This window comes from Hyaena hyaena, unplaced genomic scaffold, assembly GCF_003009895.1.
Source record: "Hyaena hyaena isolate Hyena2069 unplaced genomic scaffold, ASM300989v1 scaffold_1059, whole genome shotgun sequence".
Classification (NCBI taxonomy): domain Eukaryota; kingdom Metazoa; phylum Chordata; class Mammalia; order Carnivora; family Hyaenidae; genus Hyaena; species Hyaena hyaena.
The window spans coordinates 27,343-99,431 of record NW_024081693.1 but is presented as its reverse complement, the minus strand read 5'-3'; the positions used below and the strand labels follow the sequence as shown (position 1 = coordinate 99,431).

General features: G+C 35.6%; 1 long non-coding RNA gene across 1 annotated transcript; it reads right to left on the bottom strand.

Moving 5' to 3' along the window:
• Positions 1–41,181: 41,181 nt before the first annotated feature.
• LOC120223891 lies at positions 41,182–60,033 on the bottom strand. Its single transcript, XR_005526397.1, has 3 exons — positions 60,023–60,033; positions 55,005–55,010; positions 41,182–41,253 (listed from the first exon to the last, which is right to left on the bottom strand). It is a non-coding gene; the product is annotated as an uncharacterized LOC120223891 (long non-coding RNA).
• Positions 60,034–72,089: the final 12,056 nt, after the last annotated feature.

The following is a 72,089-nucleotide window of genomic DNA, read 5'->3' as shown; positions in this document are numbered from 1 at the left end:
AAATGTGGAAGAATGAGGCAGAAGAGACAGGATAATGCCGTGTGAAGATTCTTCCTCATGTTACTTTGATGTTTGCTTTGATGAAGAAAGAAGACCATGGGCCACGGGAAGTGGGTGTCCTCTAAAAGCTGGAAAAGACATGGAAATTCACAGTGTCACAGTGATACAATAGAATATGCCATCATTATTCAACCCACGTTGCATGCACAGTAGTCTCACCAACACCAATATAATCACTGAGAAGTTTTTTTAAAATGTGACTTTTATAGTTGTACTGTTAACGTGGTTCAAGCACACGACCATTACTTCTATTCTTCCTTTTAGGTCTTCTGTAGTCTCATTGCTACAACTACGTCATTAATGCCCCTTCGTTCTTAGGTTGATAGCTCTGTAGTTACTCTGAAGCTTGTTCTCTGGTCAGTTCCTAAGTTCTCCTGGTAGTACTTTCTGAGTTCTTGCATGTTTAGTACAATTTGTCAGTGTGCTTTATACCTGAAAGTCACTTTTATTGGACATAACATCCTTGACTCTTTGAGCATCTTAAATACATTATTCCATTTTCCCCCCGGCAGAAAGATTGCTAAGGAAAGTCTGATGATAATCTAGTTTTCTTTCCATTAAAAGTCACTTTCTGGTTTTGGCTAGAAGCCCAAAGAAATTTTTAGTTTTTTAAATCCAATAAGTTTGTAAAATGTGTCTTGGTAGTAGTTGTTCTGATTGAATAGTCTCAGGTATGCAGTATACTCTGTGAATACTTAACTTCAATTCTTTTTGGGGGTAAAGTTTTCATAAGTTAAAGTTTTTAGCGTTTATTCTATTCCCTTAATTCAGCTTCCTTTATTGGGGACTTCCTTCTGTGATTTCCTGGCAGCTGTTATGGCCCCTAACCATTCATGTGATAAACTCCTTCGTCTGTATTTCTGGAGGACATGTTAGCTAATTACTGCCCAGGGGCTAAATATGGCCAGTGTGTTCTTTTGATGGCCTGCAAGCTGAGAATGGCTTTTCCGTTTTCATATGGTTGAAAAAAAATACTTTGTCACATGTGAAAAATATATGAAATTCAAATTTCAGTATACACAAAGTTTTACTGGAACACAGTACAGTCCTTCAGCTTTCTGTATTGTCAGTCACTGCCTTTTGCACTCCAGAGGCAGAGTTGAGTAGTTGTGACAGACCATACGCAGACACTCATCACTTCACACTAAGGTGCAACACAGTGCGGACTGCAGCGTTTTTAACTCACTGTTTCCTATCGTCTATCTGAAAAGACACCTTCAAAGATGCATTACAGGGGCGCCTGGGTGGCTTAGTCGCTTAAGCGTCCGACTTTCGCTTAGGTCATGATCTCGCGGTTCATGGGTTCGGCCCCGCGTCGGGCTCTGTGCTGACTGCCAGCTCAGAGCCTGGAGCCTATTTCAGAGTCTGTATCTTCCTCTCTCTTTGACCCTCCCCTGCTCACGCTCTCACTCTCTCTCTCTCCTAGAAATAAATGAAAATATTTAAAAAAAAAAAAGATGCATTACATAAAATCCCATTACAAATCAGCATTCACAGATGAACATTTGCAGTTGATAATGATGGAGATTGCTAACTTGAACACTACTTAAGTGAAATGTTACCCTAACCCCAAAAGAAAGACTTGTATTATTTTTAAAACTTACTCAACTATTACAGTTTCAACTGAATTAATAAAAAATGTGGAGAAAAAAAACAACACGGGAAGGTGCCATATTTTGGAGTACCGTGTCCTATATACCATCAGGGAGCTCACATATGCTGCTGAGCATGTAGAATCAATCATAAAACTACTTTGGAAAACTGTTCAGTAGTCTCAAAAATATTTACATATTACATAGACAACTCCCATATGACTCATCAATTCTATTTCTAAGTATTTACCCAAGTGACATGTAAACATATTTCACTCAAAGATCTGCACACAAATGTCAATAGCAGCTTCATTCACACCACTCAAAAACTGGCAGCAATATATGCATGTATAGTAAGTGGATGGATAAACAAAATATATGTCCATATAATGCAAAACTGTTAATTAGTGGAAAGGTAGTCTTGACTGGCACAAGAACATTGTGTCTTAAAATCATGGACCTAAAAATCATTATGTTAAATAAAGGATGCCAGAAAAAAACCTGTATGCTTTTGTTAATGTACATGTCTAGAAACTGCAAAGAAATTTGTAGTGATGCTTAGCAGATTGGGGTTGCCTGGAGCCAGGAATAGAGGGAGCGATGGACTGCAAAGTGGCACAAAGAAACTTTTTGTATTGATAGAAATCTTCTGTATTTTGTTTATGGTAGTAGTTTTGTAGGTGTATACATATGTCAAAACTCAAGAAATTATATTATAAATTGATTCAGTTAGTTATACCTTGATGATAACAACAAGTATAAAAACATAGATGGAAAGTAAAATAGTAAGATATAGCAACACCACACAGACAGTAGGCATACGGAAGCCAGCATGACCACATTATTAATAAACAACAGACTTGAAGATTTAGTTTTAAAAGAGATTTAAAAAAAGGATCTTACATAACAGTATAGTATGAATTCATTATGATGATATAACACTCAAACATATGTATACACTTAAAAATATGTATACAAAACATCAAAGTCTGACAGTATTGAAGCTAGAAATATAAAAACTCTCTTCTCAGCAAACTATAGGAAACAACAAAGACAAAGATGCTTAAAGAATAAAGAAGATTAAAAAAAATATTAACCAACTTACCCTAATTGACATTTAGAGAAAAATAAATAATATACATCCTTATTATGTTATTTATTTAACAATAAATGGAAAATAAGCTGTTTAGAACATCTCACAGAAATTAGAATAGTACACTTTTACATAACCCCCAAGACATAGAGATTTGAAAGGTTAACAAATACATTTAAATGGAGTCTAATAAAAATATATTCTGTTAAACTGATTTAATAATCAACTAACTGTCCAGCCTTGCTGTTTTTCCACCACTGGTGAATTCTATCAAATAGCATAGAAGTCACACTAATTTGGTCTCTTTCATAAAGCAGAAATAAGACTTTGCTGTGTTTATAATCTTACATTAGTGGTATTTTGGTTAATGAGCAGAATGTTACATCATGTAAAGGTATGTTCATTTTTCAACTCCCTTGAAGCTAGTGTGCTGACATAGATGCTAAAAATGTTACAATAGTAACTGGAGTACGACAGTGACTAATAGACTAATAGAAAACATAAGCAAAGAATTAAACCTGTACTGACAATATCAAATACAAACACACTACACAGAGAAGTAACTGCAGGCTTGATGGTCTCAGAAGTTGGTAAAAAGATAATATCTACTTTTTTTCTTAATCTTCCTAAGTATAATAGAGGAAAGGGACTCATATAAAAGAACAATTTATGCTTAGAACATATTAGCTTTTATTGTTGATAGAAAAGTTTTGTATATTTTTCCTTCTTGATCATGTATTAACTGGAAATTTAGGAGTAGAACATTCATGCATATAATTATGAATTGACTTAATAGATATAGACTAAGCACCTATGTTTTTCCAGGCATTTTTTTAATACTAGGAATACAGAAGTTAGTAATACAGACAGATCTATGTTTCTAGGAGGTCTATATTCCAGTAAGAGTGCACAGTACTTAATCAAATGTAATTTTGAACTGAATGTCAAATAAAAAATTTTGAATAGAATTTGAGTGGGGACCACAATAATTGAGCATTTTACTTTTTTGCTCAAATGAATCACTGAGGTATTTGATGCATTATCCTTGAACAATGGGAGGGGTAGAAGCAATGAGCTTCCCATGCATAAAAATGTGTGTATAACTTTTGACACCCTCATAACTTAATTACTAATAGCTACTGTTCTGTTAACCAAGAGCCTTACCGATAACATAAACAGTTGACTAAAGCATATTTTTATATAATATCTATTACATACTGTATTCTTCAAATATAGCAAACTAGAGAAAAGAAAAGGTTAGTAAATTTATCTTTTTTTTTCTATTTTTAAAGTTTATTTGTTTTGAGAGAGAGAAAGAGAGAAAGCAGGGGAGGGGTGGAGAGAGATGGAGAGAGACAATCCCAAGAAGGCTCCATGCTGTCAATGTAGAGCCCTATGTCGGGCTCAAAGTCACGAACCCTGAGATCACGACCACAGCCCAAAACAAGAGTTGGAGGATTACCCAACTGAGCCACCTGGGTGTCCCAGGAAAAGAAAAGGTTATTAAGAAAATCATAGGGAAGAGAAAATACACTTATATTATTGTACTGTATTTATTTAAAAAAAATCATATGTAACTGGATGAGTCCAGTTCAAAACCATGTTGTTGAAGGTCAACTAGATTTTCTTATCTTATTCATTTTAAAATCATATCAAATTTTTAAATACTGAATAAAGATTTCTACTTGGTAATTTAACAGTTTAATGAATTTAATAAATTTTCAGGATAGCCTTCTTCAGTGATATTGTACAAAGAAGTCAAAGCATTTTTATAAAATCTAAAATTTCATAATATTAAACTTATACCTTATATTCTTTTTGTGCAAATGAAATCTTTAGGAACCAAATCTTATAAAATGTCCTTTGCATTTGTTCTAATCTTTCTAATCTGGTATTATTTTTTAAAATTATCTATAGCATTTGTTAATCTCATAAGCATCCAAATACCCAAAGCATTTGTATTTGGTGTTAAGATTATTCTTCAGTTAAGGACAAATATCATATGTTTGCACGTATAGGAGGATTAGGAGGAACTTAACTGAGGAACAAAGGGGAGAAGAAGGGGGGAAGTGGTGGGGGAAAGGGAGAGAGGCAAACATGAGAGACTCTTGAATGCTGACAAAAACTGAGGACTGATGGATGTGGGGGGGTGAGGGGCGATGGGCATGGAGGAGGTCACTTGTGGGGATGAGCACTGGGTGTTATGTGGAAACCAATTTGACAATAAACTATTTGTAAAAAATAAATAAATAAAAATAAAAATAGAAAAGATACTCATAAAACAGCAAAAAAATTATTCTTCAGTTACTAGTGATGATAATCTCGTAAATTTATCAATGGGAGACAGCCAATGGGAAGAGTAACTGTACTCTTGTAATTTTGAGAAAGAGTTAAAGAAAAAATTACTCATGTAAATTTTTCTCAGTTCTCTTTTTTTTAGTAACTGAAGTATGAAGATTCTCTAGGAGTTGGGAACTAGAGCATCATAATTAGGAATAATGTTAGTGAGAATACTTGCAAATAGTAAACATGACCATTTTAAGAAGTTAATATTTCTGGGGCACCTGGGTGGCTCAGTCGGTTAAGTGTCCAACTTTGGCTCAGGTCATGATCTCACAGTTTGTGGGTTCGAGGCCCACGTTGGGCTCTGTGCTGACAGCTAGCTCAGAGCCTGGAGCCTGTTTCAGATTCTGTATCTCCCTATCTCTCTGACCCTCCCCTGTTCATGCTGTCTCTCTCTCTCTCTCTGAGAAATAAATAAAACATTAAAAAAAATTAAAGAAGTTAATATTTCTAAACTGAAGATCGGGGATGAGCCACAGAACTCCTTCTCTTGTATTTTGCATTTGAGATTTCATTTCTCAAATAGAGGATCAAATATTTCGAAGTCAAATGGGGGAGTTTCTAAACTCTATATACGCAATCACATATCTATGCACAGTAGTTCTTTCAAAACCTTTAATCATGGATTCTATATAATTTGGAGAACACTAGGGAATCATTCAGTAAGAACACTTGATTAATGGTTCTGTTTCTCAGTGAAGAATATATGAAGGAAACTTGTAAGAATTCAATTTTGTTCTAGTTAAACTGAATGTGTGCAATCTTAGGAAAACATTCTTAATGTTAAAAATAGTTAATAACCTAGCCCTCATTGAAAAGATACTTAACAAAAAAATTATATTATTTATAAGAATGACAAAATTTTTAATTCTACATGGAATATTTTTCTTGACAAATTCCTAAGGCAAATTACGACTTCTTAGTATGTATAACAATTCTTCAGCTCACCAACTGATTAGCCTACAACTGTCAGATATAATTTTATATTAATATTTCCACAGGCTGCTTTGTCATGGATAAAAACACTGTGTAAATTTTGGCAAGAAATGTCACAGAAACAAAAAAGTCCAGTTGGATTTCTACCCAGAGAACTCACAAGGCACCATCAACCTGGTATTCTTGCCATCGTCTAAACTTCTTATTCTCAGAGGTTCCAAATACTAATCTCCTGAGACACACAGAGTAGAGTCATCTGAGAAAGGTTTATATTCACCCTAAATATTGAACAGTGTGTTTTTTCTGGAATGTTACCTTTAAATAGATCTATTTTTTTTTATTTTAAAATTTTTCTTTTTTTAAAAGTTTATTTAGTTTGAGAAAGAGAGAGAGAAAGAGAATGGGGGGCTAGGAGGGGGAGAAAGAGAAGGAGAGAATCTCAACCAGACTCTGCACTGTCAGCGTGGATCCTGATGTGGCTCTGAAACTCACAAATGGTGAGATCATGACCTGAGCCAAAATCAAGAGTTAGATACTTAACCCCGTCTGAGCCACCCAGGTGTGCCTGACTTTTTTTTTTTTTTTTTTTAAAGGAGAGCTTGCAGATTCTACACTCCTTTCCTGCACCTAGACTTTCACTCTTAAAGAAGAACCTGCCCTTTCCATGACTGCTTATATGAAGGAAGATACTTGACCCTCTTCTTAGCCTTAAAGAACTGAAGGCTCCTCAAAGCCATTTCAGTGCATTGGTTATTCTACACATAATGAGAAGATGAAAAAGCTGAGCTCTTTGGTATATATCAATATGATTTGGCTTCAAGTTCAGTATTCATTAGTATTACCCAAGTTGTGCCTCTTTGCATTCTATGTACTTTTACCAACTCCCACAGCCTGATATACTACCTGGTATTTATGTGCTCAATAATCATGTGTCAAATGGAAGAAAATACCAAACTTCTCTCTTCTCCTGGTCTTAACACCTTCAATTCTATTTTTTGTAGAACCATGTTTTTTTCTTCTTTAAGACAAAATTTGAGAGTGGGGTGGCATCATACACGAATGTCCTTCAGATTGCAAATTTAACATTGTTTTTATCAAGGATATCTTCCTTGACCTCTATATAGTTTCATTCCTCGATATTAAGCACTGATTTTATATGCAGAATATTTTCTACGAGTTGTTGTAAGAAATTACCAAATTGTCTATTTTCTGGTTAGAGTATAAGCCTCATGGTGGCTGTTTCTCTCATCCTGTGGGTCCAGAACCATGAATACAGTAAGGACTCAAAAAATAGATGTGGAATGAATCATTAAGGTTTCAGAAGTAACCAATAATCACATATGTAGTTGTAGGGTCTGTAACAGCCTGTAACTCCATCTATCTTCCAGGTTAAGTTCTTTTAACCAAGCATTTTATCGCTTACCCAATGTATTATATTCCTCCTACTTCATACAGAATTAAATATAATTTTGGCTTGAAATGTTAACATAAACACAGAAGATCAAACAGGCAATTTGTGATATAATATTGCAAATTAACATTATTTACAGACCTAATGATGATTTAAGTCATAATAACCTTTCCACTCAATTAAGCTATGATAGTAATTGTGATACACTTACCAAATATTTATTCTTCTGAGTCTCAAAAATTTATTCTGTGCAAAACAAATTAATTAAAGATATTTTAAGGCCAAAAATTGATTTTTATTATATTTTTTCTTAAAGATTTTAATTTATCTTGGTTTGACCTATTGAAAATGAGATTTTATGTTTGGGGCTTGGAATGGAAGAGAACTCAGCAGGACCTATATCTAATATCCATTAAACTAAATCTTGGATCTGACAGCAAAAGTCGTTACTAACTTTCTGTAAAGAACCTAAGGTTTTAGTCAAATTTCTTTTTCTGCAAAATAAGAGTTTTTGCAACATTATCACTAAGTTCCACTAAACTCTAAATTTTTGGGTTCTATGGTGAGAAGGTGGCTTCTATGATAACTTACTCTTTAGTCTTGTTAAATAAATATATAGTCTGGAATATGTGGATTCAAAGAAACACTGGATAGATAAAAAGGGTCTTAGTCCTCAATATCAATGTAGGTATATTAGTTTTATTTTAAAATAGGTTTCAGGGCACCTGGGTGGCTCAGTCTGTTAACCATCAGACTCTTGATTTTGGTTCAGGTCATGATCTCATGGTTTGTGAGACTGATCCCTTAATCAGGCTCTGTGCCGATTAGAGCCTGCTTGGGATTCTCTCTCTCCCTAGCTCTCTTCCCTTCCCCCATTCATGCTCACACTCATTCTATCTCTCAAATAAATGAATAAACATTTTTTTAAAAATTAAAAAAAAAGTAAAGTAGGTTTCACAGTGTAAAAAACACAAAAACATAAGGAAATGGCCCATGTAATGTCTATATTTCTATATCATTTTCTAACTACTATTGTTGTTATTGTTGTTTAATTATTAACCTTAAGATTAATAAAGGTAACTACTGTGTACTATCAGTGGGAATGTAAACTGGTACACCCTTTATGGAACAGTATGGAGGTTTCTCAAAAATTAAAAATAGAGCTACCGTATGGTCCAGCAATTCTACTTCTGGGTACTTATCCAAAGAAAATGAAAACATTAACTTGAGGTGTACCTGAGTGGCTCTGTTGATTAAGCAACTCACTCTTGATTTCAGCTCAGGTCATGATCTCACAGTTTGTGAGTTTGAGCCCCATGCTCTACTGTGACAGTACTTAGTTATCTCAAAATAAATAAATAAACGTAAGAAAATACATTAACTTGAAAAGATATACACATCCTCACATTTATTGCAGCACTGTTTGCAATAGTCACGATATGGCAAAAAACTAAGTGTCCATCAATAGATGAATGGTTAAAGATGAGGTATACATAAAAGATGGGATGTTATTCAGTCATTTGTGACAACATGGATAGATCTTGAAGACATATGCTAAGTGAAATAAGTCAGATGTATAAAGACAAATGCCATATGATCTCACTTATATTTTTTTATCTTAAATAAATGAATAAATAAATAAATAAATAACCTAACTCAGAGAATACATGGGTAGATGCCAGGTTGAGGGAGATGTGTGAGAGAGAAATGGGTGAAAAAATCAAAATGTTCAAAATTCCAGTTATAAAGTAAATAAGTCAATAAGTAAAATTTACCATGGTGATTATAGTTAACACATTTTAATATATTTTAGATCTTACCCTGGGATCCAAGGTATGTACTCTCCCACAATTCATTAATAATAGATTGTCCCACAAGCCAGGCAGCTGCTAATCTGATATGGGATCCATTTGAACCTTAATATCCACCCAAACAAAAATTAAAAATCCTGTCTGGAACATCTACACATCCTTCTGTTGATGTTGGTCTTATTATCACTGGTCTAGATGTTTTTACTGGTTTACGATTAAAGACCCACACCAACTCAAATGGGAACCCACTTGGAAAGGATGACTCACTTCTATATCCCAGACAACATCACCTAACCAAGGAACTCACAACTGCAGATGATATTGGGCACTTAACCAACTGAGTCACAAAAGTGTCCCACAATAAATTCTATTATTAAGTTAAGAAATAAACAATATCAATATCTCATTAATAAATTAAAGAGAACACTTCTCAAATTGTTTATGAGAGCAAGACTATAGTTGTATAAAATATTACTAATATTTTATAAGAAATAGAATGAAAGACTAACATAAATCATAAATATCAATCCAATATCCCTAATAAAATATTAGCAAATAAATTCAGCAATACATATATAATTATATTATGTACTTCATTCCCAAAATACAAGATGGGTTTCACATCCCAAAATAAATCATGGCATTGACCCCACTAATTTATTAAAACTTAAAAGTTATTCTCATTAATAGATGTCAAAAAACAGTGAAATTCAATATTCATTTATGATTAAAAACTTTTTGTAAACTAGTAATAGAAAGGACTTTCTCAAACAAATAAAATGCATTTACATAAAGCCTTCAGCTAGCAAGATTGTGATAGACAAACCATATGATGAACCCCATTGATCCCCACCTATTAATGTGTATGCTTTTGTGCAATCCCCAACCAACGTGGAAGGAACATGAGGCTTCCTTATAATCATCACAATATGGTACAGGTGGTAGAATACTTTTCCCATCACAGTGTGCCATATTACATACTCTATTTTCACTTTGGTGATAGAGTTGCTCTTAGATGCTTAATATAATAAGTAGACATGGTGCACCAGGGTGATTCATGGGTTAAGTGTCAGACTTGGGCTCAGGTCATGATCTCACAGTTCGTGGGATCAAGCCCCACACTGGGGTCTGTGCTGACAGCTCAGGGCCTGGAGCCTGACTTCAGATTCTGTGTCTCCCTCTCTAAGTCCCCCTCCACTTGGGCTTTATCAAAAAATAATAAATATTTAAAAATTTTAATGTAATAAGCAAACATGATAGAAAAGTTCACTTGACTCAGAACTACATCTAGCCTCGAGGCTGAAGATAGCCTCCAGCCAATAGCCAAAAATATCTGAGGTCTGCAGTCATGTACCACAAGGACAGTCATGTATTCGTAATTAATCCTGCCAATAATTTGAATGAAATGGGAGGTGGATTCTTCCCCATTGGTGCCTCGAGATGAGAATATAGAAAGCCTGATAAGTGGATTGGATTGACCCTGATCAGAAGAGCCATTTACCCATGCCCAGATTCATGACCAACAGAAAGTATAGGATAATAACATATTGATTTAAACTGCTAACACAGGAGTAGAAAACTAACAAAGTCATATCTAAAGGTGAAAGAGCAACCATGGTACCCCTAAGACTCAGGATACAGCAAGAATGTACAGGTCCTAATCATTACAAATGACCAAAAATAGAATTACACATACAATAAGGAACAAAAACAAAACAAGGTTTATTTATTTATATACAACATGATTATATATGTATAGATTCCTAGGTAACCAGCTTTTATCATTTAATTTCCATTTATATCTATGTTGTACCATGGTCCATAGCAATTTCTTAATTTAATTTTGAATAAATTAAACATGTTCATTGAGCAATATAACTTTAAACGAAGAGATTATATGTAACAAAAATTAACTCCTTATTGGGTACCACTCATGTTCTAAATTTTAAACTATTTATAACTTTATTAAGTCATATAATTATTACATGTTGGGCTTAGATAATTTCAAAAACAAAGAATTACCTGAAGACTATATATTTGAGAAATCAAGTTTATTTTGTATTTAAATTGTTGGACAAATGAAATAAATTGATATGGACTTTAATAAAGCACATATCATTTTAAGAATTTTGACAAGTTACATAAATTTCATTCAACTTTATTCTTAAGAAACTTTTAAGTTTTGGACACAATTTAAAGTTCAACTAAATGACATCCATTCTAAACAGTCATTCTAAATCTCCAACTGAGAAACCCATGAGAGTCTACCAGGAAATATCTCACTTTTCTGCTGGAGGGATGACTAAACATATAAGAAAACAATTTCAGTTGGAACATCTTGTTATTTTGAGTTCTTTTTTAAAAAAATCTGGTTTCTCCACTCCTTTTTGGAAAGCTATTTATTCATTCTAGTCTTGATTTACTTTGGAACATGCTAATTTTCCATTGACAGACTTTCTCCAAATCTCATCTTACTCACTCAGTCACTATGCATAATGATAGAATGGTTAACAAATGAAAATAATAATAAGGATGATAATAAAAATCTTAGGTAATTTAAGCTTGGTGTTTATTCTTTCCGTGCTTTTCATGTAATACACATACCGAATAGCAACAATGGTCAAAGAACTATAAAATCAACTAAATTTAAAATCAGCTACTAAATAATCCAGGGCAAATGCTATTATTGCTAAAATGCTTTAAGTACGGTGTGATATTAGCCTTGTAAAATTAAGCTTCACATTATATTGTTAGTGTACTTAAACTTTGCATATATATTTCAGTATATATTTGCCTACAGCCATAAAAAATAAGTATTTATTTATTGTTTTGTGCCAAGCACTCATCAAAAGCTCCACAACCCGGAAAAAAAAAATTGACTGTGTAGGAGTTTCACAGGCATAAGAAGATAAGAAGTTACATTTAGTTTTCTAAAAACTTTACTTTTTAACAGACTTCAATCAATACCTCTTTTGGGGGCGCCTGGGTAGCTTAGTTGGTTAAGCGTCTGACTTTCGCTTAGGTCATTATCTCGCGGTTCGTGGGTTCGAGCCCCGAGCCCCGCGTCGGGCTCTGTGCTGACTGCCAGCTCCGAGCCTGGAGCCTGTTTCGGAGTCTGTATCTTCCTCTCTCTGACCCTCCCCTGCTCACGCTATCTCCCTCTCTCCTAGAAATAAATAAAACTTAAAAAAAAAAAAAAAGATCTCTTTTGTAATGTCTTTTGTGCTTTGTATCCAAAATGCACACTAAAATGAGATTTATTTTTCATTATATCATTGTCGTTTCAGAGCATAAAAATGCAGAATTAGCATCAGCATTAGTTCCACAAGGTACTTTCTTCAGATTAAAAGTCAGCAAATTATTGTAAACAACATGATTTAATTCATTGGCAGTGATATTTTTGGCAGCTCAATCACTGTTAGAGTTATGTTAGAATTATTTTTTTATTAGCAGGAATGATGTAAGTGATGTGAGAAACAACTGTGAAATTATAATCTGCATAATAGACAATTCTGAAACAGTTATTTTTCCTGTTGCCATGTGCTTTTGAGAACGTGAAAATAAATTTAACTTCCAACAATTCTTCATATGTTTTCCTGTAGTAACTAGGAATACCAAATGTTCATTTCTGATAGCAATACAACTCAAAAAATAAATCAGGGATTTTTATAAGCAGAATTGATGGTATAATAAAATATTGTTATTACATAGGAGTTCAATTACTTTTTGATTAAACTTTCTAGATATTTAACAATCAGGTCAAAGACTTTCTCTAGCACTGAAGGTTTTAGGTTGTGGTAGATAGTTATAATTATCCTGTGAAATTTATAGGTTAGATGTTTTAAAGACTCTAATTTTGATTTTGTCAAAGTAGAATACTATTAAAATTGTATAATCTGTAGATGGACATATGAAGTCCAAAAATATTAAAATCACAAACATATCCCATAAGAGCAATAAACTGCTCTTGTAGAAATAGAAACATAATTTAAATAATTTGTGTAGTAACATAATTATATAGAAACAAAAAATGAAAAGTTGTAAACAGATGGGTATTATTTTTAAATAGTATAAGAAAAATGATTTCTAAACCTTTAATACTATGATCATTTCATATTTAGACCATATACCTAGTTTTAATGTTTATGTGGAATACTTTTGATTATTTTAATCAAAATATATTCACACCTGGGAGTGTCTTTTGGCAGATATAAGTTGCATTGAAATTCACTTGAGGGGCACCTGGGTGGCTCAGTCAGTTAAACTTCCATCTTCTGTTCAGGTCATGATCTCACAGTTCGTGGGTTCCAGCCCTGCACTGGAATCTGTGATGACAGCTCAGAGCCTGAAGCCTGCTTCAGATTCTGTGTCTTCCTCTCTCTCTGCCCCTCCCCTGCTGATGCTTTGTGTCTCTCTCTCAAAAATGAATCAACATTAAAAAAAAAGAAAAAAAAAATTCACTTGAAAGTAAACCCTTCAAAAACCACACAAATATTTATTGAATCCATACAATAGAAAAGAAGTAAGACTTTTGCCATGCAGTACTTCAAATCTAAGTGATGACATAACGAAATAAATAAATGCATTATAAAATAGGATTTAATATATCTTTTATCATGAGGATAAATCTTCCAGAAAGACAGGAATATAGAGGCTGAAATGTGGTCTGAAACATGACACCACTAATTGTTCTTCCTTCCTTCAGCAAGTATATACTTAACTTTTTCTTAAAACTCAGTACGTATTTTCCAGCTGTTTTTTTTTTTAACATGTATTTATTTTTGAGAGATAGAGTGAGATTGGGGTGGGGCAGAGAGAGAGAGGGAGTCACAGAATCTGAAGCAGGCTCCAGGCTCTGAGCTGTCAGCACAAAGCCAGATATAGGGCTCAAATTCACAAACTGTGAGATCATGACCTGAGCCGACATCAGATCCTTAACCAACTGAGTGACCCCGGTGACTCACAAGTATTCTTTTAAAAGGAAGCCTATAGCTTATAATCAGAAATTCTTCTAGAAAGATAATATAATTTTTCAGCATAAAAGTGGAGTATAAGTCAATATTAAAGTTTACCAATTTATTTGTACATTTTTTCAGAGAATACCACCATCATCTGGCTCCTAAGCTACTTTATTCTGTCATGTTCAGTCTCTTCTGTTCTTATGGTCACTTCCTGTCAATAAGATCTTTTAAACTTGCCTAATTAAATTGGACATTTTATATAACCCTATTATGCAGGCTTGTGTTGTGTGTGTATGTGTTCAGTTTTACCAATACATATCTGATATGAAGTGTTATAATCATAGAATGTGAAAAGAAGTTCAAAATAATATGAGACTACTTCATCTCTTTTTATTGGGTGATGAACTACTTTGTGACTACTTAATGTACAAGAAAAATTAACAGAAAGGAAAAAGGATCTGAGGAAGTACTTGAACGACACAGTAGCTTTCATATGCTGATGTTCCCAGTATGACAAGAAATGTATTAAGTAATTTTTAGTTTCCTTAAAACTTTCAGAAATCAGCATCATTATCAGCATCATTATCTTCATTTTATGTTGGAGAAATGGAGGCCAAAAACATTAGCTATAGACAAAACATCACACCTCAGTTTATTGAGAGAAACTTGATTCCAAAAGATGTCAATTAGCTTTATAGCTGATATCTATTTTAAAGAAAAAAAAATGGACCATTATATGTAATTGCTCTGTCCTTAATATCACTGTGTCCTTAAAATTTGTATTTCCACTTCGCATAATTTTCCAGGATGCCAAAGGACCCATGAATTAAAATAAAATAATTCAGTAAACATATCGTCAAAGCAAGTGTTTAATTGAATAATAAGCAAAACAAGAATGAGCAAAGTAACACTTTTCAACAAGTTGTAATAGTATATGAATCTACCCAAAGATAGTAATTTAAAGTAAAAATCATTATTAAATATAGTGTCATTTCAATAAATAAATACCATAAACATGCAATTTTCTAGATGCAACATTGTAAACAGCAATGTCACTCTTCAAATTGGGCTTTTTTGTTGTAGTTACCTTACCTTGCAAATAAAAATGAGTTTTCTTTTACTCTGTACCCACAGAAACAGATAATCAAACACATATAAAGCAGCCTATACTTAAGCTAGGCATACCACACAAGTGACATTTTTAGGCTACATCTTTAATATATTGTGCTTCGCCTAATTACTATATTCTTTAGATATTTCTTAATTTCACAGAGGTAAGAAAAGATAAAAGAATAATGTAGATAGAATATAAAAGAAGAAAAAAGGAAGGTCTGAAGATTAATTATTATATTTTTAGGTAAAGAATACATTTAAGTACATTGTTCTCTAAGACAGTAATATATTACTGAAAGTGTGAATCTGCGTGTATATAAGAATGTGTATGTGTGTGCGGACACAGGCTTGTGTGTATATTACACACACACACACACACACACACACACACACACCATATTTTGATTAACATAGTATAATTATGCATTTTCTTTCGCAGAGAATCTTATAGGTATTTTTAGGTTTCAGATACAAATAATTGAATTACAGCATGGTTTTTTCTAACAAAGATAATAATCCCTTCGACAAATGAAGTGAAAGAAAACAAAATTCTTATTTATCACTGTATACATCTTGAATTACGCCACTCCTTATCTCAGTTTAGTAAAATATATACACATATTGATTACATATAATGGTAAATGTACATAATATATATCATGAAATATGTAGAGAGATTATATATTTATAATTAAAGAAGAAAATATAGTTGTAAATTATGTTCCTCATTTCTGAAACTGGTTATGAATCTGTATTTGGTATTTATGATTTCCTTCTTTTACTAATCATTACATGTTATACTTGACTTTAGACATTAATTTTTTTAATTTTTTTGTTTTTATTATTTATTTTTGATATAAAGAGAGACAGAGCATGAGCAGGGAGGGGCAGAGAGAGAGGGAGACACAGAATCCGAAGCAGGCTCCCGTCTCTGAGCTGGCTGTCAGCACAGAGCCCAAGGTGGGGCTTGAACTCAGGAACTATGAGATCATGACCCGAGCCCAAGTCAGATGCCTAACTGACTAAACCACCCAGGTGCCCTTGTCCATGTTTTTAAATTCTAGACACAGACTTACAGACTTTACATTTCTCACAAAAATTAACTCAAATGAATAATAGACCTAAATGTTACATAAAGAAAAATTCTAGAAGAAACATTAATTATTTATGTAACCTTGGGTTTGTGATGTGTTTTGAAATAAAACATCAAAAACTTGATATACGAAATAAAATGCTGATAAGTTGGACTTTATTAAAATTAAAAACTTTTGCTCTGCAAAAGCAAACATTAAAAAAAAAACGCAAGTCAAAGACAAGGGTAATGTATTTGCAAAAAATATATCTGATAAAGAAGTATATCCAAAATATTCCAAGAGTACTTAATTCTCACCCATAAGAAAACATATAACCCAATTAAAATTCCATTAAAAATAAGCAACGGATCTGAATAGACACTTCACCAAAGAAGATAAACAGATGGCAAATAAACACATGAAAAGATGCTTAGCATTATTATTCATAGAGAATTTTGAAGTAAAACAAAAATCAGATATCACTACATCATTATTAGAATGGCTAAAATCCAAAAAGATGACAATACCAAATACAGATGAAGATACAGAACCACTGAAACTCTTATTCAATGCTGGTCCAAATGCAAAATGGTACAAGCATCTTTGAAGTTTTGGCAGTTTCTTATAAAATTGAGCAAAATCTTGCCATATGATCAAGCAAATGGACTCTTAAATATTTATCTAAGTGAATTGAAAATGCATGTCCATACACAATCTTCATTTAAAGATTTATAACAGCTTTATTCATAATTGGAAAAAAAAAAACTTAAGCAAGATGATCCTCCATCTATAAACTGATAAACTGAGTACTTCCATAAAAAGGAATACTATTGGGGCACGTGGGTGGCTCAGTAGGTTAAGTGTCTAACTTCAGCTCAAATCACGATCTCAGGGGTTCATGAGTTTGAGCCCCACATGAGGTGAGCTCAAGCCCTACTCTGGGCTTTGCACTCCATGCGCACACACTCTTTTTCTCTCTCTCTTCCTCTGCCTCTTGCTCACTCACACTCTCTCTCTCTCAAAACAAAAAAATTAAAAAATAAAAAGAATATTATTTTGTGATGTAAAGAAATAGATTCTGGGGACTAAGCAGTGCTCTTATTGTGATGAGCACTGGGCATTGTATGGAGGTGTTGAATCATTATATTGGACACCTAAAACTAATATTATCTTGTATGTTAACTAACTGGACTTTAAATAAAAATGTAAAAAAAAGATATTTAAGATGTCAGGCCATGAAATACAAGGAAAAAAAAGTCTACATGCTATATTTTTCCATGAATAGTATATTGTAGGGGAAAACAACTATAAAAGATATGTGAATGCCAAGGGATCAGAAGGACGAGGAAGGGCTGAAATGGGGGAACACAGAGAATTTTTCAGGATAGTGAAACTATTCTATATGATACTGTAATGGCAGACAATGCATCTGTCTAAACCCATTAAAATTTACAAAATAAATACTGAACCATAGTGTATGCAAATTAAAGAATATCACTCAGGAGATTAGTAGATTCGAGTATAAAATACAAAAGACAAAAGAGCCCAACAATTATGTGAAATAGCTACTTGGAGGGTGGTGGGAAGAAAAGGTACTAAACCATGCAATTTGAAAATTAGCAGAATCTTAAAAGGAAGAGAAAAATAAAAGCCAAAACAAAACTGTGAATAGAAATACACTCCAGTTGATAAAGTTGTTTCCCATGGGAATATGGATCAGCAATTCTTAATATAGCTATACATGTATATTAGAATTAAACAACTAAGTAAATGGACGGTGGATGGAAGGAACAAGGTTTATAATTGTTAGAGTGGAAAATTACAGACAAGGAATGGAAAGAGGCTGGAATAATTCATATAGATTAGAGTTGGAGATAACAGGTGCAATTAGGTTCATTGTAATCTAGATGTGGTTGACTATATAGAGAAATAGTTATAGACATGTGTATATATATATACATGAGTTAGTAGACACATACATTTCCTTACTCTGTCAGCTCAAAGAGCCTAGAAGAAATGACACTCCAGTAGAAATAAGCACACCTAATACATAGATCTTAATTTCTACCACTACTCCCCAATAAAAAGAACCAGGGCTCCTTTGAGAAATGTCTAATTCTGAGGCAGGAACTATACAAGATGAGCCTGGAATATCTTGTAATGTAAGAAAGTAGGAAAGTATCAGATATATATTTTTAGTCTTTTTAACATTTATTTATTTTTGAGAGACACAGAGAAATAGAGTGTGAGTGGGGAAGAGACAGAGAGAGAGGGAGACACAGAATCCGAAGCAGGCTCCAGGCTCAGATTTGTCAGCACAGAGTCTCATCCAGGGCTTTGACTCACGAATCATGAGATCATGACCTGAGCCAAAGTTGGACACTTAATCAACTGAATTACCCAGGTGCCCCTATTTTTTAGAGAAGAGCTCCAAATAACCAAAGCCGGAATCATTTGGGCAACGAAATAAAGTATTGCACTATAATCTAGAGTATAAAATAAATATCCATGAGTTCATATGGTTACAAATAAATGACTGATCAAATCAATAACATGGGAAGAAGAGACAAATCTCTCATACAGAAGAATTACAAATAATTTGTGTAGCCATCTCACCCTTAAGAAAGAGGAACATAACTCACCACTCTTTAAGTGTGATTCCACATAGTGTCTTTATTCCAGAGACTAGAGTCTGTAAAGGAAATGAAGAATAACTTTATAGTGGGGAAATATGACATCTATCTCAGTCATTTGGATAAAGTCAAAATCAACAGTATTGATGATATCTACCCTTGAAATGATGTGATGAAATTGGTACTTCAGATCTGTAGTGTTCTTCCCTGTCTAACTACTGGATTTCAAATCCCAAAAGAGAAACATTCAACAAAACACCTGATGAGTAATATTCAACATCATTAAGCTCATCAAAAACAAAGAAAGCCTGAGAAACTAGCATAGCCAGGAAGAGTTAAGGAGACATGGCAACTATACGCAATGCGTAACCTGATGGGATCCTGGTATTAAGGCCAAGTAACATATCCAGGTGGAATAAGACTTATTAACACATACCTAGGGAATCTTCTATCCACTTCTGTGTATGTCACCAGAATCTTTACTCTTAAAATTACTTTTTTCACTGCATTAGTTACCAAAAATTTATTTATGCATAGTTATGCATAAAAACTTACGACAACATTAGTAGATTAAAAACCCACATATAGGGACACCTGGGTGGCTCAGTCAGTTAAGGCTTAAACTTCAGCTCAGGTCATGATCTCACAGTTCATGAGTTCGAGCTCTGCATTGGGTTCTGTGCTGCTGCTCAGAGCCTGGAGGCTGCTTTGGATCCTGTGTCTCCCTCTCTCTCTACCTCTCTCATGCTCACACTCTATCTGTCTCTCTCTCAAAAATCAATAAACATTTAAAAAACAAAAAGCAAAAAAAAACCCCACATATTTATTATCTCACAGTCTCTGTGGCCAATGAATCTGGGCGTGGTTTAACTGGATTCTCTGCTTCCATCTCTCTGGAGGCTGAAATCAGGATATTGGGTGTAACTGCAATCTCATCTCAGGGCTCATCTGGAGTAGGACCTTCTTCCAGGCACACATGGTAATTAGCATAATTTGTTTTCTTGAGATTATGGGACACAGAACCTCCATTTTTCATTGACCATTAGCTAGAAGCTGCCCCCAGTTCCTTTACCTTGTCACTATCATAAAGTAGAGCCAATTTGCTTCCCAGAAATGGCCATTACGATGTGAGAAGAGATAATTTTAAAAACGGTTCTTTGAACAGTAAATTCACCTAAGCTCAGAGATAAAAATAATAAGAGCTTGAAATAAAGGGGAAAATGACAGAAAATGATTTCTACTTTCATGAAGTTTACATCCTAGCAGTGAAATTATTTATCACTATCAAAAGCTGTGGAATGAGAAATGAGACCAGGGATAACAGACTGTAGGCTTCAGTGAGAGACAATTTGATCCTAAATTAAAACCTTGTGATTCTTGGTTCTGAGAAAGAACATTCAGAGTCTAATAAATATTTAGTAATCCCATATGTGTGAGACATTCTTCTAAGACCCTTGTCTCTGGAGTTACATTCTAGTAAAAGCAAAGAGAATGGATAAAGACATATATACACTATGCATGTATACAGTATATATATACACATATAAGTATATGTAGCATAGGTGTATATAATAAACATATATTATCAAAATTATTGTATATGTATATATATATATAATTTTAAGAGAATGGTGAAATCTCTGAGTAAAATGAATGTTAAGGGGGAGAGAATGCTTGAGGAGAGGCAGGTACTTTTAGTCTAACAGAGTGGTCAAGGAATATATTTCTCAGAAGGGGCACTTAAGGGGCACCTGGGTGGCTCAGTCAGATAAGCGTCTGACTTCTGCTCAGGTCATGATCTCACCATTTGTGGGTTCGAGACCTGCAACAGGCTCTGTGCTGACAGGGAGCTCAGAGCCTGGAGCCTACTTAGGATTCTGTATCTCCCTCTCTCTCTGACCCTCACCTGCTCATGTTGCCTCTCTCAGAAATAAATATAACATTTAAAAATTTTTTTTAAAAAGAAGGGGCATTTAAGTGGAAATTTTTATCATAAAGTAAAACCTTGGTTTGCGAGCATAATTCATTTCAGAAACATGTTTGTAATCCAAAGCCCTTGTATATCAAAGCAAATTTCCCCATAAGAAATAATGGAAACTTAGATGTTTCATTCCACAACCCAAAAATGTTCATATAGAAAGGACTACAGTGCTGTAATATACAAATACAAATATAAATTTTTAATATACAAATACAAATACAAAATAATAAAGAAAATACAAAATATAAGAAAAATAAACAATTTAACCTGCACTTACCTTTGAAAACCATCTTGGCTGATATGAAGGAGACAAGAGAGAGAAAGGTTATTATGCTGCACGACTTTCACTATCACTAACAGAATCACTGTTATCTATTGGCTCAGTGGATCTTTTTCTGCATGGGGGCCACTGTATACACTCACACAGATGTTGGCTACAGTACAGGATTAATAGACTCTTGTCATATAGAGTATTTAATGTAATAGGCAATAAGACAGCAGAGGAAACCATCTATATCTGCAGGCAGCTTGACCTAGAATGAAGAAAAGCATTCCTAAGCTTACTCTTGCATGGAAAAGTAAAAGACTGTCCATAGGTGCTTTCAAGTGAGAAAAAATACACTAATGCCAGTTGTGGGCACTTTCCAACGTTCTGAAAAATCACTGATTGCTGCCAAACATCGCGGCTTGAGACTGACCATCTGAGCATGGAGACAATCACCCACAATCCCACAGAGACAGAGAGAGAAAACCATTGGCTCAGTCACGATCATATGACATTTAGTGTCATGTACTACTTGTATTGCAAGGTATCGCTCATTTATCAAGTTAAAATTTATTGAAAACATTTGCTCATCTTGCAGTACACTCACAGAACAAGTTACTTGCAATCCAAAGTTTTACTGTACTAGAAATCTCCATTATGCTGATGCTTTCATGGGAGTCTAGGTAGGTCAAAATTCATCCAAGTATACACTTCAAATGAATTGCTTATTGCATATCAACTATACCTCAGCAAAGCTCTGAAACAAAACACACACACACAGTTTGATCCACAATATTTCTTGGCATATTCAAAGATCCTTGTTTCAGGAGAAAGTAAGCTGAATGTTGTCTTTGGAATGGTTAGGGAGGCATCTTCCTAGGCCAACAGTGACGGACTTTGGATTACAGAACAAGTGGTGGTCTCCGGGTCTATGGATCCATAGTCTGCTAGAGAAACTCTATCTAATAGCTTTGGTAAGTTTGTCCCTCTGTGTGTTCATGTTTCCCTTGAGTCACTCTTGGCTTTGCTTAAAATACTGCTAAATGTGAAGCCATTATCATCATAGGCAATTAGTAGGCAGTTCTACGTCCACAACTGATTCTAAGGAATTAGGGAAATAAGCAACTGAAGGGTAACTATCCTATAGAAATCAAAGGGTGACAAGTGGTCTCTGGGAGAGAAATAGCAGTGGTCATGAGTCAGGCACCTGGCTGAGTCACAAAGGCCTATGTGCCAGATCTGGGAAACAGGAAGCATTTACCAACGTAAATACACAGAATGAAAATGTGCTCAGCAATTTGAACATCTGCAGCCTATAACAGCTCCAGGAGTCCAAAGGGCAAGAAGGCCCATATCTATAATATAATTGGAAAAAGTATCCAGGTTCTGTATTTTTCTTTGCTGTATTTAAAATGCAAGTATGTTTTCTTTGGGTGGCCTCCAGAATCTGATGGAGATTTTGGCAAATGGTAAAGTCTCCAGTGGATCTGCATTTTTATGCAAAAAGTTAAGACACAGATATTTCAGTAATTAAATCTATATTTTTCTGCATATATACAAATAACCACACACACATTCATACACACAGATTACTCTAGGAACTGATCTAGACACCAATAAATCACCATGGAAATAAGTAAACTTCATCCCTGATATTTAATAGAGAAGTGACAATCAATGATAAACAAATAATTGAGACAACTTCAGACATAAATGGTAGCAGAGACATAAAACAGGGAATTGGTCTAAAAGAAATTACTGGAAAGAGGTAAAATACAAGGGTCAGGAAAAGCCTCTACAAAAATGGCCTGTTTGAGCTAGGATTTGAATGATTGTATAAAGTCAGACATGGTCAGGTCCAAAAGCCCTAATTCCACACAAAGCTAACAGTCTATGCCAAGGCCTGAGCCAATAATGAGTTTGGCATATTTGAGGACTAAGAAACAAGGTGCTATAGCTGGAGTTTAGTAATGGAGCCAGTGGCAGAAAATGAGGTTTAGATACAGGCAATGGTGAGTTTGTGTTGGACCATGATGATGTGCTAAGATTCTCTAGGACTTTGGAAAGCATCCTAATAACATGGGAAAACATTGAAAGATTTTGGGCAGAGGAATAATTTGAACTTCATAAACTAACGTGCTTTGTCTTGACACTGGCCGGTAAGCCCAGAACCTGTTCATTACATGCACATGCTGGACTAATAGACTAAAGCTGATTAAATCAAGCTTAATGAAAAAAAGAAAAAGAAAAAGAAAAGAAAGAAAAAAGAAAGAGAACAGAAGAAAGCATCTTTTTTTATTTTATTTTATTTTTCTTTTTTTCAGAGAGAGACAGAGAGAACAAGCGAGGGAAAGACAGATAGAGAGGGAGAAACAAAATCCCAAACAGCATCCACGCCATCAGCACAGAGCCTAATGAGGCCCTTGAACCCATAAACCATAAGATCATGACCTGAGCTGAGAGAAAGAGTTGGGCACCTAAACTATTGGAGAAAATAAGGAAACACTCCTTAAGGTCATTTAGGTCATAATGGCAAACTGCCCAAACTACCCAGGCTGGGTGCTCCCCACACCCACTTCCTTTCCCTACTTCTGCATACTGATGACCCCAAGTCACCCTACCCCTATACATCCAATCAACTTTAAACACCTCTGCCGGTATGGGTGGGCTTTTCTTTTTAACTTTATAAGCAAACAACCACCTTTGTTCGGGGCTCAGACCTCTGGAGAATGATCTCTGAGCCCACCTGTGTAAAATAAACCTCCTCCCTTCCAAGATCTCCGAGTGCCACTTGGTTCTTCTGCCAGTGATCCAGACCAGATTTCTGCAACAAAACCAGCTGAGCTACCCAGGTTCCTCAGAAGTAAACATCTTCTTAATTGGAATTGAATCAGTGAAATCATTGCTAAAGGAGATAACGGTGCTTAGAAAAAGCATACTATAGGGGCGCCTGGGTGGCTTAGTCGGTTAAGCATCCGACTTTCGCTTAGGTCATGATCTCGCGGTTCGTGGGTTTGAGCCCCGCGTCGGGCTCTGTGCTGTTTGCCAGCTCGGAGCCTGGAGCCTGTTTCAGAGTCTGTGACTCCCTCTCTCGCTGACCCTCCCCTGCTCTCACTGTCTCTCTCTCTCTCCTAGAAATAAATAAAACATTATAAAAAAAAAAAAGAAAAAAGAAAAGAAAAAGCATACTATATCCTTCTGGAAATAATTGCTCTTGGGGTTCACTTTTCTCCATGTATATAGGTCCTGAAAGGGGTATTCAGAGATTGTAATATTAAGACCAACTAGGCTTAATCACTTGAACGCCACTGCCTGAATTTGGGCATCAACATGTTTTGTCCTTAGGTAATTTCCCCCTCATCTCTACCTCTTTTACAGCCAACTTCTGTGCTCTCACCTGCCCTATTGATTTCAGTTCTGTTTCTACATATGCACTTCTCTGACCCTGGACTTCTGGCTTCCAATCTGTTATTTGTGTCTCAGCTAGTGTCCATTCTCTATCAGTTTGTCTCTCTTGAACATCATGATTTATGTCTTCTTCTTAGCCTCAGGATTTCTTTGCAAGGTCAGTCCCTCAGGCCCCACAGACTGAAATCAAACTCACTGACATTGTCCCTATTACTTGGAACTGGCATCAGTTTGTATAGGGCACAAGGCACTATACCAAAATTATATTAAGAGACTACTACTAATTTAGAGTTTGCAATTTCCCTGCCAACAGTTTGTGGCAGGGAACAATAGTATTAACTAAGTTAGAGTAAAGTTTCATGGGTAGAGATAGGGAAAAATCTGTTATAAAATGGCAGACAGGACAGATAAAGAAATACCTGTCCCTGATCAAAGGCTCCCCCTTCCAGGTTCTTCTTCCCACCCTGCTTGCCACACGCATTAATGAGGAATAAGGAGGTAACAGGCTATAAATTATTCCCTCTGCTGATGCTCTGGGCTCAGACCTCTGGGAATGATCTCCTCTGAGCCCATGGGTGTAAAATAAACCTTCTCCCTTCCAAGATCTGTGAGTGCCACTTGGTTCTTCTGCTGGTGAACCAGACCAGTTTCCTCAACAGTTGTAGATAACTCTTTGCACTGAAGAATTTTGCTGAATTTCTTTTGAGTTGTCAAATTGTACAAAAGAAATGAGTCATTGGTTAGGTAGACATTTTAATGAGGCTATCTGGCTTTTAAAGATACATACAGTGAGACTTTGGGTCTTGGTATCAGACATTTTGTTAGGAGGTTCCCCCTTCACATAGAGCTGTATGTTCTGAGAAATACATTACCCCAAGGATCAAATACAGAAGGTAGACTTTTATTCCAAGAACAGTACTAATAACAAGATAATTTTTGTAGCCAATACCATATATCATGATCAGAGATTGACATGGTGCTATTTTGATTATGCACATTTTGGCAGAAATAATTAGCAGACCATTACATTCTATTAAGTGAACCAGTTTCAAATGTTGCATCATAGTTTTGCAGTAATTGACCGAATTAATTAAACTTAATACATATTTAGGGACTTCCACCCACATGTTCTGCATTTGTGTGTGTGTGGTCATATGTTATAAACTTGGGATCACCGTCATTCTTTTCAAAGGTTGCTTCTGCATTGCAGAAGAGAATCTTGGACTTACATTTCTCTGTATAGTTGTACATTAATTCCTGAGGACTGCAAAGACTTCATTGAGGGACAGAAAGACTCTCTTCAGTGCTGTAGGATCAGATCTTCAGATTTGGCTTCCTCAACTTCCAGCCCCTGCATCCCTCTCCTTCACTTTTCAGTTCTTCCAAATTTAAGTTAAGTCTATATTTCTTGTACTAAATCTTTTATATTCAAAATATGTTAACCCTTCTCTATTTGACTGTCTAAACCCAGACAGTTTGAGGCACTGAAAATGGTCTCAAATGAACAGAGCCTTAAACATGGGGATCTTGAATAATTTATTGGATTTCATTAAAATTGCAGATAATGATGATCTCATTAACAATATTAAGTGAGGTACTGGTAGATAAGGGCCAATATAGTCACATAAATTTTATTTGCATGTATTGAAGGTCCTAAAAGAGGGTGAGACTTGAGGTGTCACATTGTAGTAATAATAGAATATTATGAATGAAAATAACAGTAGAGGATTATAATATGAAGTGACTCCTGACTACACTGGAAAACTCAGAGAATAATTCCTTAAACTCTTAGCTTTAAGTTCTGAGAAAAAGAAATAAACAGAGAAACTGAAATTTCAAAGTTTGGCTATGATGGTTAATTTGTGTCAACTTGAAGTGGGAAACAAAGGCAGAAGGAAATGGCAGATAGAACTAAATTTCCTTAAAATCTGCAGCCCACTGACAAATACCTGAGGCTCTGGAACTCCCTACTGTCTTAATGCTAATACTTTGTTAGAGGGAAAACAACTTTAGCTTGACAATAGCTAGGCCTCCAGTATCCTGGGAATCTTCTTTAGCATATGAAAATCTCCCTGGAAACCTCCTCTGTACTTTACCTTGCCCAACTCCATAGGATGTAACCAGTCTTCCCTGTGATCCCTGGGCAGCATTACCTGCTCCCAGGTCCTGTCCCCATGTTTTAATAAAATCACTTTTTTGCACCAAAGACATCTTTAAGAATTCTTTCTTGGCCATCTGCTCCAGATTCTACAAACCCCACTGTCACCTCAAAAACCTCATCAAACTCAGCTGGGTCACAATGCCCAGATCGTTGGTCAGATATTCTGGATGTTGTTAGGAAGGTGAGTTTTTAATGAGATTAACATTTATACTTGTGAACTTTGACGAAATCAGTGGCCTCCATAATGTGGGTGGGCTTCATCCATGAGTTGAAGGCCTTAACAGAACCGATTGACTTTGAAGAACCAAACCAGTGCCATGACAGGCTTCAGAAGGCCCCAGAAATTAAAAGGCCCAAGTTTCTGAGGCATGACTCAGCAGGCTTAAGCAACCGCCCTTCCTCCTGACCAAACCAATCACCGGAGATTGGGAAAATATCGGACGACCCCGCCACTTTACTGGCCCTCTTAGTTTTAAACCCACCAATCCCTCCGCACCGCATCAACCTCTGCCATCACCCTGTCCTATCACATTGTAGTCTCTGCCTATCACCCCTTTCCCTACCCTAATTGTGATAAAAACCCTACTCCTCCATTGTTCGGGGCTCTCAGCACGGATCACGGATCCACTGCATTGGTGAGGTCTGGGAGCCCAAGCTTAAGCCCGAATAAATGCCCTTTGCTTTTGCATACATGACTCGGACTTCTTGGTAGTCTTGGGATTTGGGGGAGATCGCGATCTGGGCATAACAACTTCTGAGCAAGAAGAAATTCTGCCAGCACACTGCCTTTGGACTCCAACTGCAGCTCTTCATGGGTCTCCCGCGTGCTGCCCTATCCTACACATTTTAGACCTATCAAACCCTCACTACTACATGAGTCAATTCCTTAAAATGAACCCCTCTCTTCTCTTTCTCTCTCCCTCTTTCTCTCTCTACACACTTTCTGTTGGTTGTTACTGAGCAGTAACTAAGTTTGATCCTCTATGGATGAATTATAATGCCAATTGAATTCACAGCCACCCCCATCTGTTATATTCAAATTAGAGCTTCTGTTGAGTAAAAGTGAGACTCAGAAAACTTATGAGTGAGTCTTAGAATCTTACTTTGTTATTTCATAGGAGATCTCCACATTAGCTTCCTTGCTCTTGGTTCATAATTTTCTGAACTTTTCAGAAGTTCTTATGAATTTTCCCCCAAACCTCAGCTTTCCTAATAACCATCTAACCTGTAGTTCCTATATTAAGCCTTTTATACTGAGAATACTTAGAGCAGATTCTGTTCTCCTGGCCTGGCTTATAAACTATACTAACACCCAGAGAAGGTAACAAAAATGTGAACTAGAAAGTGACAATGAGAGAGTAAGAAAAAGAGAAATAAATAGATATAAATAGCTTTTGACTTCAGGAGTTCAAATTTTACATCAAAAGGAAAAAGTTTCAGTGAACAATCACAGGTGACATCAAAATATAAGGTAATTATTAATAGAATAGGTCAGTTTCCAGAAGAAGTTGATCTTTTAGATATCTATAAATATATCAGGGAATCAAGGAAAATTTTGAAATTATCTGAAAAACTCAAGGTAATTATAGTAAATACTTTTTGCATTAAGAAAAATGGCACTATGATCCTAATTCAATTTTCATGCTGGAAGGTTTTTTTACTAATTCAAACAACCCCTGTTATTTTCTTATCATTGTACCGAACTTCTAAAAATATGGGTTCAATATTGTATATTTTCACCAGATTTATTTGATTATTATTTATGCCTCTAAATATTTCAGACTGGCTTATAAAAGAGTTCACAAAATTGATGAAATTAATATATTAATGACCTATTAATAATAACATAACTATATTAATTTATAATATATTAATATATAATAATATATTAAGAAGATATAAGAACAAGGTTGAGAATAATTAAAGCCAAAAAATGAGGAATTTCAAAGTTCGACACAGTTGTCTTACTATGTATTAAATACAAGCTTGCCTCTAGGGCTTTTAAAAGATTACTCAGGGGCCACCTAGGTTGTTCAGTAGGTTAAGTGTCAGACTTCTGCTCAGGTCATGATCTCATGGCTCCTGGGTACGAGCCTCACCTCTGGCTCTACTGACAGCATTGAGCCTGGAGCCTGCTTCAGATTCTATGTCTCCTTCTCTCTCAGCCCCTTCCCCACTCACAGTCTGTCTCTTGTCTCTCTCAAAAATAAATAAACATTTAAAAAAAGATTACTCAGAATGAAAGTTTTATGATTAAAATATTTGCAAAATATATTTAAAATATTTGATCCACCAGGATTTATTATCATTCAAGAATGAAGATTAAGCAAGGATGATTATTCATGGGATTTGATAGAAAGGTAGACTGGAATACAAGTGGAAAACAGTAATTTATAGGAACCCAAATATCAACAGATGTGACTGAGTCTTGGTATCTTTTCAGCACAAGTGAGAAGAAATTATGTTTTTTTCTAACAATTTAACTTATTTCCTCAGGTGAGCCTTTGATAAATAATTGAAATGGATATAATTAAAATTGAACTCCCTGGCAAATCTGATGGAGCAGCCAGTCTATTTGTGGAATGCTGCTATGTGAATACAGGTTCGTTTTTTATAAACAGATGAGCCTAATAAATATAAGTGTTAAAAAAAATGGCACATCTTTAAATAAAAAACAACTCTCTGTGATGAACTCAGAATAGCATGGATTTAGGGGCTCCTGGGTGCCTCAGTTAGTTAAGCATCCATCTTGGGCTCAGGTCATTATCTCCCAGTTCATGGATTCGAGTCCTGCATCGGGTCTCTGCAATCAGCATGGAACCTGCTTCAGATCCTCTGTCCTACTTTTTCTCTGCCCCTCCCCTGCTTGTTCTCTCTCTCAAAAATAAATTAATAAACTTAAGAAAAAAATAGTGTGGATTTGCCTTAAATAATGTAAATGTTCTCCAGGACAAATGACCCACTAGTATTCCCAAATTCATCTTATGATGATATAATGGAAAGCAGTTGGTTTAACTTCAGCTTCTTGCCATAACAAACTGTTATAAACCTAGTGACCTAAAACAACACGAATTTATGTTGTTATATATCTGAAGGTCAGGAGGCCAAACTAGTAAGCATTTCTGCATTCCTTGTAGAGATTGTAGAGAAGAATCTATAAATCTTCCACAGATTTACAGATGGCAAATAAGCATATGAAAAGATCTTCAACACCATATGCTATTTTGGAATTGAAAATTAAAATAACAAGATAACACATCTATTAGATGGCCAAATCCCAAAACACTGACAACATCAAAAATATTTATTCATTGCTGGTGGGAATGTGAAATTTTACAGTCACTTTGGAAAATAATATTGCAGTTCCTTACAAAACTAAGCCTAATCTTACCATATGATTCAGCAACTGTGTTCCTTGGTATTTACCCAAATGAATTGAAAACTTGTGTCTATACAGAAACATGTATAAAATGTTTATAGCACTTTTCTACATAATTTTCAAAACTTGGAATCAACTAAGATGTCCTTCAGTAGATGAATGGATAAATAAACTGGTCCATCCAGACAATTCACTATTATTCAACTCTAAAAAGAAATGAGCTATCAAGTAATGAATAGATATGGAGGAACAGTAAGTGCATATTAACAAGTGAAAGAAGTCAATCTAAAAGGCTACATCCTAGGGGCGCTTGGGTGGCTTAGTCGGTTAAGTGTCTGACTTTCGCTTAGGTCATGATCTCCCGGTTCGTGGGTTCGAGCCCCGCGTCAGGCTCTGTGCTGACTGCCAGCTCAGAGCCTGGAGCCTGTTTCAGAGTCTGTCACTCCCTCTCTCTCTGACCCTCCCCTGCTCACGCTGTGTCTCTCTCTCTCTCCTAGAAATTAAACAAACAAACAAACAAAACATTTAAAAGGCTACATCCTATATGATTCCAATGATTATGATATCCAAGAAAAGGCAAAACTATGGATGGAAGATCAGTGGTTGCCAGGGGTAGGGATGGGAAAAAAGGTTAGACAAAGCACAAATATTTAAGATAGTGAAACTAATAAGTATGTTGCTACAATGGTGGATTCATGTCTTTATACATTTGTCAAAACCCAAAGATTGTACACAAAAAGGAAACTCTAAGCTAACTAAAGTTAACTATAGATTTTTGAGTAATGATGTATCAGTCTAGGTTCATTGCTTGTAACAAGTGTACCACTCTGGCACACGATGTTGACAGTGAGGTAAACAGATGCAGGCGGTACATGGGAAATCTCTGTACCTTAAAAAAATTGGTGGGACATCTACCCAGAATATAGATAACAAAAATTAGCCGGTGGTATGTACTATGTGCTTGTGATATACTACTCATTTTAAGATGTTTAAGACATTTTTAAAGAGAAGTTTTGCCACATGTGCCACACAATTCCTACTTGTGAAAAATCGTAGTATGAACCAATGAATCATGGTATTGCTTCCATTTTTCCGACACTGGAAGTCCTATTGATATACTTTCCATATAAATATCTGTAACCAGGACAGTAATCCACTCAACAGGTTTATCTGTTTAAGTTCATAGGGTCAATAGATGATGACATATTGATTAGAATCACAGATAAACTAGGGCGTCCAGGAGGCTCAGTCCATTAAACATCAGACTTCGGTTCACATCATGATCTCATAGTTTGTGGGTTCAAATCCTGTATCAGGATCTGTGCTGACAGCTCAGAGCCTGAAGCCTGCTTAGGATTCTGTGTCTCCTTTTCTCTCTGCCCCTCCCCCATTCACGTTCTATTTCTCTCTCTCTTTCTCTCCCTCTCTCTCTCTCCCTCAGAAATAAAATAAACATTTAAAAAATAAAAAAAACTCATATTATTTAAAGTAAATTTTCAATACTCTCTGGTATAATAATAACAGAAAACATATTCTTAGGCAATCTAAACTTGTATTTTATAAAAGAAAATCGCAAAATTAGATTTAGGTGGAATGTATCATAAAGTGCTAAACTTCTATTTTGAGGCTATTACAGCTTTGATTTATTTGAAAATAAGCAAAATAAACTCTTGGTCCAATGACATGGGGCTATGTTTATGTAATTAATATAAGTAAGTAGGTTAGTCAATATGTAAATCTGCTATTTTGAGTAATACCAGAATATGTCTAGAAGCAATGGACTTCCCATAGAAACTATGTTGCATAATTTTTGGGGATGGGCTTTTTTTACTTACTGTTTATTACTAATATTTTAATGAGTAGTATGGTATGAATTATAACTTCCTCGAAACTTGAAGTATTTTTTCCTGGAAAGTAAGAAAAAAATAAATTTTATGATGACTCATAGAATAAGTTAACAAAGAGATCATTGCATTCAATTTATTCAGTAATGTTTAGCCCCTGCTATATATAGCCCAGACAATGAGCTATATGCTTTAATAAAATTTTTATTGGATTCTAATCATGAATACACTGTTGATGTATACATATTACAAGTCGTCAAAAATTACACTACAATTCTCACAATGCATCAGTTTCCAGCAAGCAAATACAGTATACTATTAAAAAATGAAACACAAATTATTGTATCTCTCAAAATAAATCATGCTTCAAAAGTCATAAACAAAAGAAAAATTACAAAGTCAGACCAAGAAAGAGGTTTTGAAAATCATGTTTTGTCCCCCTTCCCTTCTTTTTTTATAACTTCAGAGTAGATTCAGCCTAAATTAAGTCAGTAGCACTTCAAAGACTTTTCATAAATGATGTCAAGTAATTTCAATTGAATTGAAGCTTCCAGGTTCAACAGAGATATTGAAGGTATTAGGACCCTAAGGACACTGGAAATTTCACTAGTTTCAAATTAATTTAAAGTACATCAAACACTGGGAAATCCAGGTTAGTGATAGCATTAGAGAAAGACTTTGGGGCTACTATTCTCAGCTTTCCTTCTGAGTTCTTATTTATCATTGAGAAGCCTGTATATATGTACTTTCTAACTTCTAAAAATCCAGATTCTATTTTTCTTGGAAATTAAATTATTGAATCACCAGTAATGTTCAGTTACCCTGTTTAGGTATATTTACTTGTGTGAGAAACTATCTCCTTATCAATACATCGACATATATGGTAAAGTTTGTGTGTTTTTTATGCTGCTCCAGAATTCCAGTTAATTTATAACAAAATGAGTCAAATCTCCCTGTAGCATAACTAGTAGAATTATACTTTTATAACTATTTGCTTTTATGTAATGGGAGAAATGTAATTATAAGTTTGCTTCTTTGCTGCTCAATCTGGAAATTAGATTCCATGTTTTAAGGGGAATTCTTTTATTTTTGAGGTTTATTTATTTATTTTGAGAGAGAGAGCAAGCAAACAGAGGAGGGGCAGAGAGAGAGAGAGAATTTCAAGCAGGCCCTGCACTGTCAGTGGAGAGCCTGATGCAAGGCTGGAACCCACAAACTGTGAGATCATGGCTGAGCCAAAGTCAAGAGTCAAATGCCTAGCTGACTGAGCCACCCAGGTGCTGGAGTCGACCTCCATCAGGACCAGGGGTCCCTGAAGGATGCATCTTGTTGGTGAGGGAGCGATGAGAGAGCCATGAGAATATTTCTGGTCACCAGGCAGGCATCTCTGCTCTGACTGGGGCTCAACTTTATTTTATAATTAAGTGTTTGGGGGAGGGCACAGAAGTGGCATTTGCCTTAGACAATGATTTCTGATGACAAATTTCTTTGATATGTAAGAATTTCCCAGAACATAGATTTGTAGAAGACTCCTGCATAACCTTTATCAATAGTGATTGAGGTAGGTGATTTAGATGCTTATCCTATAGGGAAGGAAGGTATCTTTAGCATTCAAATACAAGAAAATTATGGGGAAGGAAGGTATCTTTAGCATTCAAATACAAGACAATGTTTTTAGCATAGCAAAGGCAAAGTTGGTTCTTTGTGAGCAGGGGTCAATAGCCGGTTTGCATAAGGGGAAGTATTAAGAAAAACAAGTGTTTCTGGAAACACAAATGTTTGCTCCCATAATCACAAAAGAAGCTCCTACAATATGTTCCTTCACAAGGTGCAATCAGCATGTCAAGACCATAATAAGTCACTCTGAATACTAGTCAACAAGGTGCCTTGGGGGGGGGGGGGTCGATGCTCAAGCAGGAACAATTGAGTGGGGGTGGATATCATTTGTCATCTGATGTCAAGAGCCTTGCAAACTTGCCTTAACCTCACAAGAAGTTTTCTCAATTAGTGAGTTCAGAAATGGCTCCCGACACCCAAGCACCCCATTAAATGAAATTCTTGACACAATATTATCTATTCTTTCTCAATACAGATAAAGCTAAAACTGGCCAAACAATATTTGCAACTAAGAGAATTTTTTTAATGGAATAAATAGAATCTTATGTGACACTTTTGAGAAGATTTCTACCATTTCCCCTTTTCCACACCTTCACCCGTATTGGGAAGGGCACCTTGGAACATATTGTAACAGATATTTGGAAGTGTTTGGTAGACTGATGTTCACATATTTTATAAAATCCAATAAGTAAAAGAATAGCAAATACAGGACTGTACCTCTATAATTTAAGAAAAACTTTAGAGAGATAGCTCTGACAGAGCCTATATTAATTAACGATGGATTTGAAGGTTTCCACTGGAGAGCCATGCAAGTGACAGGAAAAAGCTTTCAAACCTTTTCTATTTCACTGTCAAATAATTGAAACTGCCTTCATCCAGCTAATTCAGAACCTGCAAGCTACTGTTGCAAGAAAAAAATTATTTTTGTATTTTATTACATGAAATTATCCATCTTTATGTGGTTTATCTATACCATGGAATACTACATGGCAATGAGAAACAATGAAATCTGGTCATTGTAGCAACATGGATAGACATTGAGGGTGTTATGCTGAGTGAAATAAGTCAGGCAGAGAAGGACAAATATCATGTTTGCACGTATAGGAGGATTAGGAGGAACTTAATTAGGAGGACCAAGGGGGAGAAGAAGGGGGGAAATGGTGGGGGAAAGGGAGAGAGGCAAACCATGAGAGACTCTTGAATGCTGACAAAAATTGAGGACTGATGGATGTGGAGGGGAGGGGGGATGGGCATGGAGGAGGGCACTTGTGGGGATGAGCACTGGGTGTTATGTGGAAACTAATTTGACAATAAATTATTTTAAAAAAAAAAAAAAAGAAAGAAAGAAAGAAAAGAAAAAAAATAAAAATAAAAGACAAAAAAAAGACATTATCCATCTTTATTATAATACAAGCGTTTACATCCAACAAGATCAGGAATCATAGGTGGTAGATTAATTTTAAAAAGATGAATATAGAGGGGCGCCTGGGTGGCTTAGTCGGTTAAGCGTCCGACTTTCGCTTGGGTCATGATCTCGAGGTTTGTGGGTTCGAGCCCCGCGTCAGGCTCTGTGCTGACTGCCAGCTCAGAGCCTGGAGCCTGTTTCGGAGTCTGTGATTCACTCTCTCTCTGACCCTCCCCTGCTCACCCTGTCTCTCTCTCTCTCTCTCTCCTAGAAATAAATAAAACATTAAAAAAATTAAAAAAAAGATGAATATAGAACAAGGAATCATGGAAAAATATGTACACATTGCACATTTTTTTCTTTTAATTTTTTAATGTTATTGAGTCACAGAAAAACAGAGCATGAGTGGGGAAGGGGCAGAGAGAGAGGGAGACACAGAATCTGAATCAAGCTCCAGACTCTGAGCTGTCAGCACAGAGCGTGACGTGGGGATTGAATCCACAAACCATGAGATCATGACCTGAATGGAAGTTGGCCACTTAATCGACTGAACCACTCAGGCACCCCTGCATATTTTTTCTTAAATTCCTTTTTTAAGAGCATATTCACTTGCCAAACACTTCACAGAAACCAAAGGATATTTTATGTGCTGTTTTTCCATTGAATCTCTTTCACTGATTGTCCTGTGCTAGATTTTTATATTAACATATCCATGACTCATTTATCATTTCCAATTTTAGTTTCAAGAGTTTATTCTTAAGAATGCTTAATAACACACTGACAGAGAAATTTATTTCAGTTTTATTACTTTATTTCTGGATTTTATTTCACAATTGTTGGCCCACATGTAATTTCACAGCATTTTTATTAGTGACTTAACTGTGTTAATTTTCCTCAACATTTAGTTTAGTTTTAATTGCAATGATGTTCTGTCTTTCAGGCTCTCATTCAAACTATTCATCAAATATTTTATAAAATATACAATTAAAATTTAAAATCCAACTTATGTACCTATATTTGGGAACAAACATAAATGGTGTTCAGTAAGCCTTCAACTCAATTGGTGAGAGTAGCTCAAAGCACAGTGAAGAGTCCATTTTTTTCTGGGGCAAAGGGGAAGGTTACTGGTGCCTGTCAGTTAAGCAGAATTTATTTAAGAAATCCTATACATATCAACAATCTTATTCCAAAATGCAATCTTTGATGTATTCTCTTCTTCTGTGGAAATCAGAGTATTGTCAAATCCAGAAATGTTCTATCTCTACATTTTGTTAGCTGCCCTTTGCACATGTTTTAAAATTTTCTTCTCTAAAGCATTTTAAAATGTGTATAAGGACAAAAGAATATACGTATTACTGTTGAAATTGTACTTAGAAGCAAACTGATAGCCTTAAATGCATGTATTAGAAGTAAAGGCTGACAAGGAGTGACCTAAAGCCTCTATGTTAAAAGCAAAAAAATGATTAGTAAAAAAAACAATAGATGGAAGAAGCTAACACAGATAAAAATAAACATAAAGTAGAGAGCAAATGTAGAATTGAGATAATAAAGACAAAAAGTTAATTTTTTGAAACTATTAAGCAAATTTATAAAATTCTAGCTATTGCACCAATGGAGGACAGAAAGAGAGCAAAATACTAATATTGATTATTAAGTCAAGGGCATAGTATAGATCAAGAACACATTAAATATAATTTTAAAAATGGCTCCTGGGTGGCTCAGTCAATTAAGCATCCAATTTTTTATCTCGACTCAGGTCATGATCTCACAATTCCTGGGATCAAGTCCTGCATCGAACTCTGCATAGACAGTGAGGGGCCCACTTGGAATTCTTTCTCTCCTCTCTCTCTCTCTCTCAAAATGAACTTAAATGAACTTAAAAAAATAAACATATATAATAAAAGAAAATAGAAACAATTTTACAGCAATAAATTTGACAATTTCAAATTTCAAAAATTTCAACTTTAAATTGAGAGAAATAAATGATATAAAATATCTAATGTCTATTTAAATAATATACTACTAAAACTCATTTCAAAAATAAATTCTAGGCCCATATAGACTAGTTAATTTTCCAAAACAATATATGGAAATAACAACACGAACCTACCACATATTCTTTCAGAGAAAAACAAAAAGGGAATGCTTCAAAAACTATGTTATAAAGCCTTAAAACTCTTTAACCCTAAAAATGATAAGAACACTACAGAAGAGAAAACTACAGACACAACACTGTCATGAAATACAATAATATGTTAGCAAATAAAAGTCATCGATATGAAAAAGTGGAGCTTATTCCACAAATGGAAGTGCTAATGTGACAATCTATAATCAATCTCTACAAGATGTTAGCATCATAGTAAAAAAGAGAATCACATGATCCTCTCTAAACATTCAATAAACTATTCGACAGATTTATCATCATAATTAAAATTCTGATTGAATCAGAAGATGAGAGGTTTCTCAGGCAGAAAGAAATGCGAACATAAAACTAACAGAAAAAAAGTGTAAAATATTTAAAGCATTCCCCTGAAGTCTGGAATCACCACATTTATTCAGCATTCATTTGAGGTTCTGGAAAAACACAATAAAAAAAAATGTTATTTGTAGACTTCATAACAATTAGCATAGTAAATCCAGCAAAATCTATAGAAAAACTGTTAGAATTAATAATTCTGCATAGTACGGGCACCTGGGTGACTTACTTTGTTGAACATCTGACTCTTGAATTTAGCTTTGATTTTAACCATGGTCTCATGGCTCCTGAGAGAAGCCCCTGTTGGGCTCTGTGATGACAGTACAGAGCCTGCTTCTGTCTGGGATTCTTTTTCTCCTTCTCTCTCTGCCCCTTACCTTCTGTCTGTCTCTGTCTCTGTCTCTCTTTCTCTTTCTGTTTCTTTCTCTAAAAATGAATAAATAAATAAAGTTAAAAAAATTCTACACAGTAAAGTCCTTGGATGTGTGGAAAAATATCATTAATTTAATGTATGCATCTATCTATCTACCTAAACTTCTATGCTGCCTGTGAGAATGTTTGTACGTATGTCTTTCTATATGCTAGCAACAGAGATATTGGAAATAAAGTAAAAAATAATACTCACTGTAGCATCAAAAGTTGTCATGTTTTAAAGCCACCCCACATTTTCTCCAGTACTCAAAAATGACTCATATTCAGATGAAAATGCCGAGATTATCATCTGGCCACATGATGGCTAAGATGAATACTTTTATGTACATCTACTGCATAGAGAAATGGAGTTAGTCTCAAATGCCCAAACAAGTAGGAAGATTAAGCCATGTGATGCAACACCAGACTTTGTCCTACTCCTGAGTCAGTAAGGTATGATTGATACCTATTCTGAAGGTGAAGAATCACCACAATCATATCTATTTAATAGGAGAGATCACCTTTCTACTCCTAACACACATATATACTAATCTAAGCCCTTTTCCATTAGAAGAGTTAGATCTGAAATGATAAATAAATTGTAGTCTAAGAATTTTATCACAATCAGTAGATTTGTCATTTTGACTCATTTTTATTAAAATATATAATTTGAAAATTAAAAAGTACAAATTCTCATGGACCAATAGATGCTGAATGTTACCCTTTATAATAGATACTATTTTTCTTTAAGTGTCATGTAAATAAATGTATATTTATAATTTTTCAATAAAATGATCATACCTAGACAGCCATCAATTGTACATTTAAAGTAAATTTTAATGGCTGAGAAATATACCTTTGAAAGGGAGTTTTTGAACAGAAATAGCAAGTGACCTTTAACTGGAATGGTTCTAGTAAGAACAACTCTAATTGTTTGGAAAAATGAAAGAAAGCATGCCTGTGATTTCTCTGTGGCATTCATCCATTGGTTAAAAATGAAATCCTGCTCTGTGATTGCTTTTTGGAAATTGGCTGCCAGGAGAATACAAGTCATGGGGAAGTTAGCTTAAACGGTATATGGCAATGACTAAATTTAAAGTCAACAAAATAAAAGGAAGCTGTACATGGACTATAACAATCTTAAAACTTGCTTCACCCTTTTATGTTTCTTTCCTCCAGCTTAACTGAGGAATAACTGATAGATATAATTATATATATTTAGAAGGTACAATGTGATTATCTGATATACATTATAAAATGATTACCAAGATCAAGGTAATTAACATATTTATCAATTCACATCGTTTGTGTGTGTATGCGCACACACGTGTACTCCCACATGTGCTTACGTGTGTCACATTCTCTTTATGCATTCATCCATCAATGGACATTTAGGTTGTTTCCATATCTTGGCTATTGTGAAGAATGCTGTAATGAACATGAATTTACACATATATCTTCTAGATACTGTTTTCATTTCCTTTGGATAAGTATCCAGAGGAGGGATTGATGGGTCATCTGGCAATTCTATTCTTAATGTTTTGAGCAACCTCCATACCATTTTCTGTAGTGTTTTCCAATTTATATTTCCACCGAGTGAACGAGTGCTTTATTTTCTCCACATTCTCACTTGTTATTTTTTATCTCTTTGAGAATAGCCATTCTGATAGGTGTGAAACAATATCTCTTGTGATTTTAATTTGTGTTCCCCTCATTAGTGATATTTCTTGAATAAGGATCTCTCAACCACTATGATGTGGAAAATCTATTCATTTTTGTTGCTTAGGATTTTGAGTTACAGATAATCACATCTCTCTAGATAGTTTAAGCAGAAACAGATAGATTACAGTTTATTTAACTAGCTAATGAAAATGCAGAACTAGAAAGTCAGATGTGAATGCTACATGAAAAACAATTGCAGCTAAGAAAGATAACTTTCCATATCACAAAATTCTTCCATCAGAAAACCACTACTTCCATGCTATTGCATTTTACACTTGTGATACTTTAAACCAAACAGTGACCTTCTACCAGAATTGAACTAAAAGAACCAAATAGTTACAGAAGCATGCATAAAAGAAATATGTATCTCCCCACTTATGTTCAATATTCCATGTTGCTCATGTCTTTTTTCCAAGTCTTATACTGACGCTACTGCTTGGCCTAAGCTAGACCATATTTGGAACCGTACTTTATCAAGGAAGCCTGAGAAATATTGTTTTACTGAAATACAAGGGTGAAGGGTAACAGAATAGATACTGAGTAAATTAATCTATAGACTTATTTTACTCCACCACTTGAGCACTCAACATTTATGTACATAATCACCATATAAAAAACAATTGCAGGACCTGAGGCAAGATAGTGAGAGGTAGGGAGCTCCCTACATTTCTCTTGCCTGCATCTCTCAAACAGAGAAGGCCTGAAGCCATAAGACACTGAATCGCAGGAGTCTGGGAGGAAAAGAGACAGAGTCCACTAAGAAGACAGCCTCATAGGTGTGTGAGTGCGAACTGGAGAAGATAAAAATGGGCCAGGACCCGGAGTCACAGAGGGGAGGGAGCCCCCTTTCTGTGGGGAAGGGAAAGAGAAAGAGCAGCTGTAACTGCTCATAGAACTATTCCTAAAGAAGAGAAAAACCTTGGCCTGGGATGGAGAGGGCTCCAATCATCACATTCATAACCACAGGGCATTCAGAGAGTGATCCTATTTCTAGTTGCGGCACTGTTTTTGGGCTGGGTGCCCTGGTCCCTGGTGGCACCAGGAGAAACTGCTCTGCTGCTCTCCCACCTTGATCCCTGGCTGAGAAGTGGCCCAACTTGTGGGATTACATTTCAGGCAGTATCATTAAAGCACACATACTGAGATCTGGAAACGAGGTGGGGCTTGGGACATAGAACACGGCCCACCTTGGCTACGCCCACAGCACAGGGAAATCAGACCCAAAAGAGTGATTTCCAACACGTGGTTCCAGAAGAGACTGGGGCATTTTTCTCCCCACAACCACCAAGGAGGGTCCTCAGGGAGCAGCCTGCGGACCCACAGTGGAGGTGAGACCTGCCTATACCAAACCACGTCCATTTGTGCTGGAGAGCTGATTTTTTTTTTTTAAACTGGAGCTGGGGGCAAGACCAACATTGATGCATTGCTGTGATTAACTCTAGATCAATTCTTCTATTCAGGTATATTTTCCCTCATCCTATTATCCCTGCTGGACTGGACACTCTGGATATTGGTTTGCTTAAACCGTCACATTTAATCCATTCTCTAGATGCATATTCTACATCTCTGTCATTACCTTCCTTTCTCTCTCTCTGGGGAATAATCAGACCATATGGGTTTTTTTTTGGGGGGGGGTAACATTTTGTTTCTTTCTCCTCACCTCCTACCATATTCTCCTCTTTCTCTCTCTGAATTAAGCCTCTTAGTCTCTCTAACTGGTGATTGTCCAATTTCACTTTCTCCCCATCCCTGTCATTTTTTTCTTTGTATATGCTATTCCATCAGCACTGCATACACCCTGCTCTTTATCTGTAGCTGGGAATTCTGATTTTATGCTTTTAAACTGTCCTTTGTCTTTTGGTTTTTTCATTTATTTTTCTTTTTCCCTTTCAGTTTGCTTGTTTGTTGGATTTGTCTGTGCATTTGTGTGCCTTTGTTCCCAGTGTGTTTGTCTGTCTGTTTTCCTTTTCAGGGCTACCTCAAGAAACAAACCAAAGCACACATGGTGGAGACTCACAAATACCACTATGAGCAGGGAAATAAAATAACCAAAGTTTCAACAAAAGAGACTAAGAGACACCATTAAAAGAACACTTCCTGAGTGGACAGACCCTGGACAGTCAATGAGCCTTCTTTAACATAGCAGCACTTGCAGGTGCAGAGCTCATAACAAGCTTTTAAAATTGACAAAAGACAGAAAGCTAGCCAAAATGACAAAACGGAAGAACTGTCCTCTAAGGAAATTCGAGGAAGAAGTGACAGCTAAAGAACTGCTCAAAACAGGGGCGCCTGAGAGGCTCAGTCGGTTAAGCATCTGACTTCAGCTCAGGTCATGATCTCATGGTTCGTGGGTTCGAGTCCCATGTTGGGCTCTGTGCTGACTGCCAGCTCAGAGCCTGGAGCCTGTTTCAGAGTCCGTGTCTTCCTACATCTCTGACTCTCCCCTGCTCATGCTCTCTCTCTCTCTCAAGTAAATAAAACATTAAAAAAAAAAAAAAAAGAACTACTCAAAAGAGATATAAGCAATATCACTGAAGAATTTAAAACAATAGTCACAAAATTAATCTCTGGGCTTGAAAAAGGCATGGAAGACATCAGAGAAGCTATTGCTACAAAGACAATGGAGCTTAAAAATACTTGTGATGAATTGAAAAATGCTATAAATGAGGTGCATAATAAAATGAGGGCAGCCAATGCACAGATTGAAGAGGCAGAGAGGAGGATAGGGAATTAGAAGACACAATTATAGAAAATGAGGAAGCCGAGAAAAAGAGAGATAAATTGATCGAGGAAAACGAAAGGAAAATTCAAGAACTGAGTGATACAATCAAATGGAACAATACCTGTATCATAGAAATTCCAGAAGAGAGAGAGAGAGAGAAAGGCACTGAAGGGGTAATTGAACAAATTATAGCTGAGAACTTCCCCAGTTTGGGGAAGGACACAGACTTTGAAATCCAAGAGGCACAGAGAACTCTCCCCAGATGTAACTGGAATCGATCTTCTGCATGACATATCATAGTGAAACTGGCAAAATATAAGGACAAAGAGAAAATTCTGAAAGCAGCTATGGACAAAAGGGCCCTAACATACAAAGGGAGACCTATCAGAGTAGTTACAGACCTATCTACTGAAACTTGGCAGGCCAAAAGGAATGGCAAGAAATCTACAATGTGATGAACAGAAAAAATACGCAGCCAAGAATCCTCTATCCAGCAAGCCTGTCATTCAGAATAGAAGGAGAGATAAAGGTCTTCCCAAGTAAACAAAAATTCAAAGAATTCATCATCACTAAACCAGCCCTATAAGAAGTCCTACGAGGGACTCTATGAGGGAAATGTTGCAAGGAACACAAGGTAGCAGAGACACCACTACAAGCATGATTCCTACAGAGAGCACAATGATTCTAAACCCATATTTTTCAATAACACTGAATATAAATGGACTAAATGCTCCAATGAAAAGACATAAGGTAGCAGAATGGGTAAAAACAAACAAACAAACAAACAAACAAACCAAAATCCACCAAAATCTTGTCTACAAGAGACTCATTTTAGACTTGAGGACACCTTCAGATAGAATGTAAGGGGATGGCTGGGGCACCTGAGTGGCTAAGTTGGTTAAGCGTCCGACTTCGGCTTGGGTCATGATCTCACGGTTGTGGGTTCGAGCCCCGCGTCGGGCTCTGTGCTGACAGCTAGTTCAGAGCCTGGAGCCTGTTTCAGAGTCTGTGTCTCCCTCTTTCTCTGACCCTCCCCTGCTCACACTGTCTCTCTCTCTCAGAAATAAATAAAAATAAAAAAACATTAAAAAAAAAAAAAAGAATGTAAGGGGATGGAGAAATATCTATCATGCTACTGGAAGTCAAAAGAAAGCTGGAGTAGCTATACTTATATCAGACAAACTGGACTTTAAAGTAAAGGCAGTAACAAGGGATGAAAAAGGGCATTATAAAATAATTACAGGGTCTATCCATCAGGAAGAGCTAACAATTACAAGTATCTACACACTGAATTCTGAAGCACCCAAATACGTAAAACAATTAATCACAAACAGAAACAATCTTATGGATAAGAATGTGCCAATAGCAGGGGACTTTACTACTCCACTTATAGCAATGGATAGATCAACAAGACAAAAAATCACTAAAGAAACAATAGACTTGAATGACACATTGGACCAGATGGACATGACAGATATATTTAGAACTCTACATTCTGAGGCTATGCAATTCACTTTTTTCTCAAGTGCGCATGGCACATTCTCCAAGATAGATCACATACTGGATCATAATGCAGCCCTCAATAAATATAAAAGAATTGAGATCATACCATGCACACATTCAGATCACAATGCTATCAAACTTGAAATCAAGCACATAAAAAAGTCTGGAAAACCTCCAAAAACATGGAAGTTAAAGAACACCCTACTAAAGAATAAATGGGCCAATCAGGCAGTTAGAGAAGATATTAAAAAATAAATGGAAACAAATGAGAATGACAATACAACAATCCAAACTCTCTGGGATGTGGCAAATGCAGTTCTAAGAGGAAAGTACATTGCACTCCAGGCCCTGGAGTCAATAAGAGCCCTGGGCCAGATGGCTTCCCTGGGGGAATTCTACCAGACATTTAAAACAAAGTTAATACCTATTCTTCTCTAGCTATTCCAAAAAATAGAAATTGAAGAAAACTTCCAGACTCATTTTACGAAGCCAGCATCACTTTGATTCCCAAGCCAGACAGAGATCCAGCAAAAAAAAAAAAAAAAGATAACTACAGGCTAATATCCTTTATGAGTACGGATGCAAAAATGCTCAACAAAATACTTGCAAACTGAATTCAACACAGTATAAAAAGAATTATCCACCACGATCAAGTGGGATTCATTCCTGGGTTACATGGCTGGTTCAATATTTGCAAATCAATCAACGTGATATATCACATTAACAGAAGAAAAGATAAAAACCATATGATCCTGCCAATAGATGCAGATAAAGCACTTGACAAAATATAGGAGCCCTTCTTAATAAAGACCCTTGAGAAAGTCGGGATAGAAGGAACTTACCTAAACATCACAAAAGCCTTGATTTTGTTGAGAAGCCCTCAGCTAACATCATCCTGAATGGGGAAAAACTGAGGGCTTTCCCTTTGAAGCCAGGAACACGACAGGGATGTCCACTGTCACCACTGTTGTTTAACACAGTACTGGAAGTCCTAGCATCAGTCATCAGACACCAAAAGGAAATCAAAGGCATCAGAATTGGCAAAGAAGAAGTCAAACTTTCACTTTTCTCAGACGACATGATGCTCTACATAAAAAACCCGACAGACTCCGTCAGAAGCCTACTAGAACTGATCCATGAATTCATCAATGTTGCAGGGTACAAAATCAACATACAGAAATCGGTTGAATTTTTATACACCAATAATGAAGCAACAGAAAGAGAAATCAAGAAACTGATCCCATTCACAATTGCACAAAAACATAAAATACCTAGGAATAAACCTAACCAAAGATATAGGAGATCTGCATGATGAAAACTATAGATAACTTATGAAGGAATTTGAAGAAGACACAAAGAAATGGAAAAACATTCCATGCTCATGGGTTGGAAGAATAAATATTGTTAAAATGTCATTACTACCCAAAGCAGTCTACACACTCAATGCAATCCCAATCGAAATTGCACCAGCATTCTTCTCAAAGCTAGAACAAACTATCCTAAAATTTGTAGGGAACCACAAAAGACCCTGAATAGCCAAAGTAATATTGAAGAAGAAACCAAAGCAGGAGGCATCACAATCCCAGTTTTTAGCCTCTGCTACTAAGCTGTCATCATCAACATAGTATGGTATTGGCACAAAAACAGACATATAGACCAATGGAATAGAATAGAGAACTCAGAATTGGACCCACAAATGTATGGCCAATTAATCTTTGACAAAGCAGGAAAGAGTATCTAATGGAAAAAAAAGACAGCCTCTTTAACAGACGGTGTTGGGAGAACTGGACAGCAACATGCAAAAGGATGAAACTAAATCATTTTCTCACACCATACAAAAAAATAAACTCAAAATAGATGAAGGACCTGAACGTAAGATAGGAAATCATCAAAACCCTAGAAGAGAAAGCAGGAAACAACCTCCTTGACCTCAACTGCAGTAATTTCTTACTTGACACATCCCCAAAGGCAAGGAAATCAAGGAAGCAAAGTTAACTATTGGTACCTCATGAAGATAAAAGCCTTTGCATGACAAAGGAAACAATCAATAAAACTAATAGGCAACCAACAGAATTGGCAAAGATAGTTGCAAATGACATATCAGATAAAGGGCTAATATCCAAAGTCTATAAGAAACTCACTAAACTCCACACCTGAAAAACAAATAATCCAGTGAAGAAATGGGCAGAAGACATGAACAGACACTTCTCCAAAGAGGACATCCAGATGGACAACAGACACATGAAATGATGCTCAGCATCCCTCATCATCAGGGAAATACAAATCAAAACTATACTGAGATACTAAGTCACGCCGGTCAGAGTGGCTAAAATGGACAAATCAGGAGAATGTAGATGCTGGCAAGGATGTGGAGAAATGGGCACCCTCTTACACTGTTGGTGGAAATGTAAACTGGTACAACCACTCTGGAAAACAGTGTGGAGATTCCTCAAAGAATTAACAATAGAACTCCCCTAGGACCCAGCAATAGCACTGCTAGGAATTTACCCAAGGGATACAGGAGAGCTGATGCATAGGAGCACATGTACCCTGACGTTCATAGCAGCACTTTCAACAATAGCCGAATAATGGAAAGAGCCTAAATGTCCATCAGCTGATGAATGGATCAAGAAGATGTGGTTTATCTGTAGAATAGAATACTACATGTTAATGAGAAAGAATGAAATCTGGCATTTTGGAGCAATGTGGATGGAACTCGAGGGTGTTATGCTGAGCAAAATAAGTCAGGCAGAGAAAGACAGATACCATATGTTTTCACTTTAAGTGGAATAGGAGAAACTTAACAGAGGACCATGTGGGACGAGAAGGGGAGAAAATAGTTGGGGAGAGGGAGGGAGGCAAACCATTAGAAACTCTTGAATACTGAGAACAAACTGAGGGCTGAAGGGGGTGGGGGAGAGGAGAAAGGGGGTCATCGGCATGGAGGAGAACACTTGTTGGGAGGAACACTGAGTGTTATATGGAAAACAACTTGACAATAAATTATGAAAGAAAAAAAGTAGCCCAGGATGGATGAAACAAACTCACCCATGGGTTTAGTACTGTTTTAATTGAAAAAAAAAATTGCAACAAAAGTCTGTCCTTATCTAACAAGGTAATGTTAATGTAATTAAGAGGTAATGTTCAAAAGTCACCATATAAACCTCTGTTTAATACCCATTTCTTCCCAAGTTCAGTTACAATTCTGTATTACTGTAAATAAGGACTAAATTATATATTTAATAACAATGTGCATACAATGAATAAAATCATAGAAAAAAGGAAACAGGGATGGTTAATTGATCAATAAATGCAAATATGAAATAACAAATGAGGGAATACACTTGGATAACACCTACATATTTCTTTTCTGACATAAATCCCAAAGCAAAAAATTAATAAATATAAGTTTCTCTTTACTTACTTCTCCATTTAACTTCATCCAGCAACTCCTATGGTCCAGAGGCAGTACTTGTAGGACTGATTCAAACACGCATTCTTATGAGGACTCAGTAGTCTAACATATAGAGATTAGGTATAATTTCAACTGCATTTTATTAATAGATATGCAGTTTGATGTGAAATCCCAGATGATCCTTTGAAATCCAGGCTTCTGTTGGTTTGCAAATGGGCCCGTGTACACAGAGGGCAAGGAGAGACAAAAGAAAGACTGAAACTGTTCCAGATTGATAGATAGCAGTTTTACAAAGCAAAGGAAGTCACATAAAAGGTTTATCATGATAATAGAAAAATTTCTTTCTTTTTTATGGCTGAATAATATTTGTGTGTGTGTGTGTCTGTATGTGTGTGTGTGTTTGTGTGTCACATATTCTTTATCCATTCATCTATCAATGGACACTTAGGTTGTTTCCATATCTTGGCCTTTGTAATGAGTGCTGTAATGAATACCTGCTCATCAGAAGCTTAAAAAGTTATATACAAGCTTCAGGCTCAGTGACATGTACCATCCAGATGGTCTTAATACTATATTAATATCTTAAGGCTGTTATCTTGGGCAAGGCAGTTTGTAGCTTAGGGAAATGCATATTCCAAAGACAGGGGAAGGAGTGAGGAGCCTTAATGTCCAGACCAGATCACAGATCAACCAGGGGTTGGGTCACGTTCTCTTAATGATTACCTCCAGCTGGCATCAGCTTCAGTTAATCTACTATGTGGTTACAATGCTATTTTCTATTGATAATTAGGATCAAGGTCGCCTGCCAAAACGTCAATCACTTTATTTTTTCGTTGTTTATCTTTGAATCAGTTGTTAAAATTATTATATTGGACTGTTCTATATTCTGTCAAAGAGAACCATTGTGGATTTTTTTCAGTGGAACCAACACTCTGTTGAATTCTAAGACCTCTGAATCACCAGAATGAATATTTGTAGGGATGAGAATCAAATATTTTCATGTAGACTTTAGGGTATATTAAAGAATTGTTTCACTTTTATTTATATTCTTCATATTACTACCTTAATAAATTGCTTTGGGGAGAATTGAAATTATACAGTGGTGACTCCTCAAAAAATGTATTTTATCCTGCCTCTCAGCACCCCAAGGTTGATAAATGGGGGTCTTATAGAGTTCTAACTGTATCCTCAATAGGTAGCTATCGGCTTGGATATTTATCTGAAACTATGCAGGAGACTCTATTTCCACATTCATTTATTGCATTGGCAGAATTTAGTTATATGTGAAGTAGTACTGAGGTTCTGGGTCTCAGCAATAATTGTTCTCATCTTTAGAAGATTCCAAGATAATGTGGCTCATAGCCCTTCCTCACCCCATGTTGCTTCAAAGTCATCATTGGTAGGTCCAATCCTTCTCACATTTTAAATTTCTCTGACATTCACTTCTGTTCATCTCCCTTGTCAGCAGCCAGAAAATGATCTAGATTTTTTAGGGTTCATGTGATTAGATGGGCCCTGTAGCAATCAGAGTTCTCCCAAGAAACAGAAGCAATAGAATATACCTACTCACTGAACACACACACACCATATAAAATTATGTACTTATATACATATAAAATTATCCATTACATACAATTATATTACCTATTATATTTATATAATATGTGTATTATATAATATATATATACATATACTTGAGAGAGGAAGGGAGAGAAAAAAAGAGATTTACATTAAGGATTTGGCTAACACAATTGTGGAGGTTGACCAGTGGACATGTAACTTGTTTTTTGTGTTGAGGGTTTCCTGTCTGGTGGTCCTTGTGCATTCGTAGTTAAGAAAAAGACACTAAAAAGTTGGTCAGAAACTTGAATGCAGGGATGCAATTCACTGTGGAGAGGAAGAATGCGCATTGAGAGGAGGCTGAAGTGTCAACATTGAGAGTCTTTTCTCTGTGTTGTTCACTGTCCCCAGAGAAAAATCCTTCATTATGTTTACTGGTTATAGGTTTGGCTGTAGCTGCCCCAGAGGAAGGCTGGGAAAGGGACTGGCAGTCCACCTCTCAGGGAACAGACTTCCATTCCTCCCACCTCACACTGGAGCAGGCCAGTTGTTTCCACTTTTCCAAATGGTCACCTGTGGTCTCCAGTAAAATTGAGTGGAGCTCTGTCTGTATAGATCTAACAGTTTTTTACTCCGGCATTAAACAACCCAACCTTGTTAGGCTCGCCCTCAACCCCACTCTACAGAGTGTGTGGAGCTTCCAATTTCTGGACCTCTAAGGGGGGTCCACCAGTTTTTTGTGAACCCCTCTAGTGCATTCCTTATCCCACGGACTTCTTTCTTTAAGGACATTTTAAGGGAGTTCAGGAGGAACAGAGATGAACTTGTATGTTTCATCCACCGTGTTTCAAAAGGCATTTTTATGTGCCAGTGGCCCCTAAAGGAGAGATGGGAAATCTTCTGAGAAGGCTAATCTATACAGAACAGACCCAGGAAATTCTTCTGTTGCCTCTCATTCCCCATGAGCCAATCAGCAAATCCTGACATCTCTCTTTCATGATATGACAGACTCTTAGTGCATCTCCTCATTTCACCACCTGCTCCACACCACCTGTTCTGGGATCCCTGCAGTTGCCTCTGACTGGACTTTATGAACCCAGAAAGACTCCCAAGCCAGCACTTCTCAAACGTTAATTGCACACACAAACCGGAAGCAATACTAGTCAATGCTTCTCACACTGAAATGTGCAAATCCATTTGTTGATTCTAATTTTGCAGTCTTGAGACAGGACCTGAGATTCTGCATCTCTAACATGTATCCTGGTGGTGAGGATGCTGCTGTCTCCCAGCCCGCACTTTAAGCAGCAATAACTTGATGGAGGTGAGGATATTGTCTAACTTGTCCCAAACACACAGATTGGAGGATGGACCCTACCTCTATCTTTCCTGCCTGTGGAAAATTATTTCACATCAGAGGGTCATTCACTCTTCTGTCCCCATGGATCTAATGACATAAAAGCTGAGGCACCTGGGAGTACTGTCCTTTGGATGAATCAGTGGCTTGACTTAGATGATTGCTTAAAGGATATGACTCTTTTGGACAAGTCTCACTGTCCTTTCCAGCCTTCTCTTAATCCCTCCTCATCCCAAGAGATATTTAGGTACAACAATAATCTCTTTCAGTCTCTTTAAGGATACTCTCACCATAGAGAGAAAATCCTGTAAGATACAGTTTCTTGTCTTACACTATCAAATAAGCCTTTATTATTACTCATAGTTTTAAGAGCAACAGGATCTACCCTTGGTTGTAACTCTTCTATCTGCTTAGTACTATTCTAGGCATTTTTCATAATTTGGTTTATTCCTCACATGTATGCTATGGGATGATTATCATTAAAGATGAAGGGATTGAAATGCAGAGACATTACTTGGTCAAAACACAAAGTTGGAAAAGTATAGAGTCAGGCAGGATTCTAGGCCACCTGTCTGATTCCTGAGGTTTTGTACTCATGTAAGCTATACTATGTCAGGCCTTGAGCTCCAGCAGATAATGGAAGAAAAGAAAAAAAATTAGCCTTATTCTCCATGATCTTAACTTCAAGCAGAGTCAAGCACAGGTGCACCATGTTCACACACAACAGGCTCAGGGTGATACTTCAGTGGGACAGATAGTGCCCTGCATGGGAACGGGCCTGAGTAAGCTGAGAAAACAAAGAAAATCCTAAGAAGAAATGAGATGTGTGTGGAAGGGCTGACATAGGTGGAGGACACATACGACATTTATGACTAGAGAGCAAAAGAAACAAAAAGAAGTAATTCACATTCAGGAGACAGTGAGGAGGCATAATAGTGGGGGATGCTATAGGATCTGGATGATCAAACTTCAACCTGGATACATCTAAATTGTTTAAAGAGTTATAAATAAACTATTTGTAAAAAAATAAAATAAAATAAAATAAATAAAAAGAAAGCAGGGATAGAAAAAGAAGACAGAAGAAGTAAATGCAATGTCAGAGTAAAGGGGGAAATATAATTAAACATAATGATCAGAAGGAACTATGTAAATGGACCTGTGCACATTAAAACGATTCAGAAATTGAAAAAAAAAAAAAAAGAGTTATCATATGTACTTGTTTCAACACAGCAAATTTTAAGCATATAAGAAAGAGAGAAGGGAGTGGTGGGACAGGCTTCTCTCCCTGTGTCTTCTTTCAATTTCATTAAAGGGTTGGGGAAGCAACTACACTTTGAGAACTTTAATTAGACTCCTCTCTCTTATAGGTTGTTTTATAACTGGCTATTTCACTTAACAAAATATCCTGGGCCTCTTTATGAGTTTCAATTCAATTTATATAATATTCTCAAAATGACAAAGTTACAGATGATAGAGATGAATAACAGAGTAGTGATTTCCAAGGGTTAGTAATTCACTGTCTCCTTAATGTGGGTTGGACTAGGAAGGTGGATGTGACTATACAGAGATAGCATGAGGTAGGGTGTTCGTTTTTGTTTGTTTTTGTTTTGAGAGAATAGGTGTGTATCTTGATTCCACATGATATTACAGAACTATACACACATAGTGTACCAATGTTTCCTGGTTTTGATATTGTACTATAATTATGGATGATAACCATTGGGAGACTAGGTAAAGGGTACACTGAGCCTCCCTAGTACTACCTTTGCAAATTACTGTGAATCTAAAATTATTGATCAAAACTAAAACATTATAAACCTTGGAACTAAGGAAATTTCCATAGAATCATTTCCCAGGCCTGCTGAACTTTCCATGAATCACTTATCATCTGAGCCATGTAAGACCCTTCTGACTGGTAGACAACAGAGTTCTGTTTCCAGAGATCAGAGTTAGCTCAGAGAACACCTCGAAAAATCCTTGAAAATGCATTTTTCCCAGTGAATATTTTCTCTGATAAATGGCTGCAAGTGCCACTTGGGGGAGACTAGAAAGAAGGTATACTTATGGAGTTATTTCATAGTTCTTTCAAAATAGAAGCCAGCCTCAGCTTCTTTCAAGGACTTCTGTACCTGTGAACTAACTCAGGACTGGGAATTACAGCCAGAGTCATTTAAGGAGCTTCAAATCAGTCTCCAGAATTAGAGAGCTTTTCTGCCTGCCTCCTACCCCCATTCCAGTTAAATAAATCAAAGGTGACCTTAGTGAGACTCAATAAGTCCTGAACATAATATCATCAATCGGCCAGAACCATGATTGCTGAAGTTTACATTCTGATTACCAATACAGCTGTACTGACTACTAAAGTATCCAAGAATAAGTAAAAGAGCATTGTTTTGACAATTTTATGTTAATACTTTGTTTCTGCCACTCCAGGAATCCTTCAATTAAATCCAAATACAAAATCTACTCCAGTGGTAGCATCTCCTACATATAAAATAGAACAGTTCCAGGGAATTTGAAAATTTATATTCTACTATTCAATAGATTTATCAATGTTTTAAAAAATAGTGGTCGGGGCACCTGGGTGGGTTAGTTGGTTAAGCATTCTACTTGGCTCAGGTCATGATCTTGCAGTTTGTGAGTTCAAGCCTGGCATCGGGCTCTGTGCTGACAGTTCAGAGCCTGGATCCTGTTAGGAATTCTGTGTCTCCCTCCCTCTCTCTCTTCCCCCTCCACTTACACTCTGTCTCTCTCTCAAAAATAAAGAGTAAAAAAATTAGTTGTCTCTGGATTCTCTCAGCAACATAGTTAGGGAATGAATGTTGTATGATCTAACAGTTCCAAAATTCCAATTCACTCAGTGTTTGAATATCTGCTTTATGCTTTTATCTTACTTTATGTTTTGTCATGGAGTTTCTGGAGTTTCAGCTTCATATGGAATGCATCAATGACTTCCAAATAACAACAGAACGATCCAGCAATTAAAACCACTTCTAATTTCTCAAGCTGGCACATTGATTCAAAAATTTTTGGTAGATGTTCCACATTAGTAAATTTGGCCTAATGCACAATTATATTATTCCTTTCTTCATCTAGAAACCCCAAAATCTCCATACATGACTTCTGGATTAGAGTCCCTAATACATGAGACAACTCTTGTAATTATGTTGATGTATAAACTATTCTGTACAAAATTTTGGCTTTGAAATTACTCTCTTGGAACATCTTGGATGTGTTTATTATAAGTTTGGTAGAAATTAAAGAAAACAAGAGAGGAGTGTGAGGAGAATTTGCATCTCATCAAGATTATTTCCTCACATAGATTCATCATATATGTTTGCAGAAGTCAGGAGAAGTCTTATATTTTGGCGCAGGGGTTTGGGAATCCTATGAATGTCACTGGAATGCTATCAGATTATCTGCTTCCCAATTTCACTGTCCCACTTTCTCTTACTAAATGTCTTAATTTTAACAAAATGTTTGAGACTTTATATTTAGCTTATATACTTATTATGAATTGACTTGCATCTTTCAAAAACTGGAAGTTGGAGCCTAATTGCCATTATCTCAGAATGCAAGCTTATTTGGAAATAGGTTCTTTACAGAAAGTGAGGTTAAAGTGAGGTTATTAGGATGGGCCATGATGCAGTGTGACTGGTGTCCTCATAAAAGGTGGAAATGAGGACACCCTGAGACATGTAGATGGAAGACATTACAAAGATATGCAGGGAGAAGACAGTCATGTGACCAGAGCGATGTGTACGAGGCAATGAATGCCAAGCATTGTTGTCAAATGATAGAAACTAGAAAGGCAAGGAAGGATTCTGCTGTATAACCATCAGGGAGCAAGATTCTGATGTCCGTAAAGAAAATAAATTTAAGTTGTTTTAAGTTGTCTACTTCTTAGGAAAGCCTTAAGCTTACCTCCTTCTTAGGCTGCATTTATTAAGGCAGCTTAGGAAACTAATAGAATGCCTTAATTTACCAAACTGAAGGGTCAGATTTTCTTTTTAAATTTACATATATGTAAACTTTGCAGCTAAAAAGAAGTGATTACTTTTTTGGGGAAAAAAGATCCCTGTGTTCTCAGCAAACTTTGAGATGAAATTTTAAATCACTATCTTTGGAGCATGGTCAGAAACTCCCATTCTCAACTTTACTGCTCTGTTAAACCTGTCATGATCATGGATCAAAATACCACTAAGTCTGTCAAAGCCTTGCTCTCAATAGGAGATTAATTACAGGTGATCGTAGGCAATACTTCCACTAACAATTTTGCCACTACATGCCATGGGTTACTAGTGTCTTATCTTTTTGTGTTAATTGCTTCCTCACAGACTTCATCTCAACCTTGTGAAATCGTTAATCCTAGATTTCACTGAGAGTGTCTTTTCCGCAAGCACCTTTGTAATCAATTCCTCATTTTCAGGCAATAATATACTTGCTAATTAATGATGAAAGGGCCATCTTAAATAGGTCTTAGCATCTCTCAAATAGCCACAGTTTCAATATTGCATAGCTGGAAACAAATGCAGCCACGGTATACAGCCACAGTATACAACTCCTAAAAGTTCTTCTAAAAATTATTTTAGAAATCTCATTACTGCACTGACACTTAACTCAGTGTCTGAAATTCTAGGGATGCTAGGAAAGATAAATGAAAAAGTAACCACAGCATAATGGTTGAGGGCATGGACTCTGGAGCAAATCTAGCTAAATTCAGATCTTGCCTCCACCATTCATTAACCCTATGACCTTAGCCTCATTAGGAAAGCAGTTGTGCTTCAGTTCTCTCCATCTGTAAAATGAGAATAGTAACCATGACTATCCTTTAAAGTTATGAGGATTAAATGAGTGAGTATTAAACACATCTGGAACTTCTTAGCATGAGATAAATATGGAATAGGGAATAAGTAAATAGGAAGCAGACACTGTAATGGCTGCCTGATTGTCCCAGATAAAATTAAACTACTCCAGCCCTGTTGGCAAGATAAATCAATTTATTGAAAGCATTTCTAAGTTTTTGCTTTCCAATCTTGTGTAGGACTTCTTCCATACATCTGGAATCCTGGCTGCAAACAAGCTTGAGAAATATGGTTTTAGATTTAAGATGTCTATTAAAAATGCACAAGTTGGTTAATATTATGCATGGTACCCAGCCCCACAGCTTTTCCCCATGCAAACCTGACTGTATTTGGATCTTAGAGAGCATGCAATGCTCTTTTTATTTGGAAACTGTAAGGGAAATCCCATAGTTACAAGAAGCTAAATCCCTGGAGAAGATTTTCTAAAACATACTAAATAAAGTATCAGAAGATCAAAATTTAGGGAAACACTCTATAGTTTTCTACAACAGAGTAATAGAACTGAATTATGCTTGAGTTTATAAGTCATAAGGAACTAGACGATGCATTAAATCTGAGATAATTTTGCAGCGATATATATCCTCATCCACTCTAAATGATGCTTAATGCCATCTAATTTTGACTGTGCTAGTATTTTAACATTTGGTCACTGAATAGAATATTTGGGAGGAAAGTATATGGAAATTAATTTAAACTGAAAGGTAGCATAGACCTTTACAGATTTATTAATATTTGAGAATTTACATCTGTCTGTGAGTGGAGATAACTACAGGATTAAAAAGGCAACCTATCTAGAGGGATCCATGTATATCAAGAGTAATCTGCCAACCTGATAAGCCCATGGAGTGAATATTAGGACCTACAGATGCATTGTTCTGCAGCAAATACTGATTGCTGGCCTATCTTATCACTGCAGATTCACCCAGCAAATTTGTCAAAGCTATGAATTCAATATCTATTTTAGTCTTCTAATGCTATTTCCCCTCAGGGTCCAGACAGTTAAAATAGATCCATGTTCTTTCATCTAAAATCCTTGTTATCAAATGTCATTTGTAGTATATCCTTAGATGGTTCTTACATAACACTTCAAAATCACATAAACTTTCAGAAGTAAGGATATGAATATGATATAGGAAGAGAAAACATAATGGTAGATTTTATTTACTGCTTTTTTATATTGTAATAAATTCCTAGAGAAAATGAAAGTTGACAAATATCCTTAAGATGTAAAGCAACAAATGTGAAAAAATCAGATGAAACAAAATGCTGCACTTATATAATGCAGTAAAATGAAATGTTTATTGTATCATTTTGATTGAAGATTTTGAAGCAACGACATCAATTTACTACTCACTAAATTGAAGATAACACCAGATGATAGCCCTTACGCAGGTTTCTCAGTTAATAGACTAATTTAATAGACTTCTTCCAATATCCTCTGACTCTTTTAACATCACTTGTATCTAAGAAGCATCCTTTTATTTTATCTTATTTTTTAAATGCCATTCTGAGCTGTGGAATTACTTTTGAAGTTTATTTATTTTGACAGAGAGAGAGAGAGAGAAAGAGAGCACAAATGGGGAAGGACAAGAGAAATAGGGAGAGAGAGTAAGCAGGCTCCGCACTGATAGCACAGAGCTCAATGCAAGGCTAAACCTTAAGAACCATGAGATCATGACCTGAGCTGAAACCAAGAGTTGGACATTTAATCAACTGAGCCATGCAGATGTCCCTAAGTAGCTCCCCTCAAAATTTGTTTTTAACATTTGAAGGACAGGGAGATAGAGTGTGAATTGGAAAGGGGCAGAGAGAGAGAGGGAGACACAGAATCCGAAGAAGGTTCCAGGTTCTGAGCTGTCAGCACAGAGCCTGATGCAGGGCTCAAACTCACAAACTGTGAGATCATGACCTGAGCCGACGTCAGACGCTCAACCTGTTGAGCCATCCAGGCGAGCTTAAGTAGCTTTCCTTTAAAGGAGCACTAACAAATATTCCTTGTTCAATATTCTGTGGCAACATTTTTATCCTTGTTCTCAATACTATGATTATAATCATCATCATCACTGATATTCCTCTATTTCCTGGTTATTTTACATATTTAAATCCAATTCACTATGAAATGGTCAAACTTCAGTTAATTTTTTTTGCAACTTCTTCAAATTCCAGTATTTGCCAAAAACTTTTGGTAGGAATAATAAATTTTGATGTCCTCTCAGTATGGAAAGATCCTCTAAAGTCTTTACATTCACTCTTTTTTTAAAAGAAATTTTTTCTACTTATCTATCTATTTATTTTTAGTTTCTTTTTAGTTTCAAATTTTTATTTAAATTCTAGTTAGTTAATATATAGTGTAATATGAGTTTCTGGAATAGAATTAAGTGATTCATCATTATATGTAACACCCAATGTCCATCACAACAGCGACCCTCCTTAATGCCCATCACCCATTTAGCCCATTCCCCTGGACTCCTCCCCTCCAGTAGCCCTCAATTTTTTCTCTATAGTTGAGTCTGCTTTCTGATTTGCCTCTTTCTTCCTCCCCTCCCCATGTTCATTTGATTTATTTCCTAAATTCCACATATGAGTGAAATTATACAGTGTTTGTCTTTCTCTGACTTATTTTGCTTTGTATAATATATGCTAGCCCCTTCCATGTCACTGCAAATGGCAAGATTTCATTATTTTTGATGGCTGAGTAATATTCCATTGTAGGTATGTGGGGGAGGGTGTATATATGCACCACATCTTCTTCATCCATTCAGCAGTCAATGGGACATTTGGGCTCTTTCCATATTCACTCTTAAACATAATTATAAACCAAAATCTCTTTTCCAGCTGTGTAAGTGACATCCCCAAGATCATATCCCAGCCCGTGCTAAACAAAGAAAGCAACAGCAAGCAACAAGGACATGTTGATAGTGACTCTTCTGGGGACACAAATTTCCTTGGTCACATATCTGTTTGATATCTCCTTTGGAGGAAAAATTTTTGAAAACATTTTTTACATGAAGTTCAGTCTTGCTAGCCAATGACTTGCTTGCAGTATTGGTACAGAGTGATTATTGATCTAGCTGAAAAATTTTCCCAGATTTGTCGTGCTTTCAGCCAAGTATAATAGTACACATAAAAGTTGTTTAAATGTTTCAGGTATTGACTTTTTTTTCCCAATTATTGCCATCTTTTTCTTTTGTCAGTCTCTGGCCTGGAACAGATGATCTGATCTTAGCACACTTAAAATCTGATGATACTCTCTGGTCAGCCATGCAAGGAGTTTGTTAAGGCAACCTTAGGAAACAGTGTCAGATTTTATTCTTTATTAAGATTTTTTAATTAAAAATTTTAATTTGAGTATACTTGACACAGAATGTCACATTAGTTTCTAGTGTACAACACAGTGATTCAATATCTCTATACAGTATGCTCACCACAATTGTGGCTACCGTCACCATAGAATTCTTTTACAATATCATTGACTATATCCCTTATGCTGTGCCCTTTGTGCCCATGACATAATTATTCTGTAACCAGAAGCCTGTATCTTCCACTCACCTTTACCCGTTTTGCCCATCCCCCAGATTTTATTTTTAAATTTATATCTATGTAAACCTTGCAGCTAAAAAGATTCATTCACTCATTTTGCCAGAATATGGCACCAGTAAAAGGCTGTTTCATTATCACTGAAAATTATTCAGTTACACCTTTCATCAAACATTACTGAAGCAAATTTTTAATATAATTTTTGGCTACCTCCTGGTGAGAAGATTGTTTATCCTATATTTTCACTAATTTCACTGTCTCTATAAAGCTTCAAAAACTTGCGTTCAGTTTTTAAATTAAATATAGTACTAGTTTCTGACCACATATTTTCAGTAAATTACTTCAATAACAGACTCAAGCTTCTGTAATTATTTTTCTATTCTATGAAAAAGAGAGGCTTCCTTTTCTTTTTGCTGTGACCTTTCGTTTGGCCTTTATACACAGTATTGAAACCCAGGGTCTGGGCCACTCACACACACACACACACACACACACACACCAAGAAAACCTTCTGAATCTTTATAGGAAAGCCGTCGTTAGAAGTAAATATAGTATGGTTGTGTAGTTTTGAGTAAGTGAGTAAAATCATTTTTTGGCTAAAAAAAGAGAGAGGAAAAAGACAGATCTCAGGAGAACAGTCTTTAAGGCTCGGTGACTGCTGTGCTATGAATCAAGTTGGAACAGGAGAATGTTAGTGGTGTTTGAAATACATAAAGCACTCTCCACATGATATATGCTAATTGAGTTAAAGTCTCACCTCACATAATTAATCGGAGAATGATAAAGATCATTAAATTTCAGGATTTCTGTGTATAGATAACAGACAGAACCATAGAAAGATGGGGCAACATGAAAATGTGAAACAGGAATATGCCCGGAACAGGGAAAGCCAAACAAATTCTGTATAGAGGTTTTGGCACTAACTTTATAAGTCATCAAGGAGACCNAGTGGCTCAAAACTGTAGTTACTTCTAACTGCTGATAGAAACTTTGAATTATTTTTTTTAACATATAGGGTAATTACTCCAAAGATTATTATAGAATTCTGATATTTCTAAAAGATTATTATAGTTTTAAGTTCCAAAAAATAGTCCAGTTAAATAAATTCTATCTGGAGACGTTTCCCCATTTCTCAACAATATGTACTGAGAAAGCTAAACTGCACACTGGCTAATTCATTTTCCTGAAAAATTTGAAAATTAAAAAAGTGTGTAATAAGGGCGCCTGGGTGGCTTAGTCGGTTAAGCGTCCGACTTTCGCTTAGGTCATGATCTCGCAGTTCGTGGGTTCGAGCCCCGCATCGGGCTCTGTGCTGACAGCCAGCTCAGAGCCTGGAGCCTGTTTCAGTCTGTGACTCCCTCTCTCTCTGACCCTCCCCTGCTCACAGTGTCTCTCTCTCTCTCTCCTAGAAATAAATAAAAACATTTTAAAAAAATGTGTAATTTAATATCCCACCCTGTAATTTTATAACATAGGAGAGGGTATAATCTCTCTGAAAATTAATTTAGTATCACATAGAGAAACTCATTTGATTTTTTCCTTGACAAATTAATTTTTTAAATACAGGTTATTACAAAGAATATAACACTAAACATTGAGTTTAATCAGTGACTTCCACCTTTGTTCATTCTCAGTATCTTTTCCCATGACTTTCCTCTTCCCTCTCCCTATTCTGTTTCAGTCCCACTGGATTATTTCCTGCATTCAAACACATCAGGAATTATCCTAGCACAATGCTTGCTGTTTTCTATTCTAAATCTGGACACTTCTTTCACCAGATATTTTTATGGGTCAGCCTTGCTTTTTAAAAACTTATCCATTAAAATATCAACTATTCAGATTTTTTTCCTAATCATTATAGATAAAATAGCATACTCATATCACACCCATTCAATATTACTTTTGATAATTTGACTTGGTTCATTAACTGTCTCCTTCTTGCCCTCCTTACAACACTAACAATGTAGAGGCATGAGAGCAGTCAATGACAATTTACTATGTATTTCTAAATTCCTTGTCTTAGTTCTATATACATTCATTTTTAAAATTTTTTAATGTTTTATTTATTTCTGAGAGGATGAGGCAGCGTGAGCAGGGGAGGGTCAGAGAGGGAGGGAGACACAGAATCCCAAGCAGGCTCCAGGCTCTGAGCTATCAGCACAGAGCCCAATGCAGGGCTCAAACCCACAAACCGTGAGATAATGACCTGAGCTGAAGTCGGATGCTCAACCGACTGAGTCACCCAGGTGCCCCTATATACATTCTTAATACATTTTTGTTTTTAAATATATGTTCGCAGAGCAAACAGGTTGGAAATTTGATTTAGCTAAAAATAAAAATGTATAGAACACTTCTATGGCAGACACTAGTATGAATGTGTTAGAAATATTTACTTTATTTCCTTATCATACTGACAAAGAGAAAAACAGCCCCTAACTTTCAGCAGCTGCCTAACAGCTTAGTATCAGTGTTCTTAGCAATAGTGTCAATGTGTGAAGAACCATGGATATATTTTTTGGTACGGAACCATCTCACTAGAGCCTATAAAGTTATAAAAAATTCCTTAGCTTTGTACATTGCCAGAATTATGAGTTGCATGCTAATATTTCTTTTAGGAAGTTAACTTCATTAATTTGTAATGTCAAGGGACTTGTAAAGGTGTCTCCCATTACATTTGACAGATGACAATAGCTAACTGTAAAATCTTATGATAAAAAACATTATTTATCACCATTCCTTTTAATATTTCAAATTACTTATACAATTTTAATTCTGAGGGTGCTGTCTACTCCAAGGTGGACTATATCTACTTATAAGCTAAGTTTCATCCAGCTATAGCTGAAAGTGAGACATTACTTTGTATTTAAAACATGTTCTTCTCTATATAAAGATATTACCATAACTATGTTATAACTATTCATGAGATGAACATGGTTGTCTATGTGTACATAAGGCAGTAGCTGAAGTGGATAATTATTACAATCAAAGGGTTGAATAATTTCTTTGGTAGAGACATGGGGATATAACTCCCTTGACAGAACTCCCTGCAATTCTTATTAAGACTAATAGAAATTTTTCATATGAATAAAGACAAGAGTATACCCCAAAGAGTTGAATAGTAAAACTTTAAAATCTTACAAAATAGCAAAGTATTCTAGCTGATCTATGAACAATTAAATAAAAAGTTAAGACTACAATTAGAGAGGCCCTATAAATACAAATATCCTGCTATATAACTTCTTGAACAACAATGTAGTTTAAATTAAATTATAGTTTTGGAAACTTTTCATAGTAATTACAGACTATTCATGCAGAAAATTTAATTTTATTGAAGTTTAACAGTTTTGCTCTAGACACCACAGGTAACTTCATAAATATAATTTTATCCTAATGTTTAGGGTCAAATATCACTTCATAATTTCATGCCATTATTCACAAATGGATTTTGGACTTTTATATAAGGGAGAAAAGATTTAACTGCTCTTCCCAGTTGCTTTTAACCTTAACCAGAGCTATAAAATATTTTTTTCTTTTTCTTTTTCTTTTAATTTGAGAGACAGAGAGAGTTAGAGTGGGAGAGGGGAGGAGGGGCAGAAAGAGAATCTCAAGCAGGTTTAACACTAAGTACAGAGCTCAATGTGGGGCTCGATCCCACATGAACCCTGGGATCATGCCCTGAGCCAAAATAAAGAGTTGGATGCTCAACCAACTGAGCCACTAAGATGCTCCAAATATTTATATCTTGGAACTTTTCTCAGCAATTTAAGATTTCCATAAATAAATTTAGAAACAAATCTAAAGCAAAGCCATTTTTTTCATAGGCGATTAAGTTTTTTAAATTAATAATATTATCACTAATCATTCATATAAAATGGCAATCACAATTATATGCTTTTATTATGTAATTAAATCATCTATTAGACAAAAATATACCTTTCAAACATTTAAAAAAACATCACAACTTACAAAAAGAATTCATGAGGCTGTATTGACGTTTATCGAGGCTACTGGTAGCCAAATATTATTATTTCTCTATTAAGCTGACAATCAGTTTTTATACAGTAAAATAAAAGAGGGATTTCTTGATGACATTTTGAAGCAGAAAAAATCGGCTTTGAAGTCTATTTTCATGAAGTCCTGTAGCAACAATAAGAAATTGAAATGATGGTAACGCATTTAGGTCTTATGTAAATTTAAGAGGTTTGTTTCAAAAAATAAGGTAAGGTGGCTGCTAAAATAAATACAGGTATGCTAATTATCCCTAAAATTTATTTTGATGTATTTGAGGTATTATCTCCCTCCCCCAAAAAAACCTCTTTTAATACAAGAATGTTCCTTATTTGTGTAATTTGTCCTGCTCTTGGCAAGTAATGCTTGAAATTTACCCGTGCCTGTCTCATCCTTACTTGCAGACTTGCCTTCCACTCTCATGTTTACCTTTACCTGATGGGTCAACTGCCATTGATATTGTCCAGATCAGTAAAGCAATTCTGAGCATAACTGAAGCAATAAAACCCTTTCTACCTCACTACTGACAGTCATTTTGCCTTTCTTCCTTTTTAAAATTTCTTTGGAAATACAGTTGACCCTCAAACAGCACAAGGTTGGAAATGCCAAACCCCTTCACAGTGGAAAACCCACGTATAACTTTTGACTCCCCCAGAATTTAACCACTGAAGCTTATTTTTGACAAGAAGCCTTCTGAATAACATGGTTAATTAACACATTATGTTACACGTATTATACATTGTACTCTTACAATAAAATAATCTAGAGAAAAGAATCTCATTAAAGAAATCATAAGGAATAATATATTTACAGTACTGTGCTGGATTTATTTTTAAAAATCCACATATTAGTGGACCCATTCTTTTCAAATGTATGTTGCTTATTTTTCCGGTGTGGGAAACAATTGTGCTTAACAGAAACTAATTGGAAATCTGACTTATGAGATTGTTTGAGTTGGTTCTGTTTTGTTTGAGGTTGGTGCTATTTTATGTATTTGAAAAATGAGCCAACCTGCAATGTGAAAGATTATGAAACTGCCACAACCATGATTGTGGTCTGATTTCTGGAATTCTGGTGATATGAATGTGCCCTCTTCACATTGCCTCCATCTACATGAAAGGGAAAAATAGAGTTGCAGTGTCTTCAGTCTGTTTGGGAAAAACAAGAAGTATATAATACTGTTGTTTGAACGCTTCTTACACAAGTGAATTGTAGTGCTTTCTAGATAATGTGTGCTTAGCAATATGTGCTGTTTGTTTTTAAGGTCTCAGGATATCTCATAGAACCTTTTAACTTTCTGTAGGCTCCATGCACATAAATATGTAACAGTATTTAAAAATGACTTCAAAACAACATGAGTTTCTGTATTATTGCCTCCAGAAGTATTACAATTTAAAATACAACTGGTTTAATTATATGCTGAATACCATAACCATTAAATACACAAATACCAGTCTAAATATTTAAACAATTTCTTTCTAAATCTTAAGCAAACAAAAATGGGGGGGGGCATTCTTAAAACTCAAGAGAAAAAAGTACTCTCAATGTAGTTGCTAGATAAAATGACACCAGCTAAATTTGAATATAAGATAAATAATGGAATTTCTTTAGTGTAAGTGTGTATTATTGAGGTACTTATACTAAAATATTATGCATTGTGTATCTGAATTTCAAACTTAACTCAGTGCCTTGTATTTTATTCTCTAAATATAGCAACCCTGTCCAAGAGAAAAAATTCTCTTTATATCCATCAGTTTTATAAAAAGTCTTACTGTTAAAAATTAGTAACTAAAACCTGAATAGAATATGTTGAAACTAGGTAAGTTTTGAGTAGGTAAGAATTGGGGATGGAAACTAAGGAATTGGCTCACACAGATAAGGAGGTGGGCAGTTGAAAACCTTCAGGGCAAGCCAACAGGCTGGAAATTTAGGAAGGAGATAATGTTGCCATTTTATAGGACAGGCTGGTAGGTTGAAGTTTAGGCAGGGTTTCTATGTTGCAGTCTTGAGGCAGATTGAAAACTCCTTGAAATTGTGGGTAGAATTTATTTCCTCACAGTTGTATGATGGAGGTCTCCATTTTCTTGATGTTAGCTGGAACTCACAGACCCTAAAAGTCACCTATCTTCTTGTTATGTGCCCTACTTGATCTTCAAAGCCAGCAATGGAAAATTTCTCATGGCTTAAAACCTACTCTTGATTCAAGTAGATCTCGTTTCCCCTTCCCCGGACTGCTAAGCCCAGATTTAATGGGCTCATATAATCACATCAGGCTTTCCCCAATATTGCCTTTATCTTAAGATCAGCTGATTTGGAATCTTAATTACACTTTCTTAAAATTTTTTTAATGTTTTGTTTATTTCTGACAGATCAAGTAGGGCACATAATAAGAAGATAGGTGACTTTTAGGGTCTGTGAGTTCCAGCTATCATCAAGAAAATGGAGACCTCCATTATACAACTGTGAGGAAATAAATTCTACCCACAATTTCAAGGAGTTTTTAGGCAGAATCTTCCTCCAAGCCTCAAGACAGGAACTTGGCCTGGCTGACACCTCAATGCTGCACTATAAAAACCATGCCTTCTGATAACCTGAACAGAAGGTTTAAAAAAAAAAAACTGAGTTGTATTCATGTATTTTCCTATAATTTGGCATTATCTTCCTAACATACATATATTGCCTTCTTTGGTGGATAGATAGATAGATAGATAGATATAGATATAGATATAGATATAGATATAGATATAGATATAGATATAGATATAGATATATGTGTGTGTGTATCTCCCTTTTTTAAAAAAAAACTGAGTTGTATTCATGTATTTTCCTGTAATTTGGCTTCATTATCTTATCATTATCTTCACAATGCTTTTTGCATTGTGAAGTGGTTACCAGTTTAGCATATGGGAACTAGTCAGCCTGATTTACCTCCCATCTCTGTCCAACATTAGGCAAGTTAATTTTTCTAGCATCAGTTTTCTCTTCTGAAACAGGACACTAAGATTGTTATATGCAGTTTAAGAGGTCAGAAAATACCTAGAACAATTCCTAGCATAGAGCAACCTCTCAGAAATGTTAGCAAATAGTGCTATTCTTCTTAATTTTTTAAATTATTCAAATAATATACAAATACATTCTCCTATCATAAAAAGGAATATTGATCACAAGAGTGAAAATATTGTCTGTACTATGCACAATCATATACTTTTACCCACATCAGTAGTATCCTCTCTGAATTTTTAGAGCTCTAAAATTGGCTGTTAGCTGACACAAGTCCTCCTTCATATTTATTTGATATTCTAGCATATTTTCATGTATAAAGTTATTAGGTGGTATTCTTCAATATGTGGTTAGCTTCTCAGTTCCATCAAATATCCCATTGAAAGGTTAATTTTAATTCCATTGATTTATTAGAGTAATTTGGAGAGAGAAGTCATTTAAAGATAATGATACATTTCCATCAATTTTAATTTCTATACTAAAGAAGTATTGAGAAGATCCTCAAGGGAAAGGGGGAAAAAGTGAGTAAACAAATTAATTAATAAGCTTGAGTTGACATTTTCAAATGCCCCCTCAACTAGAATGGGGAAATAATTCATAATGATATAGGTACTGATCTTTTTCAGTTATCAAAATATCTAGGTGATACATAGGTGTTAAAATCAATGCCTTGAGTTATACTTATAAAGCACTGGGAAACTAAGTGTTAGAAATCTATGGCAAGTGTACTACTACACAATTTATTTCTAATTGGGAAAAGAAAAAATATGGCAACAATTGTTTTATTTTGTTTTATAAGACTTTACTGTTTTAGAACAATGCTAGGTTGACAGTAAAATTATACTCCCTGCTCCCACACATGCATAGTTTCCCTTATCAATACCCCCCCCAACACAGTGGTACATTTATTACAATCAAGGAAATTACACTGACATAACATTATCACCCAGAGTTCGTAATATATATTAGGGTTCAGCTTTGGGGTTATACTTCATTCTGTGGCTTTTGACAAATTTGTGACATGCATTCATTATTTTAGTGCCATACAAAATTATTTTTACTGCCCTAAATATCCTGTGTATTAGTCCTATTTATCCCCCTTCCCTCCAACTCCTGGAGACTTCTGTGATCTTTTTGTAGTCTCTATATATTAGCCTTCTTGAGAGTTTCATATGTCAGATTATACAATATACACAATTTTCAGATTGGCTTCTTTCACTTAGTAGTATGCATTTAAAGATTCTATGTGTCTTTACATGACTTGATAGCTTATTTCTTTTTAGCATTGAATAATATTCAATTGTCTGCAAGTTCCACACCTTATATATCCATTTGCTTATTAAAAACATCTTGATTGCTCCAAGTTTTGGCAATCATGAATAAAAGATGCCATAAACATTCAGGTGCAGGTTTTTGTGTGGGCATAGATGTCCATCTCCTTTGGACAAACACCAAAGAATGGACTATGTGGGAAAAGTATGTTTAGTTTTATTTTAGTATGTTCAGTTTGGTAATAAATCAACAGACTGTCTTCTAAAGTAGTTGTACTATTTTGCATTTCCACCAGCAATGAGAGTTCCTGTTTTTTCACATCATTGTCAGCATTTAGTGTTATTAGTGTTCCAAATGTTGGCCATTTTAATGTGTAATGTTGGTTTTAACTTGCATTGTTGTTTTGACTTGCATTTCCTTGATGGTATATGGTATGGAACATCTTTTCATATGTTTATTTTTCATCTACTTTGGAGAGGTATTTATTAAAGTTTGGACTATTTTTTTTATTGTATTGTTTTCCAATTCTGAGTTCTCTATTCTATTCCATTGGTCTATGTGTCTGTTTTTGTGCCAATACCATACTGTCTTGATGATTACAGCTTTGTAGTAGAGGCTAAAGTCTGGGATGGTGATGTCTCCCATTTTGGTTTTCTTCTTCAATATTACTTTGGCTATTCGGGGTCTTTTGTAGCTCCATACAAATTTTAGGATAGTTTGCTCTAGCTTTGAGAAGAATGCTGGTGCAATTTTGATTGGGATTTCATTGAATGTGTAGATTGCTTTGGGTAGTAATGACATCTTAACAATATTTATCCTTCCAACCCATGAGCATGGAATGTTTTTCCATTTCTTTGTGTCTTCTTCAATTTCCTTCGCAAATGTATGGCCAACTAATCTTTGACAAAGCAGGGAAGAGCATTCAATGGAAAAAAAGACAGCCTTTTTAACAGATAGTGCTGGGAGAAATGGACAGCAAAATGCAGAAGAATGAATCTAACTCATTTTCTCACACCATACACAAAAATAAACTCAAAATTGATCAAGGACCTGAATATGAGACAGGAAACCATCAAAACCCTAGAAGAGAAAGCAGGAAACAACCTCCTTGACCTCAACCCCAGCAATTTCTTACTTGACACATCCCCAAAGGCAAGGGAATCAAGAGAAAAAGTGAGCTACTGGGACCTCATCAAGATAAAAAGCTTCTGCACGACAAAGGAAACAATCAATAAAACTAATAGGCAACCAACAGAATTGGCAAAGATAGTTGCAAATGGCATATCAGATAAAGGTCTAGTATCCAATATCTATAAGGAACTCATCAAACTCCGCACCTGAAAAACAAATAATCCAGTGAAGAAATGGGCAGAAGACATGAACAGACGCTTCTACAAATAGGACATGCAGATGGACAACAGACACATGAAATGATGCTCAGCGTCCCTCCTCATCAGGGAAATACAAATCAAAACCACACTGAGGTACCACCTCATGCCGGTCAGAGTGGTTAAAATGTACAAATCAGGAGGCTCTAGATGCTGGCAAGGATGTGGAGAAATGGGCACCCTCCTACACTGTTGGTGGGAATGTAAGTTGGTGCAACCCTCTGGAAAACAGTATGGTGGTTCCTAAAAAAATTAACAATAGAACTCCCCTATGACCCAGCAGTAGCACTGCTGGAAATTTACCCAAGGGATACAGGAGTGCTGATGCATAGGAGCACATTTATCCCAATGTTCATAGCAGCACTCTCAACAATACCCAAAACATGGAAAGAACCTAAGTTTCCATCAACTGATGAATGGATCAAGAAGATATGGTATATTTATACAATGGAATACTACATGGCAATGAGAAAGAATGAAATCTGGCCATTTGTAGCAACATGGATGGAACTAGAGGGTGTTATGCTGAGCAAAATAAGTCAGACAGAGAAGGACAAATATCATATGTTTGCATGTATAGGTGGATTAGAAGGAAGTTAACGGAGGACGATGTGGGAGAAGAAGGGGAAAATTAGCTGAGGAGTGGGAGGGAGGCAAACCATGAGAGACTCTTGAATGCTGAGAACAAACTGAGGGCTGATGGGGGTGAGGGAGAGGGGAAGGGGTGTGATGGGCATGGAGGAAGGCACTTGTTGGGATGAGCACCGGGTGTTATATGTAAACCAACTTGACAATAAACTATTTAAGGAAAAAATAATAAATTGGGTTGCTTTCTTACTGATTTTAAGAGTTCTTAGTATATTTGGAAAACAGTCTTCTATTAGATGTATTTTTTTTTTTTTGCAAAAGAACCATATTCTGTTGCTTGACTTCTCATACTTTTGACTTTTTAAAAATATAGTGTATAAGTTTTGTTTAATTTTAATGAAGTTCAACTTAGTCATTAATTTTTTCCTGGATATGCATCTTTGTTGTTGTATCTAAAAGTCATTACCATACCCAAGGTTATGTAGGCTTTCTTATATCTATTTTATGTTCTAGGAGTTTTTAGTTTTTTATTTTACATACAGGTCTATGACTCATTTTTATTTAATATTTCTGAAGGGTATAGGTTTTGTATCTAGAAATAATATTTTTGAGTGTTGGATTTTCAATTGTTTCAGTATTATTTGTTGAAGAAACTAAATTTGCTCCATTGTATTACCCTTTCTTCTTTGTGAGAGATCAGTTGACTATATTTAGGTGGTCCATTTCTGTCCTGCATATTCTGTTCTATTGATCTATTTATTTCATTACTAACTGTTCTGATTAGTGCAGCTCTATAGTAAAACAGGAAGTCAAGTAGTGTCAGTCTTCCAACTTTTTTTTTTAATGTGTTGGCTATTCTGAGTCTTTTGCCTCTCAATATAAAATTTAGTATCAGCTTGTCAAAAGTCCACCAGATAACTTGTTTGGATTTTTATTGGGTTTACATTGAATCGATAAATCAAGTGGGAAGAGCTGACATTTTGACAGTATTTAATCTTCTCATCATGAACATGGAATATCTCTCCACTTATTTAGTTCTTTGATTTTGTTCAGAATTTTGTATTTTTCTCATACAGGTCATGCAGGTATTTTGTTAGATTTATACCTGAAAATTTCATTTTTAGGAGTACTTATATAAATGGCATTTTTACTGAGGTATAGTTGACACACAATGTTATATTAGTTTCAGGTGTACAGCATAGTGAATTGACAGTTCTGTATATTACTCAACACCATAAGTATAGGTACCATTTGTCATCATACAATGTTATTGCAAAATTATTGACTATGGTATTCTCTAAACTATACTTTTCTTGGCTGTCCCTTATTTATTTTGTAACTGGAAGATTGTACCTCTTAAATCCTTCACCTATTTTGCCCATCAATTTCCACCTTTTTATTGCTGGTTTATAGAAAAGTGATTAACTTTTATATAATAACCTTATATCCCACAGCCTTTCTATAATTCTTTATTTAGTTCTAGGAGTTTTCCTTTGATTCTCATAGGTTTTTATATAGACAACCATGTCTTCTAAAAATAAAACCAGGCTTATTTCTTCTTCCCAAAAAGTATATTTTATCCTTTCCTTTCCTTTCCTTTCCTTTCCTTTCCTTTCCTTTCCTTTCCTTTCCTTTCCTCTCCTTTCCTTTCCTTTCCTTTCCTTTCCTTTCCTTTCCTTTCCCTTCCTTTCCTCTCCTTTCCTTTCCTTTCCTTTCCTTTCCCTTTTTTACTGAAACAGTTAGAAATTTAATTATATTGAAAAAAGACTGGTGAGGAGGGATATGCTTGCCTTGCTATTGATTTTAACGAGAAAGAGTTGATTTCCTCACCATTAAGTATGATATTAGTTGGATGATTCTTTGGAGATTATCTTTGTCAAGTAGAGTGATTTACCCACTATTCCTACTTTACTTAGTTTTTATAATGAATGGGCATTGAATTTGGTCAAATGCTTATTTAGTGTCTAATAAAATGATCATGTGATGTTCCTTCTTTAACCAGTTTATATGATAAATTACATTAATTGATTTTAATTTATTGAAATTACTTGGTCATGATGTATATTTCTTTTTATATAATATTGGATTTGATTTACTAATATTTCATTGAGGATTTACTCATTTCATTGAGAATTTTTGAATTTATGATCTTGAGAAATCGTGATCTGTAGTTTTCTTGTAATGTCTTTGGCTTTAGTTTAGAGATAATGCTGGCTTTTGAATGAGTTAGGAAGTATTCTCTCTGTTTTTATCCTATGAGAGAGATTCTGAAGAATTTATAAAATTTATTTCTTAAATGGTTAGGTGAATTCACTAGAGACTAACACATCTGACCCTGGTGTTTACTGTTTGGGAAGAATATTAAATATTGATTCAATATCTTTAATAAATAAAGATCTATTCACAGAGTCTATTTTCTCTTGCGTGAGGTTTGGCAGTTTGTGTCTTTCAAGGAATGGTCCATTTCATCTAAGTTATCAAATCAGTGGGTCTAGAATTGTTCATTATATTCCTTATTTATCTATTTAACATCCATAGGATCTGTAGTGATGTTTTGATATTAGTAATATGTACTAGTTTTTCTTAGTTATTCTGGCTACAGGTTATTCAATGTTACTGATCTTTTCAAAGAATCAGCTTTGGTTTTCTTAATTTTATCTATTGATTTCCTGTTTTCAATTTTATTCATTTTCTCTCTAACTGTTATTATTTCTTTTCTTCTGCTTACTTTGGATTTAATTTGCTCTTTTTTTTTTTTTAAAGATTTTTTTTTAAATGTTTTTATTTATTTCTAGGAGAGACAGAGAGAGACAGCATGAGCAGGGGAGGGTCAGAGAGAGAGGGAGTCACAGACTGAAACAGGCTCCAGGCTCTGAGCTGGCAGTCAGCACAGAGCCCGACGCGGGGCTTGAACCCACGAACCGCGAGATCATGACCTAAGCGAAAGTCGGACGCTTAATCGACTAAGCCACCCAGGCGCCCCTAATTTGCTCTTTTTTTTTTACTTTACTAAAGTGGAAACTTAGATTACTGATTTTAGATCTTTCTGCTCTAATATATGCATTCAACACAATATATTTCCTTCTAAGTGTTGCTTTTACTGCATCCTATAAATTTTGACTAGTTGTGTTTTCATTTTGTTAAAAACATTTTAAAATTTCTCTTCATTTCTTCTTCGATGA